Source organism: Triticum aestivum, chromosome 1B (assembly GCF_018294505.1).
Source record: "Triticum aestivum cultivar Chinese Spring chromosome 1B, IWGSC CS RefSeq v2.1, whole genome shotgun sequence".
Taxonomy (NCBI): domain Eukaryota; kingdom Viridiplantae; phylum Streptophyta; class Magnoliopsida; order Poales; family Poaceae; genus Triticum; species Triticum aestivum.
The window spans coordinates 682,504,405-682,571,817 of NC_057795.1; the positions used below are offsets into that span (position 1 = coordinate 682,504,405).

At 46.4% G+C, this 67,413-nt stretch overlaps 3 protein-coding genes and 1 long non-coding RNA gene across 7 annotated transcripts; 1 reads left to right on the forward strand and 3 right to left on the reverse strand.

The window, feature by feature from the left end:
• Positions 1-7,368: 7,368 nt before the first annotated feature.
• LOC123148919 (uncharacterized) lies at positions 7,369-27,992 on the reverse strand. Of its 2 annotated transcripts, XM_044568445.1 has the most exons (18): positions 27,515-27,992; positions 26,729-27,104; positions 26,571-26,642; positions 26,434-26,496; positions 25,364-25,549; positions 22,920-23,307; positions 21,776-21,858; positions 19,766-20,476; positions 19,270-19,545; positions 17,997-18,152; positions 11,692-12,068; positions 11,162-11,576; positions 10,754-11,080; positions 9,469-10,279; positions 9,300-9,358; positions 8,369-8,806; positions 7,976-8,014; positions 7,369-7,888 (listed from the first exon to the last, which is right to left on the reverse strand). In XM_044568445.1, the coding sequence occupies exons 1-18, from the start codon at positions 27,886-27,888 to the stop codon at positions 7,697-7,699; spliced, it is 5,343 nt and encodes a 1,780-aa protein (XP_044424380.1). In that variant the 5' UTR covers positions 27,889-27,992; the 3' UTR covers positions 7,369-7,696. The 2 variants fall into 2 exon arrangements, with proteins under 2 accessions (XP_044424380.1, XP_044424388.1); XM_044568453.1 differs by lacking the exon at positions 27,515-27,992 and having other exon boundaries at positions 26,434-26,485; positions 26,729-26,876.
• Positions 27,993-36,518: 8,526 nt separating this feature from the next.
• On the reverse strand, positions 36,519-40,363 carry LOC123100609 (uncharacterized). 3 transcript variants are annotated; one of them, XR_006448443.1, is made up of 6 exons: positions 40,028-40,363; positions 39,485-39,587; positions 39,063-39,162; positions 38,571-38,704; positions 37,708-38,402; positions 36,519-37,507 (listed from the first exon to the last, which is right to left on the reverse strand). It is a non-coding gene; the product is annotated as an uncharacterized lncRNA (long non-coding RNA). The 3 variants fall into 3 exon arrangements; XR_006448446.1 differs by having other exon boundaries at positions 38,301-38,439; XR_006448442.1 differs by having other exon boundaries at positions 37,708-38,439.
• Positions 40,364-41,074: 711 nt separating this feature from the next.
• On the forward strand, positions 41,075-43,113 carry LOC123148933 (putative polyol transporter 1). The gene is made up of 2 exons (XM_044568459.1): positions 41,075-41,376; positions 41,474-43,113. Exons 1-2 carry the CDS (start codon positions 41,241-41,243, stop codon positions 42,901-42,903), a joined length of 1,566 nt encoding a protein of 521 aa, XP_044424394.1. The 5' UTR covers positions 41,075-41,240; the 3' UTR covers positions 42,904-43,113.
• Positions 43,114-50,384: 7,271 nt separating this feature from the next.
• LOC123148939 (putative polyol transporter 1) lies at positions 50,385-53,195 on the reverse strand. Its single transcript, XM_044568468.1, has 2 exons — positions 52,914-53,195; positions 50,385-52,840 (listed from the first exon to the last, which is right to left on the reverse strand). The coding sequence occupies exons 1-2, from the start codon at positions 53,038-53,040 to the stop codon at positions 51,402-51,404; spliced, it is 1,566 nt and encodes a 521-aa protein (XP_044424403.1). The 5' UTR covers positions 53,041-53,195; the 3' UTR covers positions 50,385-51,401.
• Positions 53,196-67,413: the final 14,218 nt, after the last annotated feature.

The window sequence follows — 67,413 nt, forward strand, 5'->3', positions numbered from 1 at the left end:
TGGCCCATTATGGGTGATGATGCTATGCGGAACTCCGTATCTGAATATTAGCTCTCTGATGAAGCTGATAGCGGTGCCGGCATCAAGATTCTTGATAGGCTTGGCTTCGATCCACTTAGTGAACTTGTCGACTGCCACCAGTACATGAGTGAAGCCGCTCCTGCCAGTTCTCAGTGGCCCAACCATATCTAGTCCCCAGACAGCGAAGGGCCAGACGATTGGAATGGTCTTCAAAGCCGAGGCGGGCTTGTGTGACATATTGGAGTAGAACTGACATCCTTCACACTTGTCGACTATCTCTTTCGCCATTTCATTTGCTCTGGGCCAGTAAAACCCCGCTCAGTATGCTTTAGCCACAATGGTCCGAGAGGACGCATGGTGGCCACAGGTCCCCGAGTGGATATCGTTAAGAATTATCAGACCTTCTTCCGGCGTTATACATTTCTGACTGGCTCCGGTCGCGCTTTCTCTGTACAACTGTCCCTTTATCACAGTAAAGGCCTTGGATCGACGGACGATCTGTCGAGCCTCTTCTTCGTTTTCTGGGAGTTCTTTCCTTAGGATATACGCGATGTACGATACTGTCCAGTCGGGAGTGATGACCAAGACTTCCATGATTAGGTCGACCACGGCTGGGACCTCGACTTCAGTCGGATCCGTGGCACTTTTTGGCTGCGGGGCTTCTTCGGCGAAAGGATCCTCTTGAACTGATCGTGCGTGGATATGTTCCAAAAACACACCACTGGGAATGGCTTCTCTCTTGGAACCTATTTTTGCCAAATCATCAGCTGCTTGATTTTTCAGTCGGGGTATATGATGAAGCTCTAACCCCTCGAATTTCTTCTCCAGCTTTCTTACTGCATTGCAGTACCCAGTCATGGTTGGGCTTCTGACGTCCCACTCCTTCATCACTTGGTTAACCACCAAATCCGAGTCATCGTAAACCATGAGGCGACGGATGCCGAGTGAAATGGCCATACGCAACCCATACAGAAGTGCTTCGTATTCTGCTTCGTTGTTGGAGGAATCAAAGTGAATCTGGAGTACATATCTGAGCTTATCTCCTCGGGGGGAAACCAACACTACCCCAGCACCGGAACCATTCAGCATCTTAGAGCCGTCAAAGACATGGTCTAGTGCTCCGAGTGAACTTGAGTCGGCAGTTGCTGCTCAGTCCACTCGGCCATGAAATCTGTTATTGCTTGGGACTTGATAGCTTTCTTTGCCTCAAATCTGATATCCAGGGGAAGGAGTTCAATCGCCCATTTTGCCACTCGACCAGTTGCATCTCTGTTATGCAGAATCTCTGACAATGGGGCGTCGCTGACGACTGTAATGGTATTGTCAGAGAAGTAATGAGCAACTTTCTTCGTGGTCATATAGATCCCATATACAAGCTTCTGATAATGAGGGTATCTTTGCTTTGATGGGGTCAGAACTTCAGAAATATAATATACTGGGCGCTGAGCTTTAAAGGCTTTTCCTTCTTCCCGCTCGACCGTAAGTACTGTACTGACAACTTGTCCTGTGGCTGCAATGTAAAGCAGCAAAGGCTCTTTGCTGATCGGGGCAGCAAGCAGCGGCTGGGTGGAAAGCAGGGCTTTTAGCTCTGCAAATGCTACATCAGCTTCAGGAGTCCATTCGAACTTGTCTGACTTCTTCATCAGTCGGTAAAGAGGCAATGCCTTTTCACCGAGACGAGAGATGAATCGACTTAAAGCAGCCAAGCAACCAGTAAGCTTCTGAACATCATGCACACGCACAGGTCGTTTCATTCGGAGTATAGTGCCCACTTTCTCTGGATTTGCGTCGATTCCTCGTTCGGAAACGAGAAAACCGAGTAATTTTCCGCCAGGAACTCTGAATGTGCACTTTGATGGATTAAGCTTGATATCATACCTCCTGAGGTTGGCAAATGTTTCAGCAAGGTCAGTCAGCAGGTCGGAACCTTTCCATGACTTGACCACAATATCATCCATGTACGCTTCCACATTCCGACTGATTTGAGTGAGAAAACACTTCTGAATCATCCTCATGAACGTGGCTCCGGTATTCTTGAGGCCGAATGGCATGGTGACATAACAGAAGCACCCGAATGGGGTGATGAAAGTTGTTTTGATCTCATCGGGTCCATACAGACGGATCTGATGGTACCCGGAATAGGCGTCTAAGAAAGACAGTCGCTCACATCTCGCAGTCAAGTCGACTATTTGGTCGATGCGAGGGAGAGGGAAATGATCTTTCGGGCAGGCCCGATTGATATGTTTAAAGTCAATGCACATGCGAAGAGACTTGTCCTTCTTTGGGACCATGACAACATTGGCGAGCCACTCAGAGTGGTAAATTTCTCGGATAAACTCTGCTGCTAAGAGCCGAGCCACCTCCTCGCCAATGGCCTTCCTTTTCTGGACGGCGGACCATCGCAGATGTTTTTTGACAGGTTTCACTTTTGAATCGACTCTCAGGCGATGCTCAGCCAGCCCCCTGGGAACACCCGGCATGTCAGCAGGCTTCCATGCGAAGATGTCCCGGTTCTCACGGAGGAACTGGATGAGCGCTTCTTCCTATTTGGAGTCGGGTGTTGTAGAGATATGAGTTGGAGCAGCACTGGGGTCGGTCGGGTGAATGTGAACGGGTTTCGTCTCACCAGACGACTGAAACGCTGACTCTGCAGCGGGTTTCTTGGCTCGCAACAAATCACTCGGATCTGCAGTTTTCTGGTATTCCTGCAGCTCTACCACTACCATCTGAGCATCGGCGATCTTTGAGCCCTTCTGAAGGCACTCTTCCGCCTTCTTCCGATTGCCAGTAATAGTGATCACACCTTTGGGACCAGGCATCTTCATTTTGAGATACACGTAGCATGGTCGAGCCATGAAACGTGCATAAGCTGGCCTGCCCAAAATAGCGTGATAAGCACTCTGGAAATCCACAACTTCAAACGTCAACTTTTCTTTTCGGAAATTCTTGGAATCACCGAAAACCACATCAAGAGCAATTTGGCCGAGTCACTCAGCCTTCTTCCCAGGAATGACTCCATGGAAACTCATGTTGCTGGTACTGAGTCTGGACATCGGAATTCCCATCCCTTTCAATGTTTCTGCATACAATATATTCAGGCCACTGCCACCATCCATCAAGACTTAGTCAGTCGAGTGCCTTCGACGACTGGGTCGACCACCAAAGCTTGCCTCCCGAGGGTGGCTATGTGTGTTGGATGATCGGACTGGTCGAATGTGATGGCAGTCTGAGACCACTTCAGATAACTGGGTGTCACCGGAGCAACCATATTCACCTCTCGGTTGATAACTTTCAATCGACTTTTTCTTTCAACATCAGCAAAAATCATTCGGGTGGAATTGACTTGGGGATATTCATTATCACTCTCTTCTTTGTCCTCAACTTTGTCCGACTCCTTTTCCTTATCCTTGGACTGTTTTCGCTGGAACTGCTGGATCAAGAGCCGACACTGTCGAGTGGTATGTTTCGGGTAAATGAATTTACCATCCTCATCTTTCTTCGTGTGAATGTGGCACGGCAAATCCATCACGTCATTTCCTTCCTTGTCCTTCACCTTCTTAGGGTTCCAAGACCCTTTGGGCTTCCCTTTAAACTTTCCTTGAGTCACGGCCAAGGCTTCCCCAGGAGCAGCTGGCTCGGCTTTCCGCTTCTGCTTCCGACTGGAGTTCCCTCCCCCGATTTCATGAGCGGTTGGCTTGTACTTGCCACTCCGGAGCCGATCTTCTTCTTCACCATTGGCGTACTTGGTGGCAATCTCCATCATCCGACTCAGGGTCATGTCTCCGGTCCGACCGAATTTCAAACTTAGCTCTCTGTTCTTAACGCCTTCCTTGAAGGCACAGACTGCTTGGTGATCAGAAACATTTTCCACCGTGTGATGCAATGTGATCCACCTCTGGATGTAATCCCTCAGAGTCTCATTCGACTTTTGCACACAAACCTGCAGCTCTATCAACCCTGTTGGTCGCTTGCAAGTTACTTCAAATGTTCTGACAAACACTCGGGCAAGATCTTCCCAAGTGTAAATGCTGCTAGGTGCCAACTGATTCAGCCATGCTCTGGCCGAGCCCTCCAACATAAGAGGTAGGTGTTTCATGGCCACCTCATCATTGCCGCCGCCAATCTGAACAGCCACTCGGTAGTCCTCAAGCCAAGTATCGGGCTTGGACTCGCCGGTGAACTTACTGACTCCAGTCGCCAACCTGAACTCGGGAGGAATCACCGCGACTCTGATGGCCCTGCTAAAACACTCTGGTCCTGAGACGTGAACTCTGCTGCTGGTGGGCACATCTCTGTCATGGCCTTCTCGGTGAGCTCTGTTCCGATCGACCAAACCTTGAACGATAATGGATCTCGCATAAAAGCATGCTTCTCTGGGGTCGGCTGGAACCCTTCGCCCAATACTGTGTTGGCGTCTGTCATCTTGCTGTCGAGGGGCATACGACCCACCCCTTGGGGGAGGAGTGGGCACTCGACGTCGATCATCACGATCGAATCGGTCATCATACTGATCACGCCGACCTCCACGTCCCTCACGCCTCGGGGGCGATCTTGGGCTATGGGTCGACTGGACTGTATTCGCAGCGACGGATCTTCTATGAATCCTATTTCGCGACTGCGATACAGCTGGATTTTGATCTCCTACTGCCCGGAGTAAATCTCTGATCTGCATCAAACCTCTGCCAGCCTCTGACTGAGAGGGCTGAATTGACTCTGCTATACGGGCTGCAGCTGCTAGATTCTGAATCGGAGTTCGATATAATTGAGTTGGTGGTGGAAAGAGTTGACATCGACTGGAGTCTGGGACCCGCTGTCATGCACGCTCGTCGAGTGCTCGCTGGAGGTTCTCCAGTCGAGTGCGCTCAGCCAAGTTGGCCAAACGTGCGTCCTCTAGGGCACGAGCCTCGGGGGTTTCTCCAACGATAGGAGTATGCAGTGCATCCATGTTCCGGCGGTGAAGGTCTTCCCTTTGCAGCGAAGTAAGTGGCTCGGGTTGATACTCTTCGTGGACCTGCGCTGGGTTGCCTACGTCGGCGCGGGGGAAGCCGGGAGGACTGCGCGGTCCATTGACCATCAGGACCTCCGCCGCTCGATCACTGTTGTCGCACTCGGATGCAGTCTCTATGGAGCCAGTCGACAGGTCGAACAGGCCGTAGAGAGATTCGTCAGGCTCAATCGCCGCGACTTCGGGGGTGGCCGACTGGCGGGCCACCGCGTGCCTCACCCACCGCTGAAGCCTTGACCGACCGGAGCGCTTGCGCTGGCGGGAGACAGGGAGGGGGGGTGACACAGGGACCGACCGATACTGAGTCGACGGTTGCCGCAGAAGGACGCCGCGAACACACGCGCGAAAGTGCGTCGCCCCGCGGACGGGGAGCGCCTCGATGTCGAGTGGAGCCTCCTGAAGCCAAGCGGAATCGTCGGCGACGAACGTGAGCGCGCCGAGACGGATCTCGCGGCCCTCAACCAAAACTCCGCCTGAAACCATGATGAAGGAGATCGGAACAATTGCAACTTCTCCAATAAGTCGCTAACACACCTTCCCCACGGTGGGCGCCAACTGTCGTGGTTCTAAGTCTTACAGTAGAAAGGGGGTAGGTATGGAGAGGCAAGATTCTAGCTATGGAGTAGTTGTATACGCAAGGGATTTACGAGTTCAGGCCCTTCTCGGAGGAAGTAACAGCCCTACGTCTCGGAGCCCGGAGGCGGTCGACTGGGTTATATGCGTATGAGTTACAGGGGTGCGAACCCTTTACACTGAGGAGGGGGTGGCTTATATAGAGTTCCCCGGACCCCTCCAGCCCTCAGTTATGCAGGGTTTAAAGTACATTAAGACCGGGGGTTACTGGTAACGCCCCCACATAAAGTGCTATGATGACCATAAAGGCTACTTAATGGCAGACCGTTGCGTGCAAAGTGACTCTAGATCTCCTGGTGGTCGAGTGAGTGGCTTCATGGTCGAGTGTCTTTGAGTCCGTCGAGTGAAATCCTTCCAGGTCGACTGAAAGGTAGTTTCTTCTAGAGATGTCCTTGGGGAGGGTATGTTGGACAGGTCCATGACCCTACCCTAGGTACATGGCTTCATCACTCATCACTTCGTAAACAAGATGTAGCCTTTTGAAACAAGGCTTCCATGAGAAAATCATTACAGTTGATTGACATTAGTGTAGACAACGAGGAGCATCTAATTAAGTGGCATGGCAATCTTGCACAGGGCTAATTAGCAGAGGCCTTGGCCGGGACAGCTTTGCTCAACCCCAAGAAAACAAGCAAAACATATCTCTCCAAAACTCCAACCCAGATAGATACAAATCGCAAACGACGCAGGCACTCCATATGTATCTACCACGAAGTTACTGATCCTTCCTTTTACTGGCGAGTGGCGTCTGCAATTAGGACGGACGGGAGATTATAAACAAAATCACTCCACACCAATGTAGATAGATAGAAAAAAAATTGAAGGTGGGGAGATCAGTATGTGCTGCAGTAGTTCTTTGGGATGATGATCATACCAGAGGGGGTGATCGTGATTAGCACCGGCGTGTCCGAAGAGGCGGTGGGGTTAGGGTTAGCCTCGTATATATCCGCCGTGCACGTGTATGTCCTAGGACGTGGGCGCCTCATGTCCATGTCGGCGAGCAGGTTGAAGAGCCGCTGCTTCCTGGTGTCCATCTCCGCCATCAGACGGGCTGTCTCTGGGTCGGGCAGTGGCTCAGCTTCGACCTATACAGGCTCGCCGTCGGCAGAAGATGAGTGTTGGGCAGCGGTGGCGGCGGATGCGGAGGACAGAGATCGCAGCAGAGGAAACGAGGCGGTTCGGCCGCGGTGGGCGAGCAGCGGCGAGGCGGCGGCCTTGCAGACCGCCTGCGCTTGGCCGCCGACGAGCCCCCTCGCCGCACGTCGGAGCGCGGCCATGATCGAGAGTTCGAGACGATCGCGTTCTACGGGCGCCCACGCTAATCGTATCCGGGGCTAGGGGTAAACGTGTACCGTGTACGTGATAAGGCGTCTCGCTGCTTTCTCCTGCGTATTTGGACGTAAGGCATCTATTAAAAGTTGGTTGCTGACCGTCAGCCGGGCTCCAACACGGCTGAATCCATATTTGCTTCTATCCCAGCCTATTATATGTCCAACATCACTTTTCCCAAAAAAAAAAATTTTGCCAAACTCACATTTGTATGTAGGCATATAACACCATGTAAATGCTCGTCCGGCACACACAATATTCAGTACGCATAGCGAGTGCATTTGTACGTAGGCATTATGATAAAATAAACACCCCCGTTTAAAAAAACAAAAAAAGGATATATAAATAAGCATCATGTCAGAAGTTCAGGTGTATTAAACTGATATTCTAAACTTCATACTATCCATTGTCCAATAGGTAATGCAACCATGTTCCATAATAATTTATTCCTTCTAATAAACCAAGTCAAAGTACTATATATATACAACCTCACTCGTATATACAGATATAGCACCCACACAGAATCAACAAATCTAAGTTATCTTTCATATATATGCAGCATAATAATAACTTCTTAGGACAAAACTAAAATGACATTCCAATCCATACTAAATCAGCGACAATTAATATGGATCGGAGGGAGTAGTATATTTTACAAGGGAGGGATGGCACCAATATAAATTATAGAACAGGCCATCCGCATCTGTCCTACAGCATGAAGGTGCTCATCGGATTCGCGAAGTAGCGCCGCCTTGCAGACTTGGAGCGTTCTTCACAGCGACCTTGCTTCAAAAGACCCCGCAGCATGGTGGGAGCACTAGGCACATCTTCATCAAACACCCCAACATGAACATACAGGTGTTTGTCAACTGTCAGCTTCCCCAGCAAGGTCCTGCATGTCTGCACATGGACAGGGTGAACTAGTTACTAACATTTGAATATCGAATGTATTGTGCAAACATGATATGATGTAGCCAACATACATACCTGAGGATTCAGTACGTCCATCCGACGGATTACGTCCTCCTGATACACGAAACAGCGGAGCAGAGCAGCTTTTAATTCAACGATATTGACAATTATAGGTAGAATCATAGCTCCATATGGAAATGCAAACATCTTTCAGTACTAATAACATTCAGAAAAACTGTCTGATGGATTTAGAAAAACTTAAATGTGAGTGCTTTAAGCAATATCATGATATGAAGTTTAGAGTTGCAACACCCATAAATAAGATCTTCCTACAAGGTTACCTATTTTGAAAGTCAATACGAGCACTTTCTTCATAACATTAATACGACTGACCAAACAACTCACAAATCCAATTGCATGCATAGAACTTCCCGGCACAAAATAAGCAGGCCTAAATAACACACTCACCTCCGAAATTCCTGGATATTGCATGACATATCCAATAATACGACGGCTTAAACCTTCATAGACAGTGCTATTCGTGCTGCCATCGCCGTTTATCCACGGTAATATTGGATGATAAATACGACTTCTGCAAACATGACAGCAAGTAGATGGCCTTTCATCATCTCCAGGACTTCCACTCTGCAAATGAGAGCTTGACTTCCTTTCAACATCAACAACTGTGACAGTGTGCCCCTCGCCAAGCTTCCTTACAGTTCCATGCAAATTAAGAGGCATCGTCGAGTGCTTCTCTTTCAGTATATTTCTGGTGTCTCCAGTTGATGCCATTTCAGAACCTGGAGCTCGCAAACAGCTGCAATGGCTGTACTCGGCGAGTGTGGTTATATGATACTTTGGCTTATGTAATGAGTCAACAATCTGCACACCATCATATGCATTGACCTGCATTGACCAAATTCAGACTCCTATATGTTAATTGATGTGGAAATAAAAAATGCAATCTTCAGAATACTTGATTTTCTACAACTTCCACACAATTTTGGTCAATTTTTTACAATCTTATCCTTCCTTAATTGCATCACTAAGTTCCTCCACCATATGCAGGCCTTAGAGAGGACAAATTGAGGGTCAGATGGCATTTTATTTACCTTCTTAGTTCTTTGTGGCCAACTCTAAAACAAGTATTGTGAAGCAGAGGAGTACATATTTAACAATGTTGATGCCAATTTTAAGTGTACAATACTCGATATAGAAAGAAAGGGAATATCACTATCTATCTGTTGAATTTATGCAGAACTAGAGAAAAGAAACATAAAAGGAAATAAAAGAAAGAAAGTAAAACAACAGAAGTAAATTTTAATCAATCCATCGATAGACAGTAATGAATAATAAAAACAGGTACACCAATCTACTATATACATATTCACAGATCTACCTTAATGGCCAGCTGAAATCTCTCAAGCATATCAACAACCAAACTGATAGATTGCATGCCTGCATCCAGGGGATAAAACCAAATAAATGAATCCTAGCAAAAAAAGATGTAGCTTTACGCAAGTTCTACAAAAACTACACCAGTTTTTATTCACAAGGTTAAAGAGTACCTAGTGGATGCAGTGCCTGTGACATTTCCCTCAGATTAACTCCTTGTTCACCAGTTTGACGAATAATACAAAATGCATTTCTGAACAGGTCAGATGAAAGAACGATCGGTTCATTTTTATTACAACACAATGATGGTAACTGTTCGGCATATAATTTCATAGCATCCCAAGGCCATCCTCTATAAGAATTCTCCAAATGAAATGCAGACAATAAACAGCGACATGAATTCAGATCGTTTAAGTCTGGCAACATGTCACGGCTTTCTACCTTTGAATCAACATCCTTGCTGCCCATTTCCCTAGCTAAAGTAAACATAAGGCATTCTTTATGATGTAACACCTGCATGGGATTGTTTGTTTGGATCATCTCTTGATTCAAAGCCACTTGGATACCAGGGAAACCTTTCTCTCGGCGGCTATCTATATGGGGAAAAGGTTTGTGTCTCTTAGTCCTACTGCTTTCCAACTCTGTACTCTTGCGTTTGTAAGTACAGTCATCCAAATCACTGCTATCCTCGATTGAAGGACTGAAGCTGTTAGGTTCATCAGCCTCACCAACTCCTTCACTTGGTAAGGAAGGTGAAATGAGTAGCTCTCCTGACAACACAAGAGAAAAGAGGTGAACAATTTCCCCGCATTGTGGATCTGGATGCAAATAAACTGTACTGTCCACAATATTCTTTCGTTGCCCTATAAGCCATTTCAAAAATTCAGAAGCCTTTTTCCCTGAACCATATGGGAAGGGTGAATAAGAAGCATCAAAGAAGAATTTTCCAGAAAGGGTTACAAGTTTCATTCCATTTCCAGTAACCTGCAAAACAGGGGGCAGTGTGTAGAAGTCAAGAGACAGTGGTGCAGGAATGTAACTACACACATTTATACTTTGGCTTAACATAGTTCTAGCCATACACATCAGAACCCAACATTGATATCCACCATAGGCAAGCTTACATTAGTGCATCTAAGCTGTACAAAGCTAATCTCCTATGGTGGTTTGTGATACGACCACGTTTCAGATATATATTATGTTTAATCCTATGAAAATGCAACCTAAATGTAGAAATAGGCCTCTCACGCAAAAAGAACAATCTTCTTTTTCAACTAACGAAACTCAACATTGAATGTAAGATACTAAGATATTAAATTTTAATGATATTAACAATACATTTGATTTTTCAGATGCGGGTCCCAGCAAGGGAAGCTACTACGGATCAAAACATATAGAGCATAGTGAAGAAATAAATAAGAGATTTGATATACTGATGGATAAATTACACATACTAACCAAGAAGTTCTTCCCTCTCAGAAAGGAAAGGGCAGTAAAAATTTCACTCTCTGAATAAAGCTGAAAGGTGGCTTTTAATGCAGCTTGTGCTTCTGAAGCCGATAATGAACTGAGAAGAAACACCTTCAGGAGCTCTAATGCATTGGCAATTGCCAAGGATTTGCATACACCTCTTTTAGTAATTTCAGCTTTGTTGGGTTTAATGTTGTTTTCATGAACACTGCAGGGAATTGCCATGTTTTTACTTGGATGCATTGAATTGGAACATGTACACAATTCCACGATCTCTGGAGCTACAGTGCTTGTGCTGGTTGGACATTGCATAACCTGATTATTTGAAGGTGAAAAGTCAATATTAAATAGTATATATTGGCTGAGGAGAAATATAAAATTACTGACCGGTCATACCTGCTCAGTTGGAATTTCCTCAGCGGCATCATCATTCCTCCTTTCGCTCTCTGGACTAATCCGATTGGTCTGGCCCATGTTTCCTAGACGAATGAATTCAAGGATTTCATCAAGTGCATTTCTTATTTCCGGATCATTGAAATTATCCCAATTGAATACCTCAGAATCTGAATCTGCAGAATTCTCATAACTAGAATTTGATAATTCTTTTGCTTTTGATCTCTTGTACCGTATTGCAAGAATGTTGCAGATTCGATTCACAGCTGTTCTTATGTTTGTTTTAGCTCTTAAACTTGACATCCTTTTACGACATGCAGCTGGTAGAGCTGGAAGATCAGAAATAGAGTTCCAAGCTACACGGGATATTTTTGCTCCACGTCTTGTGCGGTATCTACTGTATGCCATGAGCAATTTTCTGAAAGTAATAAAAACAGATCAGGCACCAAGCATCATGGAAAACTTCAAATCATTATTAAGTGTAACTGAATTATTTTAATATATAAGAATATGGATAGTCAATCAAGGAATACCTGTCAGATTCGGATGTCCAAAAGAAAATTTTCTTTACCAAGCGTCTGCTGCCCCTCTTGTCTTTATTTGTATGCAAGAAAGTACCAACAATGTTGTGTGTGGGAGTAATGCCAGCTCGATGACGTTGTTCTGGTAGGCCAGTGAGTGATGGAGAGATTTTCTCTGTTATTTCTCCATCCAGAATAGACTTGACTAACCTCTGTGAGGATGATCCACTAGCTTCAACTTTTTGCTTAATAAACTTCATGGCAATCTCATTAGCCGATCTTTTCCTTTTCTGAGAGGTTGATCTAGAATTAGATTTTTGTTGATGTTGCGTATCAGAAATGCTTGCCTGTCCATGAAGCTGTCTATTCTTGGAGGAAGCATAAAGCACCTACATCAGCAAAACAAATCCGTCCAGTGAGTGACATTGAACAGCAACCATACAGATAGTATACAAAACTAAAAATACTACTCAAATGAAAAAGATTAAAACAACTCAGCCACAAAATAATAAAAATGGGATGTTGTTCTTAATTACAAAAGAATGATGTAAAAAGACGTTATAAATAGCTCCTGTTATTATGTTACAGAAGCAACTTTAATGTATTGCAAGGCCTATGGGGCAAATATATAGTATACAAGACTTGAGGTGCAAGAAAGGAAATATAGCCTAATAAGGAACACCACCCCCCCCCCCCCCCCCCCCCCCCGGGTCTCAAATGGAAATCCTGTGCAGTAGCATAGCATTTGAAGTGTAACATATCAGGGGAGGGAGGATGATAATCCAAAATCCACAACCAAGTCCCTCAGCTCTCCCAACTGGACACTCCCTTCTCTCCAGAGGAGATCCAGGATGCCTTCTTCCAAATGAACCTTCATGCTAGCCCTTGTCCAGATGGGCTGGGGCCAGGCTTCTATCGCAGATTCTGGCACTCGGCTAAACACTCCATCCTTTCCTTTTTAATGATTTCACCAACCTGCAGGTCGATGTTGAATGCTTCAGCCGGGCTCACATGGTCCTTCTGCCTAAGAATGATTCTGCCAAAAAGATTGAGTGATTCGGGCTCTCGCGGGCGACCAGTCGCGCCCCGGTTTCTCCTCCGCCAGCTCTCCCTCACTACCCCCTCCCCGCCGCCGTCGCCGGCGTTCGCCGCCGGGCCTGGCCCGGGCGACGCTGGTGGCGGCGGCCCCCGGCCATTCCCCTCTCGGTTGCGCTCTCCGGCGCGGGGCGGAGGGCGCCGGGGGGTGCTTCCTAGGCGGTGGCGGTCTGGCGTGGCGGCGGGGCTTCCTGGCGCGGCGCGGGAGATCGGCTGGACGGCGGCGTCGCCGTTGGCGGCGGTGTGGCGCGGCCTGGCGGCGCCCGCCCGGCCCATATCTAGGCCCTTCGGGCCCCATCTGGGTCTGGGCGGGCCGACGGCGGGGCGGGTTGGCGGCGTGGCTTCCAGGAGGCGGGGGAGCGGCGATGGGCGTTGGGGGCTGGCGGTGCTGACACCGCCCTGCTGCAGCGTGGCCGGCGGGGCTTAGCGGGCCCGATTCGGGCCTGGCCGGGCCAGGGGTGGCCTGGTTTGCCCTGTTGCTGCGTCCGGACGGCGACCATGACGGTGCCGAAGGCACGAGCCTCCTGCACGACGGCGGAGGAGGTGGTCCCTCCCGCGCGGCTATGGCGCTGCTGCTCCCGTCAACCAACGCCTCCTCTCCTCGTTCTTTTGGCCTCGTGGTGGTGATCTCAGTAAGGCGGCGTGGGTGCCGTTGCGACCGCGGTGGCGCATGCTGGTGGGCGGCGAGCTGGCTGGTTTGCTCTGATCCGATTGGGCGGTGGGGTTTGGAGTTGGGAGAAATCCTTGCTGGGTCTTCCGGCTACGATACGGTGACGCCTGCGGGTGCCACCATTCGTCCCTGGAGGGTGTCGGTGGTCTTCATTCCCCTCTACCCTCCGCGTGCCGGGGGAAACCCTAGGACACGTCCGGGCAGCAGCGTCGGCGGCGTCGCATTCCTTCCTGGAGGTGTTGCTTGGTACGCGGAGGATCGGAGCCTAGGATTGTGGTGGGTAGATTTCGAAGGGCGCATTGGTAGTGGGTCATCCGCGCTTTGTCGAGTTGCCGATGTTGGCATTGTTTCTTCTTCTTTTTCTTTGGCTTGTTGTGCTGCTCACCCCAGCGTATGCTATGTAATCGGTGTTGGTGCTTTGGAATACAAAGAGGGGGGAAACCCTTTTTCAGTAAAACTGCCCCCCTGAAGCTATTGCTAATGCCATCACCATTAGCTCAAACCTTTTATCCCTCTGCTAGTGCATGACAACCAAACCAGCTTCATCTCTAACAGAAATATCACAGAAAACTTTATCTACACCGCAGACATCCTTAGTGCCTGCCACATCAGAAAGGCCCCCGCGATGATTTTCAAGCTCGACTTCGGAAAAGCTTTTTGACTCCATCTGCTGGGACTCCCTGCTGCTCATCCTCACGGCACGGGGTTTCCCACCTACGTGGGTATCCTCGATCAAGACTCTCCTCATCTCCAGCAAAATTGTTATTCCTCTCAATGGTATCCCCCTCTCCCTTTACCTCTTTATCATTGTGGCAGACCTGCTGCAATGTACGATCCTGCAGGCTTTCAAACCAAATAATTTCTGCCACCTAATCTACCCTGACCGCACTCCCACTGTTCTGCAATATGCTGATGACACTCTTATCATTGCTCAGGCCTCGGCCTCGGCCGCCACGAATCTAAAATCCATCTTGGACGACTTCGCCCTGGCTACGGGCCTACCCATCAACTTCCACAAAACAACTTCCCTTCCCATCCATACCAAGCCGACGCTTGCTCAAAATACCACAAACGTTTGGCCACGACCTTTCCTGCTTTCCCCGGATTTACCTAGGACCCCCTGTCTCAAACTCGTCTCCCCTCATCTGCCTTCAAACAGCTGGTACAACGCTTTCTAAAGTACCTCGCCGGCTGGGCCGCCGCCCGCCTACTCTCTCGGGGTGGCCGCCTAACCCTAATCTCCGCCACTCTCGACACTCTTGCCACTCACTTCATGTCTGTCTTCAAACTCACTAAGAAAATTATCAAAGTTTAGACCCGATTTGCCGGTCCTTCTTTTGGGCTGTCGAGGAAACCTGCTCGGTCGCCTAGTGCCTTATCCCTTGGAAAAATGTTGCCTTCTCCTAAAATTTGCCTTCAAACTTCTTCAAAAACTAGACTTACCTTGGGCTAGATGGTTCCTTCAACACTACTCGCTTAATTTTTTTCTTTTACACCCTGAAACCCCTCCTTCCTTCGGAAGATTGTTAAAAACCAGATCCAAAACCTTTTCTCAATTTCCTTTGTTTTAATAAACAGTGGCACCTCCACCTACTTTTGGTTTGACTATTGGCTCACCGATACATCGCTAGCCCAAAAATACCCTAACCTTTTCTCCCACTCCACATACCCCTCCATTTCAGTCTCTGAGGTTGTGCATGATGGCCTAATTGCTACCCTGCAGAACCACCTAACCCATGCTGCTTCTGCCGAGCTTGTTGTTCTTCTATCTTTATTGCAGGATGTCACTACCAAGGACGCTCCCGATGACAGGTTCCTCACCCACGGCATCCCGTATTCCGCGAGGTGCGCCTACTCACTACTCTCCTCCACCGACGAGGTCGACATCCACGCCGACAGGATTTGGAGTTCCCAAGGCACCCATCAAGGTCAAGATTTTTGGTAGATTTCTCTTTTGGGGTCGACTAAATACCAAGGCGAACCTGCACCACTAAACCATTGCTTCTGACTCTTCTTGCCCGAGGTGTGCCCACCACTTCGAGGATGCCTCTCACCTAGCTCTAGAGGGGAGGCAGCGGCGGGTGTCAATCTGGATGTGGCGACCTTGAGGAGGAAGACCTACGGGTGGTGGTGTATGTTGGCCGAGCAAGGACGGATCGACCAGATCGATCCAATTGGGAATATATGGATGAGGGCCTTTGTGCCTTCCTGGGAGAAGGGAATGAGCAGGGATATAATCTGGAGGAGACTACAAGCTATCGCTCAGATAGGGACCAAAGAAATAGATCAAGATTGGATTGCGCTTGTGGAGGCCTATGGGGCAAATACATAGTACAAAAGACTTGAGGTACAAGAAAGGAAAAAGACTACTAGAACAATACTAATACGTCTTAACATATTCATACGAGGGCTCCAAAGCTGTATTAGTGTGGCAGATCAATAAGGGTAAGCCTGGAGACCTAAAGTGTAAGTTCAATATCCCAACAGTAATCATCATGCAGTTGTGTACGTAGCTGGATCACCAAATGGGATTCACACAAGGCGGTTTACCCGGGTTTGGCTCATGGTGGAGGTAACACCCTACTCCTGCTTTGATGTATAGTATATGACATATGAGAGCTTGGATCGCAAGGATCGTGTAGGTAAGATAGAGTCATTGAGAGAGGACCATAGCCATGCCCAACTTACATATGGGGGCAGGGCTAGGTTCCTGGTTGGTTACGATGTAGCAGGATACTACTAGATCTGGGACGACAGTCTTTTGTTGGTGATACGCCCCTTGTGTACGTCCTCAGCCGGGTGGCAGGCTTGGGCCGCCTTGTGGCCTTATGGGCCAAGTCCCGGCCTGCTCGTACACTAGTTTGAAAGGTACAAAGCAAGGTTTGTAGCGAGGGGGTAGAGCAAAACATACGGCATTGACTATGATAAGACTTGCTCCAGTAGCAAAGATGAACACAGTGAGGATTATGATCTCCTGTGCAGCAAATTTCAGGTGGTCTTGGCATCAACTCGATGTGAAGAATGCTTTCTTGCAAGGGGCCTGCAGGAGGAGGTCAACATGAAGATCCCACCTAGGTTCTCTACTTCACAGACTGCTAACAAGGTATGCAGGTTAAAGAAAGCTCTTTATAGGTTGAAAAAAAGCTCTTTATAGTCTGAAACAGTCTCCAAGAGGATGGTTCGACAAGTTCAAACATGTTGTATATAATATGGGTATGGGCACTGTAATGGTGATCATACTGTCCTACAGACATGAAAAGGGGAAAAACACTAAAATTGATGTATATGTGAATGATATTATTATCACAGGGCAAAGAGGTGGCGGCTGGAAGAGTGTTTGGGTAAGGCCTTTAAAGTCAAAGATCTTGGCCGACTCAAATACTTCTTGGGGAAAGAGGTGGCAGGTCTGAGGGATAGCGCTATCTCAGATGAAGTATACTTTAGATCTCCTAAGCGATGTAGGAATGATAGGATGTCGGGCAGCATCAACTCCAATTGATCAAAACCACAAAGTGACAACTCAGTCAGGAGAGCTGGTGAATAAGGTGAGATATACAGATTAGTTGGGAGGCTGTTGTACTTATGTCATACACACCCTAACATTGCCTTTGCAGTAAGTGTGGTAAGCAGATATATGTAAGGGGGTATATGCATGAACCTAAGAGTAATCATACAGAATTCAGAGGTGCTTGAACAGAACCCCAAGAAGGGGACTATTATTTTTGAGTAACATGCATCTTGTGGTTGACGGATATTGTGATGCGGATCGGGCCAGTTGCCTAGATGATCATAGTAGATCAACTTCGGGATTTTGTGTCTTTGTTGGTGGGAACTTAGTATCATGGAGAAGTAAGAATGCAATTGTTGTGTCTAGGTCGACTGCCGAGACCAAATATAGAGCTATGGCTCAATGGCTCAATGACCACAAATTTATGAAAATAATTTAAGATATTGAAGACTAATTGTGTGAATATGTAGTGTGATAACCAATCAGCAATCAACACACACAATCCAATGCAGCATGATAGAATCAAACTTGACGTTGGGATCATCCAGATTGAGCATGCGAGTTCCCGGTAGCAGATTCCAGACTGCTTGACTAAAGGATTGGGAACTAAAGAATGCAATCTAGCGTGTGCCAAGATGGGAATGATAGATATCTATCACCCCTATTAAGGGGAGTGTTGGATGAGGGGCCAATGTATTGCTGCCCCAAGTGGCCCGAGCCCATTGTGACTGGCCTAATGCACAGCCGCCTGGCCTGTCGACAAGGTACGCCCCTCCTGTGCTCAACACATAATGATGACACTGGGAACATACTTGGGGTTCACTGCTGAAACATTAAGCATTCCCATATTTTGGGTTGAGGTTTTATTGATTCTTTAGCAGATCTCTGTTTACCCTTTTCTTAATATACTTTGCATGTGTCTTTGTTAATTTTTTATTTGATAGGTCAAGAAAAAGCATTAGTACAGAAGTTGAATAACATGGTAAAAAAAAGAGTAATCCATACGAATCTCCAAATGGAAATGGGCAACCTTCAAATACATACCTGCTGCACAGAGAGATTCAAATCCTTTGCAATTATACAGCAAACTTTGTGAGGAATTATTCCCTTCTCGTTTTCATTCATGAGACGCGTTTGTAATTCCAGACGTTGTTTGGTAGTCATTACTCTTACTGAACTCCATGACCGTACATGACAAACCTACAAGGACAGTATCATATAAGAACTTCTACAGATGAAAATCGCAAGTTCACAGCTCAGGCCTGACAGATCTCAATAAGCTTGCAAAATAGCCAATGCCAACCAATATTGCTTACAGTGGGTATAATTGTTGAGCCCATAAAAAATAGCAGGATTAACTACTGGCAAAAAGTTCAACAAGCAATAACATGCTTGCAGCTGAAAATATATGTACTTAAAAGATACTACAAACAATATAGTGAATACCAGCAGTGGTCACAAATGGTATTCAAGATACATGCAACTAGTCAACTAAGGTTGCAATGGCTATATTGGGCAGCAGCACTGAAACAGACAATCATGAGTAAAACTTAAATAGTGAATACCAGCAGTAGTCACATATGGTATTGAACTCATACAGAGATGGCAATGGTCGAATGCCACAATTATAAAATGGTAAGGATGCAAGCCAGCTCAGCCCATCCAAATACAGCATGCACATTTTACCAGAGAGCATCTTATGTGATGGAATAGTTTACAACAAGAGAATGAAATGAAGGTTAGCGTAAAAAAAAACACTGCCCAGTTTAGCCAACAATAACACCCGTAACATAACATGTTTTTCTCAGTGCATGAAGGGATAAAAAATAATATGTTCACCAGAACTATAATACTCCCTCCGTTTCTAAATATAAGTCTTTCAGACATTTTAATACAAACTACATACGGATGTATATAGACATATTTTAGAGTGTAGATTCACTCATTTTACTCCGTATGTAGTCACTTATTGGAATCTCTAAAAGGACTTATATTTAGGAACGGAGGGAGTCAAAGATTAAAAAAAATCAGATGTCCTTATTATTAGGTGGCATCATACCCACACGTTGCGGTGGATGTCAATAAAGTAAAGAATGAGATTAGAAGTTGGAATAAAAAAAACTCAAACCTAGAAATCATAACATGAATATTTGGGATGAATCAACCACCTACGTACATTAGGGGCCTCCACTATGTATTCTCCACTACGTAAAGAATGCATTTTTTGCACATGATATTGCAAACAGCACTACATGTCTATAAATGCATAGCCGCAAAAGATTTTCGGTGGGTAAGGGGTGAGCGTAGAACACACTACCTCAGGAACACAATTACCAGGGAAGGCACTTGGCTCAGCTGAACCAACTGTTAGATAACAGTACTTTAATGTTTCCCAGTAAGCATCGACAGATTCCTGCTTTGAAAGCACAAAATCATGCCGAAATTTTGGACCATGGTTCACACTGACGTGTGATGACTGAACAATGCTTGGTGCTGGTTCTTCAATGTAAGGCCTGAGCTCCAGCGAATATGTAGGGATATCCCCTGATCGCACATCAGAATCCTCTACATGGTTGCTAACAAGTTCGATCAACTAGCAAACACAAAAAAAACAAATGGTCACTGTTGTGCTCGCCAGTCCAGATAGCATGCAAGCTGACTTGCATTAAACATGAAGAGGAATTGCTATAACAAAAGAAACATCAGCCAAATGTCAACCCAATAAACCCAGCTTTGTGATGTTAGTTTTAAGAACACACTTGAAATTTGAGATTCTCGCAATACTAATTGAAAATAGAAAACGCAAATATTACCTTGAGCCTATTTAAAATAGTTACTAAGCGTGAGAGGCGGCCCTTGGCATGAGTGCCCGTGAGCTGACTGTATACGCCGATAGGAATCTCTGAAAGTGTTCTCCCACAACACTTAGTTACAGTGCTGCTGTCAATCTTTGCTGATCCCACAACTTGTAGAAAGAGTTCAAGAGGCATTTCTTTTATAGCTGCTGTGATCGAAAACTGACACGATTGATTAAGGTTCTTGTCATGCTGCCCTTCTTTGGCACAATGAAGATTTGGCAAACCACTAACATATTCCCACAGAAATTTATGTAACAGCTTTGCCCGAATCATCTTTGCACCTATGAATCCATTGGCATGAATAGCTTCTGATATTGGTATTTTTTTAACTTTGGCTCTGCGTTGAACCTTCAATCCATGTATGGCAAGCGTATGCTTTTGCTTCAATTTAGCTGCCGCACTTGAACGCCTTTGAGAATCAAAATTCCTTAGTCTGTTCCTAATTTGATCCATGAGTTCCGGTGACATGACCTTGACAGAAGGATTCAGTATCACATCAACAGAACGACTGCCAGTGTAGTCTGTAACAAGAGGGGCATTAACTTTGATACACTTTAGCTGAAGCTTATTCAAAGTGCGAATCAATGTCTTCCTGTCCATTATTTTTCCATTTTCCTTTTTCTCTAACCATTTACGTAACTCCACCATCAGTACAAAATCCTTTTTCTGCACAGGGAAACAGGAAGGTGCTACATAAGATGCGGACAGATATGCAAAGGGTGTACATGCACAGGTAATGAACATGATACGCGCACACGCACAGATTGCTTCTTGCAATTCTGATTATAATAAAACGACAGATTATTCTCTTGCATCAGCACCAGTATGATAGGCTGTGCCTACCTCTATGTATCCTTCATTGGAGCGATAAAATTAAACAAAACTGTTAATCCAGTTTCACTCAAATGAAGAACATGAAACAGAGAACTAAACACCACTGCAACAAATCTGTCACACTCAAGAAAATTGGAATGTACTGTACATGCCTAGGGAATATAGAACCTACAATCTGAACCTGCGGACCATTTAAGGTAAAAAAAGATTAAAAAAATCATAGTGTGTAACTGACCCTTAAATAAGTTATTTTGGATTATTAAAATCCTCAGAAATCATGTTATCATGTATAAATATCACCTATAACTCTATTTTCATCATTCTATTGCAAATTCCTTGTGTCTGTCATCAAATCTTGACATATTAGCAGCCATAGAACTGTCCCAACCATGACACATGGACGTACTAAAGGCATTTCCAACACCAACAGTAAAACAGTGAAGAGGAGGCTATAGATGACGAAAGAAGAGATGACAGAACAAGACACCTGGTGCATCCCATGTGTTCGTGGCTGCAGATGTGCCAGTTTCATGAGACTCACAACCCATAGCAAGATGAGAAAAACTAACAGTATTTGTATAGGAAAATAACTTATAGGGGTGTCAATGACCCCATACAAAGCTTGTCTAACAGATTTATGTTTCAAATGATTGGTGCTGAAAGTGAATAAGCGACTGGAGTCGTGTATTGAGGGTATAAATTGCACAAAGCAACACTTACAAATTATGTAAACTGCTCCTATAGAGTGGAGGAATTTCTAGACAGCCTTGCGCTTGCATAACAATTCTGCAAGGAGGCCGGTTCGAACCAAGGACCTCCAGGCCACAAGTGGAGAGACTACCACTGCGCCAGGCCCGCCCTTCAGGAAATGCGCAAATACCACCGACATTTATAAGTGCATCTAACTCATGCACGGACAATGCGATTAGAAGTATACGTAACAGGGCACAGACAAATCCATGATCCTATAAAGTTTATCAACCAATAGCAAACTTTCGAGTCAATATCATTAGATAAATCAAGCTCATAAAAAGTCAAGGACATATAGAAAAAGAACGATTCCCAACGCATCAGTAACGATGGCAGATGGTTCATACAAAAAGATTAATTAACGAATACTCAGCAACCAACCTCTAATATGTGAAGAATCCTTTTCTGTCTCCCATCATCAGAAGTTGACAAGGGCCAACGACGCCTCTTGCTCTGAAAGGCAACTTTACGAAGAAGAAAAATAAAAATAGGATCACTTCAATTGAGCATAGCAGTACTCTTTTTCTTTGTAAGCAAATACAGTACTGGAGAGCCCTACTCTGCTACGTATACATTTATTATAAAAAGAAAGGAAATAAACAGCCTGTGCAAGGGAAAAAGGTTAAAAAGCAAAAGAAACGAAACTTAACAAAAGTTTATAAGTCGCTGCAACTAAACCTATATTTTCGTTCCCAATAACTGTGTTCGTGAAAAAACTGAAGAGTCTAAATACATAAAAGAAGTCACGTAAATTCACAATTGAAATTGCTTTTGCTCATAACAACAACAACTAAGCCTTTAGTCCCAAACAAGTTGGGGTAGGCTAGAGCTGAAACACATAAGATCTCAAAATGAACACATGGTTCTGGCACATGGATAGCTAACTTCCATGCACCCCTGTCCATGGCTAGTTCTTTGGTGATATTCCAGTCTTTCAGATCTCTCTTTACGGACTCCTCCCATGTCCAGTTTGGTCCACCCCGGCCTCTCTTGACATTATCAGCACGCTTTAACTGACAGTTCATACGATCATTGCATCAAATTATTAAAGAAATTATAAAAGAGTTAACTGCTAAAGTTACAGTTTCTTAGACTGTGCCAAGTCAAACCACGCATTACCGGAACCAATAAAGGAACCACATACAGATAAATAAAACTTCAGAGATAAATCAAAACAAGTAAACAAAATCAAGCGGAGCAGTATGTTGAACAACAATAATTGGAAGAAATATTACATCTGACATGCGTATAAAGACTTGTTTTTAGCTATGATCTGCCGTGAGCCCCCTCAACAGAATGTGCAGGGTTTGAAAATAGATCATACTACCTAATTGCATAGTTACCTGAGTGGAATTATGAAGCCATCTGGATCTATGGGTGCTCAAAAGTCAAGGCCAAATTAAGTCTAGTTTCAGGCAGCACAAATACCACAAGCTCTTACAGCAGCATGGCAATTCCCAAAGAGGAATTGAGCACAGCATTTACAGAAAAGTATAGGAATTCACAGGAATTTAGATTGCCGTACCTTGTTCAACTTGAGAAACTCCGACAGAAGCTTCATGGTTATTAGGGAGATGATGTACAAGTACGACTGGTTTTTCAGAACAATCTTCTTCAAACAAGAGTTTGTCATCAACAAATGAATCACCCTGTGGGCTAAGAGAATCTGATTCTTTAGATGGAATAGAAAGCCACAAATCGGGACGATGGTCATGATCATCTAGCGCATCACAATTCTGCAAAGCAGTATTTGCTTTGTGCAGTGAGAAGTTTTCTGAAGTCCAAAATCGGTATTGTGTTGTTTTATCTATGACTTCACCCTGCGAAGCCAAATTGAATTTTTTAACCATTGAAGACACTCTTCTACCAAGCTCTTTTGGATTGCTGTGCTTGCCCCCAAGACGTCTGCCAAGCTGGTTTGAAGTGTAATGAGAACATGAGTTACTAATTTCAACAAATAAAGAAAACTAACAACATGAGATAAACAATGTTTCTTATTACACTAGCAACTTTGCATGGTTTGCGAGTTGCGATGGATCTTAAATAAATACACTGTAAGTCACAGAAGCTCAAATAAAAATAATTCTCTCTCGTTGAAAAAAAGGATGCATAGTACAGAAAACAACAATCAACTTTATATAATAACTATCTTCATGCCAGAGTTTTGTTCTATTTTTGTTACAGATTAGAGTCAAGAATGATAATGCAATGCCAAGAATTTCATGTCTTTATCTCATTTAAGTTGACGGGCCAGTCAATAAATTCGAACGTATTAATAGCATTGAAGCTAAAAAAAGTAATTGTGATGCTAGAGATGAGCCAGGTACAGCCCAGAAGGAAGGATGGGATGCAAATATGCCAGTGAGACACCTGCTTACATGAAACGATATCAAAAATTCTGCCAGAAACAATTCAGGGCTAGAACTGGCTAACATCTTGTGATAATCTGCACTCAATAGACTGTATTGTAGAACTGGCTAATATCATGTGATAAGCTTGGCCGTGTAATATAAGGTAGAGAAATTAATGATAGCTCAGATTATAAACTAATGTCGTTCTCTACTACAGAAAAATAGTTTTTCTTTCTTTTGAGTCTTTATTACCTCTGTGTTTCAGATGCAAACCACACTTGCACACTATACAACCCACGTGCCTCAAAAGGCCGATGGCCACATCGCAGTGCCATTGTGGCTCATAGATAGTAAGGCTTGAGAACTATTTCTGGAATTCAAACCCTGGTGAGATGCCCAAGTCATCCCTGGGGATGGTGTTTGTGTCGGTGTTGGTGCTGGTGTACTGTATGCTGAGCTTTTGTGGGTGGAAACATGTACACAAGTGTGTCACTTCTAGAATGTTTAAAAACAATTACATCATAAACAACTGCACATGTGTATATGTAAGAACTACGTGGATGTGTTGCGTGAAGATAGTTATATTATATAAAGCAGGTGCAGAGAGTCAGAGACAAGGACACTAATGGTCTGTCGACAACGGAGTTGTGTTAGATAGGACAAGGAAGACGAGGGAGCCCTGGTGTGCTGCGGACATCGTTAAGGCCCCAGCCCTTGAAGAACAACCGCTATGACACTATGCAGAGGATCTTGCGCTTGGATTGCTGCATGCCATGGTGAGGTCCTACTCCGACTCCAGGTACCAGTTCACAGAGTTGCCTTGGCAGCCCCTGCTCTGGCACAAGATCTGCCTGCTCCGCTCTGAGAGCAAGCAGATGAGTTCGATGTGGTTGACGACTTCTTCGTGACTATTAATGGCAATTCGTTAGCAATGATAGGACAAAAAGGAAATACTGTGGAACCTGCCTAACTTAATTACCTTACAGGCAGGTTGGTTTTTCTATAAAAACCAGAAGAAACCATGGGCAAACAGCGCTGACCTACACTGCAAAGATACACCACCGTGGCAGTCCACATGATGCCTCAACCACTATGCACAGTTGATGTTGCACCCTCAACCTACCGCCACACCCAGTCATCGCTGTTGCTATAGTGTGAGACTGATCATAGCCACTGAACCTGTAGAAAAGGACCTCACATGGCAACAAGGACAACCTATGATCCGGTGGTGGCACCTAGGACTCACAAACCACTATATGTCCAAGGGAGATGGAAGTTGGTAAGTGTTTATTTATTTCTTCAGAAGGTATTATTTTCATTTTTGTCAGATAGTTCTATGGAGATAAAAGGGAGAGGATTAAAATTACTGCTGTCCTGCAGGTTGCTAAATTAAGTAACCAGCTGCGGAAAAACCTATATCTTTTAAAACAAGTATAATATTTTCGGCCTGGTTGCAAACAGCTATGACAAGTTAGCTGAAAAATATGCATAACTGAAGCGAAGCTCTGGAAACAAAGAAACATGAAGGCGCTCTTGATGTTATGACGAAAGTTAGCATGCCATTTCAAAAAGAACACTACACACCACAATTGCCCTGCTGAAAGTTTCAGAGAGGTACCTCAACAAGAGTTGCACCTTTTGGCCCTTGGGCATGGATCATATCGTATATGCAGTTGTCTAATGGAAGCTCCATAAGTTGATCCGTTGCAAGGCATTTCATGCCAAGTTTGTAGTTTAAGGCTGTACTTTTTGGCTTAAACTCATCTGGATTAAATTTCTTCAGAAGGCGCAAGCAGCCAACAACCTGGAAAAAGGAATGATTTACACAACTTGTAGGTTCATGAAGAATGCAACTGCGTAAATGATTGAAGCTCAAACGGTGCACTGCAGACTGAATTAATGGTGTCACTACATGCCCGACAGATTTTGTTAGCCCTTTCATAGCAGTTTCAAAAGAAGCTATTGCATACGTAGTTGCAGTCCCCAAATAGGTCAGATCATTGAATGGAACTGCTACAATCCTTGAGATAACGTGTGGGCATGCTACCCATGGTTTCTCTTTTTTACTTCAATGCGAGTAATTTTGCAATTCATGCTTTTCTACCTCATGGAAATCCCTAGTCTGGCCTTTCCCATCTTTAAATTGGACTGTTTTATCTGGACTCTCGGGACTCAGTTATGTCAACTTACACTCTGCTTCAGATTAGTATAGTGGAAAACAGAACTGTGGCCATATATCCTTGTGAAAAAGAAAATCACCAGCGTACTGAATCATCATTATGGTACAGTAAATCAGTAACTAGCGTTTTTTTTATTTTAAAAAAAACTAGACCAACAGGGGAGGAGCCCTGCAGATTTTTAATTACGAAAGAGAAGTGTGAGACCCACGTTCGAACCCACGAATTAAATCTCGTTCACCGGGTTCGAACCTGTGCCAGCTGGGACGCACAGTTGCGCTCCAACCACTGGGCTCTTAGCTCATCCACAGTAACTAGCATTTATGAAGGATAAAAAATTTAAATTCCTGCATTGTTTTTATTAATAAAGGTTATTATGTCAATTTCTTGAATTCTCATCCTTAACAAGAAGCACCATGAACCAGAAGAATTAAGCGAAAAAATGTTAGGAAATGGTATGAGATAATAACACCAAATGATCAGAGAACAAAGGGGCAAGGTCAAACATCACCTTATTGTCAACTTTGGCACTGATTTTTTCAACAAGCTGTGCATCTAAAAGCCTACACAGTACCTAAGAAAAGGGTGTCTCAGTAGAATCCAGGAGTACAGAGAACATATGCAACAAGTGATTCCACGAACACCTACATTTCTCCATGCCCTGTGCCCACGTGGCTTGCTGTAACCAAGATCCTTTTTTATATCTGAAATAGCAAGAACCTATACATGTATGGAAAATAGTTGCACAAAGTTAGAAAACTGAAAACAAAGGTAACACACAAGCAAAAAGGAAGAGAACAGTCAACCTTTCCGCTGGCTTCTTCAAGTTTGTCACATATGGCTTTCATTGCTGGAAGATGATCGTGAATAGAGACATGGCTCTTGTGGTCTACACCAAGGGTCTCATCTTCTTGTAAAGCGTCTGTGTTTGTAATCTCTATTCTTTGATGCGAGTTCATATCCAATCCTTTGGCGTATCTTGAGAGATACAGTAAGTTGGTACTGCCGACAAGACTTTTCCCTGAATCATCTTCGCTCTCACCCCCAATGCCATTAGACTTTACAATTGCTTGTTTTCCAGCAACTAACCCCTGCGACTGAAGGGTCTTGACAACAAAATAGAACTTGTTTGGTTCTATGTGGAACCTCTTCGACAGAGTCCTTTGCGCAACACCGGAAGTCCTATGACAAAAAACAAGTTATTAATTGCACACATCATTATCAAAGCACTATTATTTTTTAATAAAAAGGTAAACGACATGATCAACACTGTAAGAAAGGGATAACAGGTAGTAATTCCCTTCCAAAAGTAGATTATAGGACTAGTGTGCACAAAATTGGAATGAACATAGACAGGGTGTCAGTAGACACACTTTGGCATGCCATATTGATTCCCACATGGCCTGCATATGGTGGTGAAGATAGGGCTTAAGCTTCCTAAACCAGTAAGGATGAGCCAATGTGGGCCTGAAACATCAACCTCAACTTCTCCTTTGAGTAAATAATACAACCATGTGGCATGTATAATTACTTAATTAACTAACTGAGTCAATCAATATAAGAATAGTAGTACAAGATTTCCAGATTCTCACCTGCTTGCAGCGACATGTTCCAGCGTCTTCCTCTGGTTGTCGCTGAGCTTGGAGACGGAGCACCGGTGGTCGTAGATCCCCAGGAAGTTGTCCCCCAGGGCCGGGCTGGCGACCAGCCGGGCGCCGCGCCGCTCGGCCGCCTCCACGTCGCCCTTCTCCGGGGAGGGGACGAGCGCCCCCTCCTCGCCCTCCATGAGGCTGATGACGGGGAGGGCGAGGAGGCGGGCGAAGAGGACGCGCCTGACGGGCAGGCCGGGGGGGAGGCCGGCCGCCCGGAACGCGCCGGAGAGCGCGGCCCAGAGGTCCGCCACCGGGAGGCCCAGGGAGAGGCGGGCGCAGACCTCCTCCACCGCCGCCGAGACGAGCGCGTCCATTGCCCGGCCCCGGCGCGAACCGAACGCGGAGCGGAACGGGGCCCTCAGTCGTCGGCGACGGGCGGACTAGCAGCCGGAGAGGGGGAAGGGTAGAGACTGCATTGCCTGGCGGGAGAAGGAACCGGAGTGCGCGGCCGGCGGTGGACGTGGCGACTGGCGGCGGCGGTGGCTTGCCCTTGTGAGGTTTTTTTTTTCTCCTTATTTTGGATGAGACGGGGGTGTTGTGTTTGGTTGCTTCTTTTTTTAGGGTATTATTCCAGGCGAGGATTTAGCCCAGCCCGGCGTAGCTGAAGACCATTGTTGGTTTTTTCAACAACAAAAAATAACCCAAATGATAACGCCGGGCATGTTTGCACATCGTCCACACGCCTTGATCCACGTCGATTCTATTTTGCACGAATCCTAAAGGAATCTGTTAGAATATGAGGGCCACGTGGGCGTCATTGTATGTGTGGGCGTTCGAGAGTTCATTCACACACCTTGCAGCACGCGGTTTGCCAGTTGCGCTGTGTGGGCGAACTAGTTTCTGCCCACACAGCCACCACCTCATTCATGCGCGTGTGAGCGAACTGCTTTTCGCCCACACGATATTTGTATGTTGTTAGATGGCAACTAGGTAAACACACATGGAAATTATGATTTGTTGCTAGACGGCAACTGCATTTGCGCGTACGTGGCAACCAGATAAACACACATGGCAACTACAGTTGATAACCATACATGGCAACTATGGTTGGACCATATGTGGCAAGTAGGTAAACACACATGACAATTATTGTTTGACAATATGTAGCAAGTAGTTAATCATACATGGCAACTATGGTTTGATTACATGCGGCAACTACCATAAATTAAACATGGAAACTATAGATAACCTAAACAGAGAGAGTTATCATGCTTTTACAACTATATTTGCCATCCCGGATGGCAAGTAAATCATCATTTCACGGACAGTGGCGGACCTAGCCGATTGGGCCAGGGTGGGCCAACAGTGTTACTGTGGTACTGTACATGCACATTTAAATAAAAAAAGCCTTACTCCTATGGTACAAACGGTATTTCCAAATCTCAGGGTGGGCCATGGCCCACCCTGGCCACCCTCTACCTCCGCCACTGTTTACGGATACCTAACGTAGCTGTACCAGGACGTGTGGGCATATTTACTTTGTGAAACACGCACGGAATAAAGATGAGTAGTACTTGTTGGGCGTGTGGCATGAAGTAATAGTTGCGCCCACACGTGTGGGCAGTTCTAATATTCGCTCGCTCACACACAAATCGTGTGGGATGCCTCCTGCTCACGCCACACACAGTGTGTGGGCGAATATCTAATATGTCACACGTGTGGGCGTTATCAGGACCAAAAATAAACTCACCCCGGATGCGAAGCTGGTCTCTAGTTGCATTTTGTGTGGCCTGCTTCTTTTAAAACAACTTTAAAATATGTTTGCGAATTCAAAAATTATTGGTCAGTTCAAAAACATATTCATGAATTCAAAGTTTATGAATTTTCTAAAATATTCATGAATTCAAAAATGTTCCAAATTTCAGAAACTGTTCGCAGTTCAAAAAATGTTCATGGATCATTAAAAGAGAAAAGAATAGGTCATCCACGCGAAGGTGCCTACCTCCATCATCTAGAGATGCGAGCGCGGAGCTCGTTCAATCCAAGCCTTCCCATACATTCACTCTATTGGCAGACAACAACGTATTATTTTTACTAAATGACCCCCTGAAGGTTCTTATTTCTCCCACTGATCCTCCAAAATACTTATTTCGTCGCCTGACCCTCCCTCCCCTCCTCGTGTCGAACCAGCAGGCGCGAAACTTGCACGCGGCGCCGCCGCCCACGAAGGCGTCGTTGACCATTGAAGACGACCGGCCGTCAGCGTGGCATCCGTCAAACACGCCCAACCGGACGACGCGAGTCAACCGGATGAGCCGGACTTGTACGCATGACCCTGTTATCACGGGGTCAGACCGTCTAATATATCCAAGTACGACGCCATAGTTGCATCCGGCTAACATATCAGATAGTCTGATATGCTCCATTGACACGCTGGGCCATTCGGCGCGATACAAAGGGCAGATCATCCGGAATGTTAGGTTGGCTCGGCTGGGCCGTTGTGGGCCATCGCTGCACGTAGACGCTGGGCCATTCGGCGCGATACACGGGGCAGATGATCCGGCATGTTAGGTTGACGCAGCTGGGCCGTTGTGGTCCATAGTTGCACGTAGCAGCGCCTACTTACTAGGAGTTATACCAAAATAAAAAAATACCTTGCTAGGCGCTTAAAAGTCAGACTGTCCGGCTGTCCATTATTGTGTGATTGTTGTGTGGCTCCACGATGGCATTGGAAGCGTCATATTTAGCCTTCGAACCCCGGTGAAACAATTTGTCATTTCTCCTGCACCGGCCCTCGTCATCCTCTTCCCCGCTGTCGCTCATCCTCATCTTCCTGGCATCGGCGCCGCCACCTACACGCGCCTCTGCCGTGTGGGATTTGTTCTCGATGGCCGATAAGCCGACTCTCCCCAAAGCCAAGGAAGGAGATGGTTGAACAGTACATGAAAGAACTGGAGCAGCAAGTTCGTGCTAAGATTGCCAGAAAGCGGGTTGTTGGCGGCAATCCCATGGAGGGAGGATCCAGCAATCCTTCTGCTCATGTAAGTAATCCCGACAACTTAAATGTACCGTTGGTTGATTTCAAATATGTAGGATCTATCCTTTGTGGGTGGTTACAATTTTTTATTATGCATGTAGCATTACTGATTTAATCATATATTTGTGGGATAGTTTAGATTTAATCTGGGATTCAAATGTCTGGATATGTACGTACTTAATTTAGTATCAGGGTTTTCTAAAGCGCAGAATCCATTCGAAATCAGTAGTAATTAAAATATGTCATTATAGTTGGTATTTGAAATATCCCAACCGCACTTTGGTTCAAATTTTTAGATCTGCCAACGTAGTTGCGTGGCATTTGAACATGCAGTTAGTAGATTCATCAGTTCGTTTGGATATAGTGGGTACTGTATTTCATTTATTCCCACACGCGGTTAGCACATTTATTAGTTCGTTTCGATTGCATAAATGGGTTATCCATGCTGATGTACATATCATTCTCTCTATAGATTGCTTATTCAAGAATTCAATGGTGTATGCAGTTATGAATTGTATTAGTTCATTGGCCTTTAGATTGCTCATTCAGCAAATGGCAGCCGTGCTATGGCGAACCTTGGCGTCGCTGCTGTCGACAATGTCCCGGAGGATAATACTGTAGAAAGAACATGTGTTGCCCCCATATTTGGTTTTGGTAATTGATGACAATCTCTATGGACTAATGGTTGCTTTGAGTTTATTTGAAGGATTTGTCCATAGGCTTTTCTTGAAGTTCATATGTTGGTTTCAAGGAGTTTATGTGTGGACCAAGGTGCTATTCAAGGAGTTATCTAAAGATTGGTCTTTATGCATGGTTTATAAAGACTAAGTCAAGAGTGAATCAAGTTGATCAACACACAAAGCATGCAAGATGTATCGAGAGGGATCAAGTGATCCCATGGTATGGTACGGTAAGCATTATCCATTACGCTTTGTGTACTAGCCCATGATCTACGTGAGAGTACACACAAAGCATACCTCCCCTGCCTCTTCTTAATATAACTAGTCGTGGTTTGGATGCTTCTCATCGTCATCTATTCAACAAGTTTGAGTTTGCTCAATTCAGAGATCATTTGCAGAAGTTGTGGCAGTTTAGGCTTTATTGCATCCTCTGTTTTCTTTGTTGTGTTCCTGAAAGCCTCAAGCGGTAGTACTGCTCTCTAGCGGTAATAGCGCTTGTAAGCGGCAGTACCGCGGCCCTGTGTCGCGCGCAGTATCGCTGCTTCTGAGGATACAATTTTTTGTGTCGAGTTTCGTGGTAGTAGAGCGGTAGTAGCGAGCAGTAGTACCTCTTATAAGCGGTAGTACCTCTCCAAGCAGTTGTACCTCTTATAAGCGACACTACCTCTTATAAGCGGTACTACCTCTCCCCCAAGCTGTACTAGTTCTCTGGCAAAACTACAGCTCGTGTTTTTCTGTCTTGTTGGGCTGTTTTGACTGTGCTAAGCGGTAGTACCGCTCCTTCAAGCATTAGTACTGCTTGTGCACGACCTGGGTGCATAACGGTTGGATTTGGGGGTGCTTATGAAATAGGTCTTCTTCCCCAATGAACCTTATCCTTTGAGCTCGTGTTTTACCTCCATTGTTGACCTTCTCCGAGCTTGCTATCTCTCAATCCCTCCAATGATTCTTACTAGTTCTTGAGGGAAAATAGAGAGGAGATCTAGATCTAAGTTTCCACCACTCAGTTTCTCCTCTATGTGAGGGGAACCCCTTGGATCTAGATCTTGGAGTTCTTCGTGTTCTCTTCTTCGTTCTTCCTCGAGATCAGGCGAGCTAAACCCTAGGTTGATGAGGTGTTGAATGTAGCTCTAGCCCTAAAGACTAAACCCTTCGGTTTATATAGACACCGATAGGGTTAGGGTTACAAGAGGTCAATGACGATGAAGGAAAGACCACGCCAAATCTTGACTTGGGGGGCACACCACGGCTCCGAAGATCTTCTATCTAGACACGGGTTCGCGCTCTAGCCTGGCTCCATAACAGCCCATCAGTCCGGCCCATAAGCAATGTCCGGCAGCCCGAGGACCCCTTAATCCAGGACTCCCTCAGATGCAATAATCCAGTTTAATTTTTTAGTTAACTTGGGACAGGAGAACAAATTCAATTATATTTGAACACCTAGACATATTCAGTTAGCTGAATAATTCAGTTAACTTTGGACAACAACACAAATTGAGTAAACCGTAATGATCCACATAAATTTAAACACCTGGACATATTTGCAACGATACAGTTTAATTTCTGAGCAGGTCGATAGGGATTTGGTGGGATGGAGAGGGATGACGTATTCGACACCTCCGATGATGATGAGGAGGTGAAGCCGTCTACTGGAGAAAGATGGCGAGGCATGCTCTTCTAGCAGGAATGAATTGATCATTGACTCAGATAACGATTAGTTCTGGTGATATATGTAGTGATGATGTTGAACTGTGCAGTAGATGATCTATGTCGTAGTAGTGTTGAAGTGATGTATGTAGTAGTGATGAACCGTTTGGCCATTTAGTGATGATGCATGAGGAGATGTGGTGGAACGACCATCACTAAGGTTGCCCACAATATATACAACCATTTGGGAGGTGAGAGTTATTGAAGAGAGCCTCGATGGACTGAAAGTCAACCCACATGCCAAATAAGCTAGTCTTTCATGATTGACTTCATGTTAGGTCTGTGTGCGGACTTTTTGTGATTCCAAGTTCAATGTGTTTCTTCTTCATGTTAGGTTACCTTTGCGTGTTCACTAGCGGACGATAAAGATGGGGACTTGGAGATGCCTTGTCAGGGAGATCGAGGCCGTCGACCGGGTGGCGGCCTCCCAGGGGAGCGCTCGTGTATTGGCCAAGATAGCGGCCGCCTGCGAAGAGAGAGCTCGTGCAGCCGTCGAGAGGGCGGCCGTCTGCGTGTAGAGCGCCCATGCAACGTCCGAGAGAGTGGCTGCATCAGCTGAGAGAGCTCATGCAACCGTAGACATCTTGAGGGCCGCCATTGACGCGGTCGGCGCCACGACGGCTCCTCCACGAGATTGACGAGTGCGAGATGGAGTTGGTTGTTACTATGAATCTTGTCCGCCTAACATTTGCCATTGGTTGAAAGCCCTCCCTAACATGAGTGCATTAGACACGCTGGATGGCCTGATATACAATTTGCACTTTCATTTCTTGTTTTTCCTAGGCATGTGGAGTGTGATATTTGTATCTTCACATGGGAAGTGTTTAAGAGCGTAATGGATGAATCTTCCATCCACCTCGCACACACCTTATTTCTAGCTAGTTATGTCTGATAGCTGAAACCGTAATTAGTCAAAAAGTTAACATGTGGAGGCAAGAAAGGAAAGAAGTTAACACGTACGTGTTGCACGCCTTGGGTAAGCGGAGCAAGCAAGGCAGTAAACCGCTGCTGCTGCTGCGCCAAATGGATAAAATCATCCTCTACAAAGGTGAATTTCTCGATCTATCACCCGCAAAATAATAATAATAATAATAATAATCTCAATCTACCGCTTCCATCGCCTCCATCTCCTTTCCTATGCTCAAAGTTACCTCTGAATGCCATATATGTGGTCTGATCTTAGGCAGATCTGGCGGATGATCCTGATTAGTATATTGTAAATAAGTGGCAAATCTTGTCCAAGGATCAGATATCCGGGGAAGGTGGTCAGCCAGCCCTCTCTTCACCGGGTGTTGAGGTGGAAAGTGCACGTCCCACGGCCGTGGGCGTGACGCATGCCGTCTTTAATTGGTGTTTAATTCTGTTGTTTTCTTTTCGCGGTGGAGTACCGGAGAAGGGTAAAGAGGAGGAGACCTTCACTTTTTTTTCTTAACATAGTAGAGACGCAAATCGCTATATATCATCTTGAGAGATTCCGAAGTCACTGTAGGTCTCTCATAGTCGACAGAACGTCTTCTACCACTGAACGCATGTCGTCATAGATTCTGAAAAAAAAATCCAGAAAAAATGCAAGCAAGGACTTGAATTTCGATGGGCCGGGGCATGTTGGTTCACAGACCTTCACTCGTTTGATGTGGCTCGCGGCCTAATTAAACTTTTCGGGTGGTGTTGGGGTGTGCGTTGATTATCAACATGTAACTTCATTCCTTTTTGCCCGGTGAAGAATGTCGTTTCCTGTAGCTGTAGCTGCCGTCCGTAGTGCACGTCACATTCGTGAAGGCCAGTAGTAGCTGCTGGCCTGACTGGCTGTAGTGCACGTCACGGCCGTGGACGTGACGCATGTGGTTTTCAAAACTGTTGCCGCCTTGATGTTGCAGTGGGCGTGAGGAGGAGATGTGCTTGAAGAAGGTGGAGGAGATCTTGACAGCCGCATGTCCCAGCTCAAACTTGTGTCTTTTTGCGCGTGTTCCTGTTAGAGACGCTGGTCATTGACATTGCCAGTGACTTAGTCCCAACTCAGATGTGGGAGAGGGCTAGGATCATCTTATAAGGAAGAGCGTCACACTCCCTTCAGACTAGTCTTTTAGGTGCTCTTTGCTTGTAGTGATGTGTCTGATGCGCACGAAAAACGTCCGAACATATGCCGGAGGTTGGAAGCTGGGTCTGAGACGCTAATAATTCCTTTGTGTGTTGGGTGGTCCCTCTACTGCTGGTTTGGTGCTCTAGGCGTTTGGTGTTGGTGGGCTGGAGCGTTGCCAATGCCACCCCACTGCTGAGCAATAATGCTTCATCTACGTAAAGCGTTACGAAAGCTTACGTAACTTGACTAAACTAAATCCTCTCTCCCCTGATTTTAACCGGGGGTGGGCCCTTTTCTCCCCTCTCTCCAATCCCAGCACACCATGTCGCTGTTTACGTTACTTTACATTTGTGTTTTAAGTAGATGTAGCATTACTGCACTGCTGAGTGTGGGTGGTTGTAGTTTCGTTGTTTTTAGTCCTTGTTGCTTCTCATGCACAGTGGTACGGTGTCCCCATTATGCTTGACTGTGGCCGAGATGCCTATTCTGTTTCCTCTAAAAAAGGAGCGGAGCAGCTGTTTTCTCTAAAAAGAGGGTATCAATCGATTCGCCGCCTTGACTGATTGCCGTAACTAACTGTAAACCAGTTTACGCTTTCTGTAACAAGCTGTAAGTGGTAAAGTATCTATTCCACTATAAGCTGTACGGCAGTGTCGAGGTGGTTAAGCAAGCAAGCAAGCATCTGTGTGGCTCAAGCTTCGTGCAGACTATTCCCTTCCTTGATTGATTGGCTGTCAGAATGGGATCTCAGATATCCCGAAAATCTTGTCTTAAATTTATCTACACTAGTAAGCTTACACGTGAAAATTCACGTATATAGAAAAAAATTCAATCATAGTAGCCAAAATTATTACCAACGAATTTGTAATTGAAGTTAAGTTTCAAAAAAGCTAGTATAATTAAGAAAATTACTTTGTAATGTACCTAAGTATTTATGTACAGATTCAAGGAATTTAAATTCACAGCTTCATTCTCTTTGAGCTGCTGTTGGTCGTTCTTCAAACTTATGAATACCAATGAGCTACGTATACATACATTTACACCTTTTCTCTCTCTAAATCCCATTGATGGAACAACGTAACAGAAAACACATCGGTCCTTTTGAGTAAATCAATGTGTCTAGAAGCATATATATATGCCAGTGGGTTAAAATGCGCATTACCATAACCTTAATATCATCATAAGTAACATGAGTACAAAAATAATATAAGCTTAAATGAACTCGTACATAATGAAGGAGATATGCCATGTCCAGTTGTCCACAAGGATCAACATGCTCATTGGGGAAAAAAGAAACCCACTCTGCCCTTTACAAAAAAAGTCATGCCACCTGAGATACAACACCGTTAATATTTCCTCCTCAAGCATATGGGTGGCCTGCCTACACAAATCATCAAGATTGGTACTGCTTTGCCAGTAACCTTGTGGCAATATCTGGTGAGTATGGTTTTCTTGAACACCAAGGGGCATGGATCTCCAATACGTTGCAATAGATGTGATCTATCTTGTGCCTCATTTGAATGAAAGGAATATAAAAATTGTCAATAAAACTATGTAGGAGTGAAATTCAGCACAACCAAAAAGTGTTAATCACTCACACAATTAAGCAATACTGAAAACTTTTACTTGGATTGGGTTGAAAACTTTTACTTGGATTGGGTTTCTCTATTAGCTGCAAACCTTAAGATTACATAAGATCCTTACATTACAAACAAGGGGAGATTTTCAACAAGCTATTGACAATTGATCTGTAACGTTAGCAAGGTAGATCTCGATCCCAAAGCCATGCCATTGAGACATGTATTGACATATACTTGGTGAAGAGAACTCTGCTGTCATATGTAAATTTACCTGTCCTCCCAATCTATCAAATGGCATCTAAAGTGTGCAAGAATATTATCCCCAGAGCTATAATATTACTGGCATGCTAAATAAAAAGGCAGTGCTCTTGCATGTTGTTGGCCTTGCTGCATGGATGGAAGCATGTCTATCTTCTAATTTATTTGCAATATTTAAAATTTAAATTTACACAGATAGGTTAGAACATCATTCCTATAGGACATGAGGTGTTGCAAAGGCACAAGGATTCACAACAGTGATTATATGAGGAGTAAAAAAGCATTTAGGCTACATCTAGAGCTATCTATGTATGTCCAAATTTTCATCCAGCAATGGTGAGTACAAAGATACACATAATATGAATCAATTGTACTCCCTCCGTCCCATAATATAAGATCGTATTACATCCAATTTTTGAGCAAAATGAGTGCAATAAGATATTATATTATGGGACGGAGGGAGTACTTCCATTTGGACGCTGAAGATAACTGCCAAATACTTAAAAAGAAATTTGGAATAGGGGGAACCCGTTCAGTCAAGTCCAGAATTCAGCAAGAACTGCACAATGTTCACAAATGTACTGGATCACACTTCACTGAAGCCTGCTCCTTGACTGATTTATGTGCACATAGCCACGTAGTGAAATGCATCTGGAAGCAGCAGAAATGTTAAACAAAATAGACGAAGGAGCAGAAGCCCCGATCTTTTCCCAGAAATAGAATGAGAGTATGTAGATTCAGAATTTTAGATTAAGGAACATTGACCAGAGGAAGGATCAGCAGTACAGAACCAAAGTAATGAATAACTTATGGTAAATTTGTAAGGGTCATTTGAAACCAAAGTATTGCACCTGATCTACTTCTGACGAATACCACAAAATCATGAAAGCTCCTCAACAGCACCGTAAACCAACTGATAGAGAAGCAAAGGAGATGACCAATCGTTCAGGAGGCAGGTAGCAATGATGGCTCACATGGATTTTGTATTTTGCATTGAAGGGGATGAATTTGCTCATCACCATAGTTAAAGGTAGTTTCAGATGATCATGATTTCTGTATTCATTAACATGGCATACAGAAATTAGCAAAATCAATGAAAATGGAAGAAATTAGCAAAATCAATGTTATTGGTGGACAGAGATTTTTCTTTAAGATGTAGATCTCAAAGTAAAAGGGCAGCCCCAGTGCATGTAGCTCCCGCTTGCGCAGGGTCTGGGGAAGGGTCCGACCACTTTGGGTCTATTGTACGCAGCCTTTCCCTACATTTCTGTAAGATGTAGATCTCAAAGTAAACAAAGTAAATAATCATGTCCAACAAACGATAGACAGGCTACTCATTACATGAACCAGGTGTAGAGAGCTACTTGTAGAAACAAGTAATAATGACAAAGTGCAACCAATTCTTCTATCTTTATGTAACTATGCGTCAATAGGCTCAATATACCTCACTTGTAGCTGAAGTGAAGATCGATTCTGGATCAATGCAAGCTTCCGGGTATCTCCACAGTAGCAATATCATAAGCTTCTGGGTTGTTGCACTTGCTCCCTTGATATAGTTGAAGCAAGAAAAAATATTCAGTAAACTGAAATGAAAAAATTTTATAAGTAGAGAACCATCATCATCGTCAATAGGTCAGAAAGAGAAGCGCCCTCACCGCCCAACCACTTTGTGGTCGCTGCAGCGAACGAAGTGAGTAATATGGTCGTGTTGTACCTCAGGCAGTAGGGGGACAGTGTTGAGGGAGTGGAGGTGCTCAGGTGGTCTCCTTGCATCATTATCTTCCGTCTAAAATTGATGCAGTTGGGCTCAAATAGATCGGCGCGGTGTCACGCTCGGCAGCAATACCTCTGTATATCAGCAACCTCGACGGTGGTACAGAAAGAAAAGAAGCAGAAGCATCAATTTTTTTTGTGGAAGGATCATATACTGGGAAATCCCGTTAACATGAGAAAATACTTGTGTATTAGTACAACATGATAGTATTGTAAGTTTGTAACTCCTTGTATAATGAATATTTCAGAGATTTTTCTTTAAGATGTAGATCTCAAAAGTAAACAAAGTAAATAATCATGTCCAACAACCATAGATAGACTACTCGTTACAGGAACCAGATGTAGAGAGCTACTTGTAGAAACAAGTAATAATGACAAAGTGCAACCAATTCTTCTATCTTTATGTAACTATGCATCAATAGGCTCAATATACCTCACTTGTAGCTGAAGTGAAGATCGATTCTGGATATGCAAGCTTCCGGGTATCTCCACAGTAACAATATCATAAGCTTCTGGGTTGTTTCACTTGCTCCCTTGATATAGTTCAAGCAAGAAAAATATTCAGTAAACTGAAATGAAAACATTTTTAAAAGTAGAGGGGCTTGGTGCCAAGCATTTCAAATAAAACTAACATCTCTAGGACCGTCTTCTCAAAAAATAGAAATGGAAGACCAGGTAAATTTTGCAACAGTCTCTACTTTTATGAAGAGTCAACTGACTATCATAATTTTTGGAAGGGCTATGACTATCACACTCATGAACAAAAAGATACAATACATCATTGGGAAAATGGCATACTAAGTGCATATTGCGAGAAAAGATATATATAGAGTGGCTAAACTCTCCCACACTCACCTTATCTTATAACCTGAAGGCACATATCAGCATACCCAAGCTTCTTTTTAGACTTATTCCATTCATAGTTGGTAGCTGCTTACCCATTGTTCTAGAAAATTCACTGATAACAGGAACAACAATGATTACATTGCATCAAAGAAACAAAAAAAAATGCAGCCAAGTAATTCTGGCATGGTACTACCTCACTATTCAACATGCTTTTGTATCAATCTACACTTGTGCCCCGCCCCACTAAAAATCCTTTGTAAACCACCACTTAAATCTAGGGTTGGGATAAAGATGAAATGTCGAATATAATCCCCCAACAGCAATATACACATGTGAATTCTAGCTGCAAAATTGAGTTGACTGGTGATGTAATCGGATTTTTGGATGAGTCAAGTTTCTTAAACATGTTTATGGTACAACACTTTTGACAAATGTATCCATCTACCATTACCAAACTTAAGACCTCAAAACAAGGTTTTGCTAAGAGAAACAAGATCTGAATTTCGTAATATGAGAATAGAAATTTGCAAGAGAAAGAAGCCGAAAACTTACAAATAGAAGGGGAAGGGCCGGTAGCTGGAGGAGCAGTACTACGGAGAGTCGGAGCAGCTGAGGAGGCCGTGCTCATGGTGGTATTCCGTGCAGCGGCGACCACGGCGGTTGGTGAGCAGCATGGGCATCCATGCATGATGTGCTCCACTGCTCCTCCCCACGGCGTAGTGCCCAATTGGTCATTAGAGATTATATACACAGGAAGGTGAAAAAGGAGAGATGTTGAAGGAAAGGAATAGTCACGGGATTTGAGGAGATGATTAGGAAATTGTTTTGGAAGACTATTAGGAAGCTTACAATGACGTCTGAAGCTTCCTTTTGCTTTTGCTATTTGGGCCAGCCAAATCTCACGCAAAACTGATAAGAACCGGGCATGTGTTAGTTAATATCCAGAACCTGTTTATTTGGTGGTCGGGTGCCGCGGCGCGGCGGCTCCTGCGGCGACCCGCGGCGAAGGGTGCGGCGGCTCGGCGGCTCCGCGGCTCGGCGGCTCCCGCGGCGTAGGGGTGCGGCGGCTCAGCGGCTCCCGCGGCGACGGCGGGGCAGCGAACGGCGCGGGGAGGATGGGCGTGCGGAGGGCCCGCCCGTGCTGTGGTGTCCGTTGGGGGGGGGGGGGGGGAGAGGGGGAGGGGTCGTGCGGGCGTTGCGAGGAGGAGGAGAGGGGAGAGGTCGTGCGGGCGTGCGTTTTGGGAGTGGTTTTTTTTTCAGCGGCGGTGCAGGTTAGCGAGGATGGATGGATCAATGGCTTAATGCGTGGCTTGGTGTGTTAAACACGGGAGGATTATGGGCCATCGGATATTGTAGATGAACGGATAAAATTGCTTGGATCTGCCCTTTTCTTTCTTTTATAGGGGTAGTAGATATAGATGTATTTATTCACATTTTAGTATAGATACATACGTATCTAGATAAATCTAAAACAATAATTTTGGGACGGAGCGAGGGGAGATGATGCATGCGTCCAATCCAATCATCTGAAAGGATCACGCGCGCGCATATATTCCCTTCCCGGGCCTCCCACTCCCACTCCCACTCCATCCGCATCCTCTTCTCTTATTTTAGTTATCATCGATCACATCCACCTTCTTCTTCCCCAACACGCCTTGCGATCACTGCGTATATAAAGGTAGCAACGGAGGTAGGGAGCACCACCGGGCAACGCAACAGATACGGCGCTTCCATTCGCTGGTCAAGGAACAAGGGTCGATCGGCGATGGCTTCTGCTGCGCTCCCGGTCCCGGAGGCGGCGGCGGCGGCGGCTCCGGTCCAGCCCAAGAAGAAGAGCAATTTCAAGTACGCCTGCACCTGCGCCCTCTCCGCTTCCATGGCCACCATCGTCCTCGGCTACGGTACGCGTCAAGCCAATGGCATCTTCTTTCTTCCTTTCCTTTCGCCATGCGTGCATAATTAATTATTAATTCTGCTCGCTCCGACCGGCCACTCCAGACGTCGGGGTGATGAGCGGCGCGTCGCTCTACATCAAGGAGGACCTGCGCCTGACGGACGTGCAGGTGGAGATCATGATGGGCATCCTCAGCGTCTACGCGCTCCTCGGCTCCTTCGCCGGCGCCAGGACCTCCGACTGGATCGGCCGCCGCTACACCGTCATCATCGCCGCCGCCATCTTCTTCGCCGGCTCCCTGCTCATGGGCTTCGCCGTCAACTACGTCATGTTCATGTTCGGCCGCTTCGTCTGCGGCATGGGCGTCGGCTTCGCCATCATGGTCGCGCCCGTCTACACCGCCGAGGTCGCCCCGGCCTCCACCCGCGGCCTCCTCACCTCCTTCACCGAGGTCTTCATCAACGTCGGCATCCTCCTCGGCTACGTCTCCAACTTCGCCTTCGCGCGCCTCCCGCACCACATCAACTGGCGCATCATGCTCGGCATCGGCGCCGTCCCCTCGGCCTTGCTCGCGCTCATGGTGCTCGGCATGCCGGAGTCGCCCCGGTGGCTCGTCATGAAGGGCCGCCTCGCGGACGCCAGGGTCGTGCTCGAGAAGACCTCCGACACGCCAGAGGAGGCCGTGGAGCGCCTTGACCAAATCAAGGCTGCCGCCGGCATCCCCCACGACCTTGACGGCGACGTGGTCGCCGTGCCCAAGAGAAAAGGCGGCAACGAGAAGCAGGTGTGGAAGGAGCTCATCTTTTCGCCCACCCCGGTCATGCGCCGCATACTGCTCGCGGCGCTCGGCGTCCATTTCTTCCAGCAGGCGACTGGCTCCGACTCGGTCGTGCTCTACAGCCCACGCGTGTTCAAGAGCGCCGGCATTACCGGCGACAACCACCTGCTCGGCGTCACCTGCGCCATGGGGGTCACCAAGACCCTCTTCATCCTCTTGGCCACCTTCCAAATCGACCGTGTCGGCCGGCGGCCGCTGCTGCTCACCAGCACCGCCGGCATGCTCGTCTGTCTCATCGGCCTCGGCACGGGCCTCACCGTCGTGGGCCAGCACCCGGACGAGAAGATCACGTGGGCGATCGGCCTCTGCATCGCCTCCACCTTGGCCTACGTGTCCTTCTTTTCCATGGGCCTCGGCCCCATCACCAGCGTCTACGTCTCGGAGGTCTTCCCGCTGCGGGTGCGCGCGCTCGGCTTCGCGCTCGGCGTGGCGTGCAACCGCGTCACGAGCGCCGCCATCTCCATGACCTTCCTCTCATTGTCCAAGGCCATCACCATCGGCGGCAGCTTCTTCCTCTACGCCGGCCTCGCCGCGCTCGGCTGGCTTTTCTTCTACGCCTTCGTCCCGGAGACGCGCGGGCAGCCGCTCGAGGACATAGGCAAGCTTTTCGGCATGAAGGACGCCGCCGTCGAAGACGACGACGACACAGCCACCAAAGACAAGCAGGTGAAAGCAGCTGCCGTGGAGATGAACTAGCTAACGTACGGCCTCGGGAGTGGTTTTCCCACTAACATGCATGCATGCATGCAAGGGACGCATCACCATGCATCCATTGTTGTTTTGAGTTTCGTGCTACTTCTTGGTTTTTCTTAGTCGGTAGTGATGGAGTAGCCGACGATGTCTACGTAGTTGCATGAGTTTATATGGATTTGAGACGTGATAATTGAGATATCCTGATGTGGATTACGTTATTTGAGAGGTGCCCGGTCAATGTCCGCTGGGTGCGTCCGGGCAGGCGTTTGAGGGACCGGATTTGTGAGGTCCGGCTGTAGATGCTCTTAAGGAGATGTGTTCAATAATGATATGCGGTGTGATCTTAAGGAGATCTGGTGGATGATCCTGATTACTCTAAGACTAGCGACAGCGGGAGTAACTTCAGCAGTAACACCAAGTCCAACTCAGCAAATTTTGCTTATGTGGCAATGAGTTAATGAGGAGAGAGGTAGTTATAGTAACTTAGCTAGTTGTTGAGTTTTTTTTTTTTGAGTATCAATACAGACACAAGCGCTCATATACACGCGCATACACTCACCCTTATGAAGGCACACACGCATCGTCATTTTGAGATTTACGAAGTCACCGTAGACGCCTCGTCATCGACGGGAACGTCTCCTCTCACTAAAAACGCATCGCCGGAAATCCTGAAATAAATCCAGGAATAATGCGAGCACCAGGATTTAAACCCTGGTGGGTTAGGGATACCACTGTCCACCTAACCAACTCAACCAAAGATTGATTCGCTGCAGTTGAGTTTGTTGTAATGCATATCACACGGCCGTGGAAAGAAAGAAAAGAGAGAGGAGAGACGTTTTCTTCCTGGAGTGAGGTGGCTCGCAGCCAAAACTTTGGGGGGGGGGGGGGGGGGTATGTTGATGGCTACGTTGCTATGGTGCACGTCACGGCCGTCGCCGTTACGCATGTGCTTTTCAAAACTGTTGCCACCTTGATGTCGCAGTGAAGAACTCAAGGGCCCTGCCTCTGCTGCCGGAGAAGCAATCGTGCATTCGTTAAAAAAAGAAGGTGGAGAAGATCTTCAAGGTGGGTCGCAGGTCGCGGCTTAGAATTGTTTCCTTTTGCGTTCCTGCTCCGGCGTGACTTTGTTTCCTTTTGGGTGTTGGGTTGGGTGGTCCCTGTGCAACGAAGGCGAGTACTCCATCCGTTCAAAAAACTTGTCTCTTAAATGAATGTAATCTAGCAGTAATTCGGTGCTAGATACATTCATTTGGGGGAACAAACTTGGGACAAGCTTCTTCCGACAGAGAGGGTATGTACACTAGACCACAACCATCCTCACATATATACTTTATTGTTGCCTTTAAGAGCATCTAGCATCTACAGTCAGGCGCCCCAGACTGGTCTCAAACGCTCGGATGTCCCGCCCGGTCGCCGACCAGTCATGGAATTTCGACACAGACAGGCGCCTCAAACAGGTCTCAAGCGTTCGGACCGATCGGCACTCGTCACATTCAATCCAAATATGAGGCGGATACGGCGAAGCCCAGCGCGTCCGCCACGTTGGACTGGCGGCGGGGTCCCATGCGAAATCACCCAAAAACACGCCGGTCTGAAGCTTGTCTCTTCCGTCGGACCGATGTCGCTGCGCGGCACCACTCCGCTGGGCCACGTAGTGACTAGCACAGCGGCGTACGTGCTCTAGTTTTCAACTACCTGCGTTGCCTAGCCTGCAGTGCCAGCCGGGCGTTGGAAGCCAAAGACGATGGTGTGTGCATGCATGGTCGCTCCTCATCAGAGCATCTCCAACAGCCGTGCTAAACTAGCGCTGCGCCGTAAAATAGGCCTTTTTAGCGCGCGCGCAACGCGGCGGCTCGCTCCAGCGGGCGCGCAAAAACGGGTTGGGCGCGCGGTTAAAAACACTTATCCGCGCGGTGTATTTGGAGCGCCAGCTACAGCGCGCGGCACACTCGAGCGCTCGCGCCCGCACTCTCTCCCTCTCCTTGTCCTACGCCCCACGCGCGCCGGCGCCGGCGCCCTGCCCCCCCGCCATGGACGCGCACACCGGCGCCCCGCTCACCCCGCTGTACATCCGCGACCCCCCCCCCCCGGCCGCCGCCGCCGCCGGAAACCCTAGCGCGGCGAGCGCTGGCGTCGCCACCGCCGGAGCTCCGCCGAGCGTCGGCCTCGCGCGCAGCCTCTTCTTGCCGCCGCGGATGACTATGGCGCCGGCGCCATCCCGTGCCGCCGCCGCACCGTCGAAGAAGGTACCCAATGCGGCGCGGGTGAAGAAGGGCAAAACATCCGCGAAGAAGAACAAGGCGGCGGACGGCTCCGGCATGGCGAGGGGGAAAAAGCTTGCAGGGCGTTCGACGGCTGCGGCGGCTACCGAAGCGCCGGCGAGCTCACTCGTTGAGCCGGCCGCCGACGCGCACCACGTGTTCGACGAAATGCCCCCAAGGTGAAAAAAATTCCAAGTATTTTTTTCTTCTTATTTGTTCAATGCATCATCATTTTACATATAGATAGCTTATTTGCATTGTTCAAAAAAATTGTAGTCTCAACGATGATGCATACATGTCCACTATGGGTGTTGGGTCCAACAATTCGCATTGGTCTCAAACCAATGACATCCATTTCGTAGACCATGAGTTTGAGGTGGACGAGGAGGGTGAGGGAATTGTCGAGGCGCCGAGAGGAAGAGCGGGCAATTACTCCACCACCGATGACAAGTTACTATGCAACACTTATTTGCATGTGTCGAAGGATCCATCCATTGGAGGTGATCAAAGTAGAGACGCGTATTGGGGGCGAATGACAAAACACTTTAATGCTCACAACAAGAGTGGAATTTACCGCTCCAAGAGATCACTTCGGTCCCGATGGTCGACAATCAACTCGGATTGTCAAAAGTGGGCGGCCGCGCAAAAGTCGGTGGACAAGATTAACCCAAGTGGCACAAATGAGGATGATCGAGTAAGTGGCATCTCATATATGTTCATCATACTTGTTTTTGGTGACCGAAGTGCTAACTTGTTTTGTTTTTCTTGTAGTACAACATTGCACAAAACTTGTTCAAAGTAGAGACAAGGACAACCAAGAAGGGGAAGATCAAGAAAGGCAGGATCTTTACCTTGCCTCATTGCTATGAAGTGTTAAAGGATGATGAGAAATGGAAGAAGCGTGATGGTTTGGAGGATTTGCATTTGAGCAACAAACGGAAGCGAGCAATTGAGATGAATGATGATGATGAGGAGGAGGATGCATCAAGTGATGACGGCAAGAGAAGCCCCACACCCAACTCGGTTTCATACTCGAAGCCAAAACGACCGGATGGGTGCAAGAAAGACAAAACCGAAAAGAAGAAGAAGAAAGGAGATGATGAGCTCAAAAATGCTATGGAAGCTATTGTGAAGGCAAGGGTCGAAGCGAATGAGGTGAGGAAAATGGCAAGGAACCAAGATGCCGTGGCCGAGGAGAGGAGGTTGGCGGCCGAGGAGAGAAGGGTGGCGGCCGAGGAGAGAAAGGTGACTTTGGAGGAGAGGAAAGTGAGCAACGAGGAGCGAGCTAAGTTGTTGGAATGGGAGAAGCACTTGTTCTTCATGGACACATCTAACCTCAATGCGGCGCAAAAGGAGTATGTCAATCTTGCCCAACAAGAAGTCTTGATCCGAAAAAGAGCCTTGGTTCGTGCAATGGGTGGCGATGGCCTCGGCGCCATGGGAGGCATGGGTGGCTTCGGCGCCATGGGAGGCGGTGGCCTCGGCGCCATAGGAGGCATGGGTGGCCTCGGCGCCATGGGAGGCATTGGTGGCTTTGGAGGCATGGGAGGCATGGGTGCACCTCCGGCCGCCATGGGAGGCATGGGTGGCTTTGGAGCACCCTCCGACGCTATGGCCGCCATGGGAGGCATGAGTTTTGCTTCTCTCATGGGAGGCATGGGTGCACCTCCGGCCGCCATGGCTTCTCACACACATTCCCATGAAGATGCCGTTGAAGATCTTGCCAACACCGTCGGAGCTTCACATGATGCGATGCGTGATGCGGTGCGTGATGAGGATAGGGAGAAAGGTTCATCTTCGGAGGCGGAAGAGTCGTCTTCGGAAGAGGACGAAGACGAAGAAGAGGAAGATGAAGATGAAGCTTGATGTGTCTTTCATGTCTTGAACTTTTAGTTTGCATTTGAACTTGGTTGAATGAACTTGTGGGCATGATTTTGATGAACTTGTGGGCATGAACTTTTATTCATCAACTTGTTTGTGTCAAATTTTACATGTTCATTTTTGTTCAAAATATCCATATATGCAAAATGCCCGGCGAATCGCGCGCGCTGCATTTCAGCGCGGCTGCTGGAGCCAGCGCAGGCGGGCGCGCAAAACCAGCCGCAGCGCGCGCGCTAACAGATTTTTTACGCGCGGCGCTTTAGCGCGGCTGTTGGAGATGCTCTCAGTGCTGTATGTTGGGTGTGGCTGTGGTGTGATGCCCGGCCCCATACCATACGGGCATGCACGTCAAGATCGTAGACCTTGCACTCCATAATCTCGCGGGCACGCACGTCAGCATCCAAGAGGCGCTCCCAATTCCCGCCTCCATGAGCTTAAGACGTACTACAGTACGTCGGGTTCCGCCGGCAGCCACAACACTCAGCTCCGCCGCCTTGAACATTTTATTTTAAGTGGACGTCCACGACATTTTGGTGGGCGGCATGCATGCGTGGGATAAGTGGATTAATGGCTCCTCCAAATTAAGCTTGAGAGTCCGTCTAGCTTAACCTTTAATCTCTCAGCTGGCGCATCAAATCAGAGAAACAAGTGGAGGAGATCGTTGAGATTAGAGAAAGAGTATTTATCCCCTTGCCTTGATTGATTGTCTGCCACCGCGCGTTGCTCGATCGATTGCCACCATCCACATCACATTGCGTCCGTCTGAATCGCATTCCCGGGCCTCCCACTCGATCGGCATCCTCTTTATCTTGCGCTCTCTCGTCCCAAGCCTTCCTCCCCGGTACGGAAATCAACCTCCGCTCTAATCAGATTCTGCCAACTAATCACGGCATCTCCAAAAAGGGTCTCTAGAAACGCAGCCCTGCCCAAAAGACTGCCAATCATTCGGGGGCAACAACACATCTCCAACAACAATGTCTTGCCTGAAAGTATCTTTTTTCAATACGGTACATACGTATACGCTTGTACATACACACATATGCTCATCACTATGAATGCGTGCACGCGCGCACACACCCACTACCCCTAGATTGAGCACCTCCCAAAGACCAAGATGACACATCATATTAAGATTGACAAAGCCGTCGCAAACGCCTTCGTAGTATACAAGAACGTCTTTTTTGACTGAATGCGCGTTGTTGAAGGCCTAAAATAAATTCATACAAATGCAAGCATCAATGTTAAGTTTAGAGCTTGAATCCTCGTGGGTCGGGATATCATATTTAAGTTTAGAACTTGAATCCTCGATGCTCCCCCCCCCCCCCTTGACCACGGGGAGGACCACCCGAGCCACTGCCGATGGGAGGTTGCCCTGCATTCTGTGGGCATAGGGGTGGGCGCGTGCTGCATAGAACCTGCCCAGTTCTGCGACGGGAGAGCGACCTGATGAGGTGGCGGCGCATGCCGCGGAGCCGCGCCGGGCATTGGCGGCGCCGCCTTTGGCTTCGGCTGTGCAGGATTGGGGGGCGGGCCAGCGCCCCAACATGCCATGGCTGCCCTGGGTCGAATCCTCGCCGCTCTTCCGTGCGTAAGCCGCGGGAACCCGGGCACAGCTATCCGGCGAACCCTAGCTGCCTCCGACGTGCGATAGGAGAAACACGAGACGTCGGGTCTAGTCGATCCCCTCGTCGACTCGACCCATGCAAGTCCCGTTCAGCGACGATAACCCGATCGGTCTCCTGGCTGTGGAGCTGGGCCTCATACCCAGTCCAAGCCAGGCCCAACTCGGCGTCGCGATTCACCGGCCCGTCACGGCCGAAGAGAGCGTTCAAACGACGCGCCCGCTCCTCCGTGATCCCGATCTCCGGCATGACCAGCGTTGACGCATGCAACTGTGTAAATGGCTGAAGCTCCAACGGGGCATTGCATGTGTAGGTGCAGCTCCGAAATAGGTCAGATTATCGAACGGGTGAATAATTGTTTATGGTAAAGATATCATTTGAATTTCTCAAATTTCTCATCCTTAACAAGAAGCACTATGAACCGGAAGTACTAAGCCAAAAAATATTATGACGAAAGGATATGATATAATAACAAACAATAATTGGGAATGCTGCTTTGCTACTCACTTCTGCCATGAAACAGAGAGCACAATCACATGCTGCTGCTTTGCTACTCACTTCAATCTCTCTGGGATAATCTCATGATGCTCGTCCCTTCGGCTCCCAACAACTTTACAATCTTTGGGAAGGTGTTCGCCTTGACAAGGTGTTATTTCGAACATTTGGAAGAGACGGAATGCAATGGCTTTCACGAATGACCTTCAAGATCTTAACTCCACTCTCACAAGATGCGCTGTGATGTTATGCTATGGTCCAATTGCTGCAACTCCATTCCAATGCAGTCTTTACTTAGAGACTGGAGCACTATGTTGTACCATCTACTAGCTATGAGATTGTAACCGTTGTTTCTTTTTCACTCTTCTTCCTCTTTAATTTCTTTCATCCACTAGACTATTGTACTATGCTGAACTCTTTGACTCATTTGAAATATAGTTCAGGCAGGTGTAAGCCCACCGTGCTCCCTGTAAAGAAAAACCAATGATTCGAAAACAAAGGTGCAAGATTCATCACAAGGAACCTAGCCATTTGAGTTATGCTCAGTTTGCGGTGTGAAAACCGATTTGGCACAGCGGGTTGTATCTTTTTGTTTTGACACCTAGTCGAAATGGCAGTGTGCCCCTACGTTCTTATTAGGAAGAAAAATGTTGGCCCAGTTGATATGAAAAACTAGACCGAAAACCACACAACAACATGATTGATTATGGAATAATCATGCGAAACCACTGATAGCAAACACGATCTATCCCTAACGGGAACTAGACCCACCACTACTTGCACACTGAAGGCCAATACAATATCACTGGCATCGCCCCCATTAGGACAAGGCCTTCGTTGTTAAGCTTCATGCACTAGCCAACGCAATCAAAAGTCTGAATTGATGAAAAGGGCTAAGCAATCCACATATACACTTCAACACTTGCCCATGGCTCCCCCAAGTGCTCACACCACCACCCCATGAAACCCCGTGGGAGGGAATTCGGTTGCACCAGAAGCCGTCACAACCTAGATCCAGACAACCATGATCTGATCTCAGGGTGAACTCTTCGGCGACACTAGCTCCAAGAAGGATAAAGACGCCCATGTACGCCTTGGTCGTCGTTCGCCCAACGTCTAGGAAACTCACCTCAACGATCGTCTTGGAAAGAGGCTCGGCCATCGACAAACTCCACAGTCAAGCCCGAGGTGACAATGGCTGACCATGGGAGGTAAACAGAGAGTTGCCGCCCCGATGCCTCGCCACAACACCACACACACACACACACATCACCACTGAATTCAAAAAAGCATGATTGCCAGATTTAATGAGAACGTGTTATTTAGTTTATTACACCCATAAACAAGCCCAACGAAAATCAGGTCTGTAAACATCGGTTATCCAACCTTGAAGTCTCACTGCACCTACTCGCGGGCAGACTTCAACTCGTGGATCCAGAAGGCCAACGCGACTATTCCTGGACACTGGCACATAATGTCAAAAAAAGGAATTATAGGACGATTTAACCAAAAATATTTCTTATTAAAATGCCATGAGATAAGGTCATCCATCATGTCAAGTGCTAATGGGATATTTATGATACATGGAGCATCAGTGGGCCAAAATATCTCATGTATGGCATTTTCTTTAGCTAATATGATGTCTACAGTCTATCCCATTGATCCTGTCTTGAAACGATTCTCTTGAAATTTATCACAGTTTCTCGAGTACCGGAAAAACTCGGCACACCAGGAGAAAAACAATTTTATCATTTGCGGGGTAACCCGTACCCGTATGGCACAATAGGAGAAAAGCAAATTTACCATTTGCGGGATATCCGGTATGGCACAGCAGGAGAAAGACAAGTTTACCACTTTCGGGTTATGTCGTGGATGTATCCGCCGTCTGATGCTTTGAGATTCGTGTTATATCTTTTGGGTTTGGCAAAATTTTGTTTCGTTTCAAAGTGTTACATTAGGCTTCTCACTGGTTTCAACATGTATCAAAATAATTTATCCTGCAGCATTGTATACCAGTATATCCAATCTGAGACCAGCACTCTTTTTTTTTAGGGTGAGACCAGCACTCTTATTGACGAAACCTTTTGATACACTTGGATAAAAGAAAAACACAATGAAACATCCTGAAAACAAGACAAATTTTGCCCAAAAAGGAAGTAGCACGAAGCTGAAAGCAAGGGTAGATCGGTGGATCCATACCTTGCACGTACGACAGAAAAACCACTCTCCGTTCAACTGCTAATTAATTCATCTCCACAGCAGCTGCTTTCACCTGCTTGTCTTTGGTGGCTGCAGTGTGGTGGTGGTCGTCGTCTTCGACGGCGGCGTCCTTCATGCCGAAAAGCTTGCCTATGTCCTCGAGCGGCTGCCCGCGCGTCTCGGGAACGAAGGCGTAGAAGAAGAGCCAGCCGAGCGCGGCGAGGCCGGCGTAGAGGAAGAAGCTGCCGCCGATGGTGATGGCCTTGGACAGGGAGAGGAAGGTCATGGAGATGGCGGCGCTGGTGACGCGGTTGCAGGCGACGCCGAGGGCGAAGCCGAGCGCGCGCACCCGGAGCGGGAAGACCTCGGAGACGTAGACGCTGGTGATGGGGCCGAGGCCCATGGAGAAGAAGGAGACGTAGGCCAAGGTGGAGGCGATGCAGAGGCCGATCGCCCACGTGATCTTCTCGTCCGGGTGCTGGCCCACGACGGTGAGGCCCGTGCCGAGGCCGATGAGACAGACGAGCATGCCGGCGGTGCTGGTGAGCAGCAGCGGCCGCCGGCCGACACGGTCGATCTGGAAGGTGGCCAAGAGGATGAAGAGGGTCTTGGTGACCCCCATGGCGCACGTGACGCCGAGCAGGTGGTTGTCGCCGGTGATGCCGGCGCTCTTGAACACGCGTGGGCTGTAGAGCACGACCGAGTCGGAGCCGGTGGCCTGCTGGAAGAAATGGACGCCGAGCGCGGCGAGCAGTATGCGGCGCATGACCGGGGTGGGCGAAAAGATGAGCTCCTTCCACACCTGCTTCTCGTTGCCGCCTTTTCTCTTGGGCACGGCGACCACGTCGCCGTCGAGGTCGTGGGGGATGCCGGCGGCAGCCTTGATTTGGTCAAGGCGCTCGACGGCTTCCTCTGGCGTGTCGGAGGTCTTCTCCAGCACGACCCTGGCGTCGGCGAGGCGGCCTTTCATGACGAGCCAGCGGGGCGACTCCGGCATGCCGAGCACCATGAGCGCGAGCAAGGCCGAGGGGACGGCGCCCACGCCGAGCATGATGCGCCAGTTGATGTGGTGCGGGAGGCGCGCGAAGGCGTAGTTGGAGACGTAGCCGAGGAGGATGCCGACGTTGATGAAGACCTCGGTGAAAGAGGTGAGGAGGCCGCGGGTGGATGCCGGGGCGACCTCGGCGGTGTAGACGGGCGCGACCATGATGGCGAAGCCGACGCCCATGCCGCAGACGAAGCGGCCGAGCATGAACATGAGGTAGTCGACGGCGAAGCCCATGAGCAGGGAGCCGACGAAGAAGATGGCGGCGGCGATGATGACGGTGTAGCGGCGGCCGATCCAGTCGGAGGTCCTGGCGCCGGCGAAGGAGCCGAGGAGCGCGTAGACGCTGAGGATGCCCATCATGATCTCCACCTGCACGTCCGTGAGGCGCAGGTCCTCCTTGATGTAGAGCGACGCGCCGCTCATCACCCCGACGTCTGGAGAACCAATTTATTTAGTAATAATGCATGGCGAAAGGATGAAAGAAGATGCCATTGCGTTGACACGTACCGTAGCCGAGGACGACGGTGGCCATGGAAGCGGAGAGGGCGCAGGTGCAGGCGTACTTGAAGTTGCCCTTCTTCTTGGGCTGGACCGCCGCCGCCGCCGCCGCCTCCGGGAGCGCAGCAGAAGCCATCCTAGGTACTTCTCAGTGAAGTGCCGTACGTGTTGTGTTGCCCGGTGGTGCTCCCTCCGTTGCCTCCATTATATACGCAGCGCACTGGAGGCGTGCTGGGGAAGAAGAAGGTGGATGCGATTGGTGATAATTAAATTAAAACAAGAGGACGCCGATGGAGGGAGTGGGAGGCGGGGAATATATGCGCGTGCGTGATCCTTTGAGATGATATGGACGCACGGTCATCGGTCCTTTGTCCGATCCCCTGCTTCTGACAGCCAATCAATCAATCAAGGCAGCAGGAATAGTTTGAACTTTGAAGGAAGCTTGAGCTAGACAGATGCCATCCACACCTAAGAGTGGAATAGATACTCTCACGTTTACGGGGACAGCCAGGCCTGTTATAGCAAGCGTGTAATTTGTCTTGCAGTTACAGCACTGCACTGCTGGAACCAGCAACGGCATCTCAGCAACAGTCGAGCAGTACAGAGACTAAAAACAACGAAGAAGAGTACGGACTGACACTAGCTAGAGTACAATCACCCACACTCATATCAGCAGTGGGGTGGCAGCAATCCGGCTCCGGCCCACCAACGCCAAACAAACGCCTACAGCGAGAACCAGCACCAAACCAGCACCTAACACACGCGCAAAAAGGAACAAGTTCGAGCTGCGACCCGCGCGACTGTCAAGATCTTCCTCACCGTGACGTGCACTGCAGCCACTAGCACCAGTCCCGAATATGACGTGCACTAGAGCGACTACATACTGATAAAATGAGACGACACTCCTCACGCGGGAGCAGGGACGCAAAAAGGAAGGAAACAAGTTACTTGTAGCCATCAACATACACGCCAACACACCACCCCGCATGTTTAGGCTGAGAGCCACCTCCCTCCAACAACGTCTCCTCTTGACCCTTCTCCGGTGGCATAGCAGGTGCAGGGCCCTCCACTGCCAAAGGAAAGCAATAATAATGGATTTAAAGAAAACATAAACATGTGTCACGCTCACCGAGCCGTGACGTGCACCGGCGTGAGAGCTCAAGAAAATAACTTCAAATATATTTAAAGGTTTCAAAATATATCAGTTCGTTTTTGCTACAAATAAAAATTCTTGCTTCCATCTGAAGGGCTTATGGACCGTTATTGTCCTCGTTGCCCCTTGAGGGCTCAGTGTGACTATCTCGTGCTGAGAAATTTCTTCCATGCCAGCGCGAGATTGCTTCGATATACACAGTAAACTGCACTGAAGAAACAAATGTACGGTGGGCTATTGAAGCTCATTGTCGATACAGTAGAATCATATGTAGCATACTTTGTAAGCTCCCACATGTAAGAAGCATAAAATGATTGCTATCTCAATTGTTCTCATCTGAATAGGAAGCATATAAATTCAAAAACATTAAATAACTACAGGGCTAGGGTAACTAAATACGAAATACTCAAATACATATAGTTTTGCTGATGATTTGGTGATGAACAATAGTGGAAAGAACAATTTGATAGCCAACAACACAATACTCGGTGTAACATGAACATCTACGTGTAACTTGGCACAAAAATTAGTAGAAACAAACTGAGAATCATTTATGTGTGGGGAATAAGGACAGATGATGATGGAAATAGGGGCGATTAACGCAATGCGATACAATTGATCCTGAGAAGGGACTTCAACTTAGGGGAAGGAGCCAGCGCCGCTGCTGGTTCACCCGCTAACGGGTGGTACGTGAAGGAAATATGCCCTAGAGGCAATAATAAAGTTATTATTTATTTCCTTATTTCATGATAAATATTTATTATTCATGCTAGACACGGATCGAGACTGGGATTTGTCACTCCGTATGACGAAGAGGTATCTCTGGGCCCACTCGGTAATGCATCATCATAATGAGCTCAAAGTGACCAAGTGGTTGATCACGGGATCATGCATTATGGTACGAGTAAAGTGACTTGCCGGTAACGAGACTGAACGAGGTATTGGGATACCGACGATCGAGTCTCGGGCAAGTAACGTACCGATTGACAAAAGGAATTGCATACGGGGTTGATCGAATCCTCGATATCGTGGTTCATCCGATGAAATCATCGTGGAACATGTGGGAGCCAACATGGATATCCAGATCCCGTTGTTGGTTATTGCCCAAGAGCCGTCTCGGTCATGTCTGCATGTCTCCCGAACCCGTAGGGTCTACACACTTAAGGTTCGGTGACGCTAGGGTTGTATGAATATGAGTATGCAGCAAACCGAATGTTGTTCGGAGTCCCGGATGAGATCCCGGACGTCACGAGGAGTTCCAGAATGGTACGGAGGTAAAGATTTATATATAGGAAGTCTTATTTTGGTCGCCGGAAAAGTTTCGCACTTTATCGGTATTGTACCGGGAGTGCCGAAAGGGGTCCGGGGGTCCACCGGGGGGGTCCACCTGCCCCGGGGGGCCACATGGGCTGTAGGGGGTGCGCCTTGGCCTATATGGGCCAAGGGCACCAGTCCCAAGAGGCCCATGCGCCAAGGAGACTTGGAGAGGGGAGAGTCCAAAGAGGGGAAGGCACCTCCGAGGTGCCTTGGGGAGGATGGACTCCTCCCCCCCCCTTGGCCGCACCCCTTCCTTGGAGGAAGGGGCAAGGCTGCGCCCTTCCCCCTCTCTTGCACCTATATAAAGGGAGGGGAGGGAGGGGTGGCCGCACCCATAAGCCCTGACGCCTCCCTCCTCCCTGCAACACCTCCTCCTCCTCCCGTAGTTGCTTAGCGAAGCCCTGCCGGAGTTCTGCTGCATCCACCACCACGCCGTCGTGCCGCTGGATCTTCATCAACCTCTCCTTCCCCCTTGCTGGATCAAGAAGGAGGAGACGTCATCCGCTCCGTACGTGTGTTGAATGCGGAGGTGCTGTCCGTTCGGCACTAGGTCATCGGTGATCTGAATCACGGCGAGTACGACTCCATCAACCCCGTTCCATTGAACGCTTCCGCACGCGATCTACAAGTGGTATGTAGATGCAATCACTCTCCCATGACTCGTTGCTAGATGAACTCATAGATGGATCTTGGTGAAACCGTAGGAAAAATTTTAATTTTCTGCAACGTTCCCACGATGGAGATCAAGGTGTCACGCCGGTGACGATGGTGATCACGACGGTGCTTCGAAGATGGAGATCACAAGCACAAGATGATGATGGCCATATCATATCACTTATATTGATTGCATGTGATGTTTATCCTTTATGCATCTTATCTTGCTTTGATTGACCGTAGCATTTTAAGACGATCTCTCACTAAATTATCAAGAAGTGTTCTCCCTGAGTATGCACCATTGCGAAAGTTCTTCGTGCTGAGACACCACGTGACGATCGGGTGTGATAGGCTCTACGTTCAAATACAACAGGTGCAAAACAGTTGCACACGCGGAATACTCAGGTTAAACTTGACGAGCCTAGCATATACAGATATGGCCTCGGAACACAGAGACCGAAAGGTCGAGCGTGAATCATATAGTAGATATGATCAACATAGTGATGTTCACCGTTGAAAACTACTCCATCTCACGTGATGATCGGACATGGTTTAGTTGATTTGGATCACGTGATCACTTAGATGACTAGAGAGATGTCTATCTAAGTGGGAGTTCTTAAGTAATATGATTAATTGAACTTAAATTTATCATGAACTTAGTCCTGATAGTATTTTGCAAACTATGCTGTAGATCAATAGCTTGCGCTGTTGCTTTCATATGTTTATTTTGATATGTTCCTAGAGAAAATTGTGTTGAAAGATGTTAGTAGCAATGATGCGGATTGGATCCGTGATCTGAGGTTTATCCTCGTTACTGCACAGAAGAATTATGTCCTTGATGCACCGCTAGGTGACAGACCTATTGCAGGAGCAGATGCAGACGTTATGAACGTTTGGATAGCTCAATATGATGACTACTTGATAGTTTTGTGCACCATGCTTTATGGCTTAGAATCGGGACTTCAAAGACGTTTTGAACGTCATGGACCATATGAGATGTTCCAGGAATTGAAGTTAATATTTCAAGCAAATACCCGAGTTGAGAGATATGAAGTCTCCAACAAGTTCTATAGCTAAAAGATGGAGGAGAATCACTCAACTAGTGAGCATGTGCTCAGATTGTCTGGGTACTTCAATCGCTTGAATCAAGTGGGAGTTAATCTTCCAGATAAGATAGTGATTGATAGAATTCTCTAGTCACCATCACCAAGTTAGTAGAACTTTGTGATGAACTATAGTATGCAAGGGATGACGAAAACGATTCCCAAGCTCTTCGTGATGTTGAAATTGACGAAGGTAGAAATCAAGAAAGAGCATCAAGTGTTGATGGTTGACAAGATCACTAGTTTCAAGAAAAGGGAAAAGGGAAAGAAAGGGAACTTCAACTAGAATGACAAGAAAGTTGTCACTCCCATGAAGAAGCCCAAAGCTGAACCAAAGCCTGAAACTGAGTGCTTACACTTCAAAGGAAATGGTCACTGGAAACGGAAATACCCTGGATATTTGGTGGATAAGAAGGATAGCAAACTGAACAAGGGTATATATGATATACAGGTTATTGATGTATACCTTACTAGTGTTTATAGTAGCCCCTGAGTATTTGATACTTGTTCGGTTGCTAAAAATTAGTAACTCAAAACAGGAGATACAGAATAAACAGAGACTAGTTGAGGGTGAAGTGACGATGTATGTTGGAAGTAGTTCCAAGATTGATCATCATCACACTCTCCCTATACTTTCGGGATTAGTGTTAAACCTAAATAAATGTTATTTGGCGTTTGCGTTGAGCATGAATATGATTTGATCATGTTTATTGCAAAACGGTTATTTATTTAAAGTCAAAGAATAATTGTTATTCTGTTTACATGAATAAAGCCTTCGATGGTCATACAGCCAATGAAAATAGTTTGTTGGATCTCGATCGTAGTGATACATATATTCATAATATTGATGCCAAAAGATGCAAAGTTGATAATGATAGTGCAACTTATTTGTGGCACTGCCGTTTGGGTCATATCGGTGTAAAGCGCATGAAGAAACTCCATAAAGATGGATTTTTGGAATCACTTGGTTATGAATCATTTGATGCTTGCGAACCGTGCCTTATGGGCAAGATGACTAAAACTCCGTTCTTCAGAACAATGGAACGAGCTACTGACTTGTTGGAAATAATACATACCGATGTATGCGATCCAATGAGTATTGATGCTCGTGGCGGGTATCGTTATTTTCTGACCTTCACAAGATGATTTGAGCAGATATGGGTATATCTACTTGATGAAACATAAGTCTGAAATAGTTGAAAGGTTCAAAGAATTTCAGAGTGAAGTGGAAAAATCATCGTAACAAGAAAATAAAGTTTCTGCGATCTGATCGCAAAGACGAATATTTAAGTTACGAGTTTGGTCTTCAATTAAAACAATGTGGAATAGTTTCACAGCTCACGCCACCTGGAACACCACAATGGAATGGTGTGTCCGAACATCGTAATCGTACTTTACTAGACATGGTGCGATCTATGATGTCTCTTATCGGTTTACCACTATCGTTTTGGGGTTATGCATTAGAGACAACTACATTCACGTTTAATAGGGCACCATCTAAATCCGTTGAGACGACACCGTATGAACTATGGTTTAGCAGTAAACCTAAGCTGTCGTTTCTTAAAGTTTGGGGCTGCGATGCTTGTGTGAAAAAGTTTCATCCTGATAAGCTCAAACCCAAATCGGAGAAGTGCGTCTTCATAGAATACCCAAAGGAAACTGTTGGGTACACCTTCTATCACAGATCCGAAGGCAAGATTTTCGTTGCTAAAAATGGATCCTTTCTAGAGAAGGAGTTTCTCTCGAAAGAAGTGAGTGGGAGGAAAGTAGAACTTGATGAGGTAACTATACCTTCTCCTGAATTGGAAAATAGTTCATCACTGAAATCAGTTCCAGTATTCCTACACCAATTAGTGAGGAAGCTAATGATGATGATCATGAAACTTCAGATCAAGTTACTACAGAACCTCGTAGGTCTTCGCACCAGAGTGGTACGGTAATCCTGTTCTGAAAGTCATGTTACTAGACCATGATAAACCTACGAACTATGAGGAAGCGATGATGAGCCCAAATTCCGCAAAGTGGCTGGAGGCCATGAAATCTGAGATAGGATCCATGTATGAGAACAAAGTGTGGACTTTGGTGGGCTTGCCCGATGATCGGCAAACCATAAGAAATAAATGGATCTTCAAAAGGAAGATAGATGCTGATAGTAGTGTTACTATCTACAAAGCTCGACTTGTCGCAAAAAGGTTTTCGACAAGTTCAAGGTGTTGAACTACAATAAGATTTTTCTCAACTGTAGCGATGCTTAAGTCTGTCCGAATCATGTTACCAATTGCCACATTTTATGAAATCTGGCAAATGGATGTCAAAACTGCATTCCTTAATGGATTTATTAAAGAAGAGTTGCATATGATGCAACCCGAAGATTTTATCAATCCTAAAGATGCTAACAAAATGTGCAAGCTCCAGCGATCCATCTATGGACTGGTGCAAGCATCTCAGAGTTGGAATATACGCTTTGATAAGTTGATCAAAGCATATAGTATTATACTGACTTGCGGTGAAGCCTGTATTTACAAGAAAGTGAGTGGGAGATCTGTAGCATTTCTGATACTATATGTAGATGACATATTGTTGATCGGAAATGATATAGAATTTCTGAATAGCATAAAGGGATACTTGAATAAAAGTTTTTCAATGAAAGACCTCGGTGAAGCTGCTTACATATTGAGCATCAAGATCTATATAGATAGATCAAGATGCTTGATAAGATTTTCAATGAGTACATACCTTGATAAAATTTTGAAATAGTTCAAAATAGAACAGTCAAAGAAGGAGTTCTTGCCTGTGATGCAAAGGTGTGAAGTTGAGTAAGACTCAAGACCCGACCGTGGCAGAAAATAGAAAAAGGATGAAAAGTCATTCCCTATGCCTCAGTCATAGGTTCTATAAAGTATGCTATGCTATGTACCAGACCTATTGTATACCTTGCTCTGAATTTGGCAAGGGAGTACAATAGTGATCTAGGAGTAGATCACTGGACATTGGTCAAGAATATCCTTAGTTAGGACTAAGGAAATATTTCTCAATTATGGAGGTGACAAAAGGTTCGTTGTAAAAGGTTACGTTGATACAAGTTTTGGCACTGATCCAAATGACTCTAAGTCTTAATTTGGATACATATTGAAAGTGGGAGTAATTAGCTAGAGTACCTTCGTGCAGAGCATTGTAGACATAGAATATTTGCAAAATACATACGGCTCTGAATGTGACAGACCCGTTGACTAAGCTTCTCTCATGAGCAAAACATGATCACACCTTCGTACTCTTTGGGTGTTAATCACATAATCGATGTGAACTAGATTATTGACTCTAGTAAACCCTTTGGGTGTTGGTTACATGACGATGTGAACTATGGGTGTTAATCATATACAGATATTAATATTGGTGTTAAATCACATGGTGATGTGAACTAGATTATTGACTCTAGTGCAAGTGGGAGACTGAAGGAAATATGCCCTAGAGGCAATAATAAAGTTATTATTTATTTCCTTATTTCATGATAAATTTTTATTATTCATGCTACAATTGTATTAACCGGAAACATGATACATGTGTGAATACATAGACAAACATATAGTCACTAGTATGCCTCTACTTGACTAGCTCATTAATCAAAGATGGTTATGTTTCCTAACCATAGACATGTGTTGTCATTTGATTAATGGGATCACATCATTAGGAGAATGATGTGATTGACATGACCCATTCCATTAGCCTAGCACTTGATCGTTTACTATATTGCTATTGCTTTCTTCATGACTTATACATGTTCCTGTAACTATGAGATTATGCAACTCCCATTTACCGGAGGAACACTTTGGGTGCTACCAAACGTCACAACGTAACTGGGTGATTATAAAGGAGTACTACAGGTGTCTCCGAAGGTACATGTTGGGTTGGCGTATTTCGAGATTAGGTTTTGTCACTCCGATTGTCGGATAGGTATCTCTGGGCCGTCTCGGTAATGCACATCACTATAAGCCTTGCAAGCATTGTGACTAATGAGTTAGTTGCGGGATGATGCATTATGTAACGAGTAAAGAGACTTGCCGGTAACGAGATTGAACTAGGTATTGGATACCGACGATCGAATCTCGGGCAAGTAACATACCGATGACAAAGGGAACAACGTATGTTGTTATGCGGTTTGACCGATAAAGATCTTCGTAGAATATGTAGGAGCCAATATGAGCATCCAGGTTCCGCTATTGGTTATTGACCAAGAATAGTTCTAGGTCATGTCTACATAGTTCTCGAACCCGTAGGGTCCGCACGCTTAAGGTTTCGATGACAGTTTTATTATGAGTTTATGAGTTTTGATGTACCGAAGGAGTTCGGAGTCCCGGATGAGATCGGGGACATGACGAGGAGTCTCGAAATGGTCGAGGCGTAAAGATCGATATATTGGACGACTATATTTGAAGTTCGGAAAGGTTCTGAGTGATTCGGGTATTTTTCGGAGTACCGGAGAGTTACGGGAATTCGCCGGGGAGTATATGGGCCTTATTGGGCCATACGGGAATAGAGGAGAGAGGCCAAAAGGAAGGAGGCATGTGCCCCCCCTCTGGTCCGAATTGGACAAGGGGGCCGGCCCCTTTTTCCTTCTCCCTCTCCTCCTCTTTTCTTCTCCAACAAGGAAAGGAGGAGTCCTACTCCCGGTGGGAGTAGGACTCCCCCCTTGGTGCGCCTCCTCCATAGGCCGGCCGCCTCCCCCCTTGCTCCTATATATATGGGGGCAGGGGGGCACCCCAAAGACACAACAACAATTGATCCTTGGGATCTATTAGCCGTGTGCGGTGCCCCCCTCCACCATAGTCCTCCTCGATAATATTGTAGCGGTGCTTAGGCGAAGCCCTGCGACGGTAGAACATCAAGATCGTCACCACGCCGTCGTGCTGACGGAACTCTCCCTCGACACTCGGCTGGATCGGAGTTCGAGGGACGTCATCGAGCTGAACGTGTGCTAGAACTCGGAGGTGCCGTAGTTTCGGTGCTTGATCGGTCGGGCCGTGAAGACGTACGACTACATCAACCGCGTTGTTCTAACGCTTCCGCTTTCGGTCTACAAGGGTATGTAGATTACACTCTCCCCTCTCGTTGCTATGCATCACCATGATCTTGCGTGTGCGTAGGAAATTTTTTGAAATTACTACGTTCCCCAACAATACATACACCGGCAGCCGCTTCAATCTCTGCGCAACCTGGTGAGCCAACAAACACTATGGGCATGGCGGCCGCAGACACCTAATATAAGGTGGGGATGGCGCATCGACGAGATAACCCAGGGCCGCATCGAGGAGCAGGACGATGCAGAGATCATTGTGTTGCGGTGGATCGATTGGTCAACGAGGAGGTGGGAAGGAAGCACAATGCAAGGAAGAAGGAATCTGGCGGCACCATCTGAGAGGACGAGGGCAGCGTGATTGGTGCAAGCTCAGAGGGAGGCTAGGAGAGAAGAGAACAGGGATTCAGGAGAGATGAAACAGACGAGAGATGGGGGGGGGGGGTATGTGTACGTGCATGCATGAGATACAGAGATACCTACCTGTGGATTTTTCTCTAGAGGATCTCAACCATGGGATTAAATAAGAATCAACGGATCAGGACTGGTCTGGCAATTGGTTTCTATCAGACTATAGATAGCAAGGGTTTCCCTATGGTGTACTGGCCCACTGGCTAACGCCCTTGTTCGTTGGGCCACCCACTTGACACTTAAGGGCCACCACAACTATATCTCGATTACAGCGTGTCGTATGCTACCCTGGCCTCAAGATTATTTATCTTTGAATTGTTCCATAACAAGTGTGAACATTTATTAAATGTCACAACATTTTTTTTTGAAGGAATGAACATTTTTCAAGTTATGCTACAATTGTTTTACACCGCACTAACATTTTTTAAATTTGTGGGTATTTAATTTAAAAACAAACATTTTGACGTGCTGGAATTTATGTGCGTACAATGTTTTCAAAAAATATGAAAATCCCGAATGGAAAAAACGTAGGCCAGTAGCCTATGGAAGACACACGATCGCTAAAGACCTCCACTCTTGCGTCTGTAGCCCCAGTTCGAAACTTCGCGCTCGCCTGGCCTCGGCCCATTACGTGGGCTCACTAGTAGAAAAAGGGTCAAATATGAGACACATTAGTCCCGGTTTGTAACAGAACCGGCACTAATGTGTCCATTAGTGCCGGTTCCAACGGCTAGGCGGGAGGAGCTCTTTAGTACCGGTTCGTGGCGAACCTTTAGCACCGGTTCGTGCCACGAACCGGTACTAAAGAAAGTGGTGGCAGGATGTTGTCAGAGTGGGGCCCTTCCAGCACCTTTAGTACCGGTTCGTGGCACGAACCGGTACTAAAGGTCGTCCTATATAAACCCTTCGTCCACCCGCACTCTGTTCTTCCTCCTTTCCCCTCTCCCTCTCCTCTGTTCTTCCCTTCTTCCTCTCGAGTTCATCACAAAATTTGTCCCAAATTTGTCAAGATTTGCAGGCCCTCATCCATTCAAATGATCACCAAGGTTAGCAACTTTGTCCTTTCATCTCTCATTGCTAGATTAGCTCTTGCATTGGTTTATATAGTGATTAATTGTGGGTTTTAGTAATTTGGGAGGAATTATATGTGGTAGTATTTGATTTATATGCAATTTGAGGTCAAAATAACACTTAGTTTGCATATGTAGGTGTGGTTTACTTAGTGCCTTCTAAATCTTCGTCGTAACCACCGTCGATCACCCGCACCGTCCCGTCGCCGGCACCACCTTGTGGTGAGCCTCTTGTTCATGAAATTTTATATAAAAAATTGATGTTTGTGTGATTTGGATATATAGTTACTCGTATAATAATTATCTTACCCGTACGTTGTTTGTTATACATAGTGCCATGGTTTTGATATCCGTCCCCGTCGGCCCTCGTCCTTGTTATGATTCGGATGTGGTATATTCTCTTTTAAAACTATTTGTTGCATTTCGTGTTTATGACAAATTATGCCCATCAAGTTGACATAGATATTTTTATCTAGGAGGTATGTGAACCGGAAATTCCAACCGACCCTATTGCCGAGAGGTTAAATTTAGTTAAAAGACAAAACGAGTACTTGAAAGAAAAATTGAAAAGAATTGAGGGGGAGAAGATGGAATTGGAGTTGCATGTTGCCGATGTCGTCGATGATCACAAGATCAAGATGGAGAAAATGCGCTTGAAGATTAGAAAGATTAGAAAATATGCCATCGATAGTGAGGCTTGGTATCATTATGCTGTTGGATCAATTGTTACCTTAGTTGCGATCTTGATCGCATTTGTTGTTGCATTTAAATGCTTTAGCTAGAGAGTTATTTGTTTGTTGCATTTAAGTGTTGTATGAACTTTAGGTATGAACTTGTATTAATTTGGTCTATTCGGTGTTGTGTAATGAAGATGAGCCGGCAATGGATATACGATGACCGATGCTCTCCCCAGTTCGTTGAGGGCGTGCATACTTTTCTGCTTGCGGCTAAGGCAAACAAGCGGGCGGATGGTTTTATGCCTTGTCCATGTGCTGGCTATAAGAATGGTCGCAATTACTCTACGTCAAGAACCATTCACGTCCACCTGTTTGAGTCCGGTTTCATGCCCCACTATAATGTTTGGACCAAGCACGGAGAAAGAGGGGTTATGATGGAAGACAATGAAGAACAAGAGGACGGCGACAGCTATCCTGGCCATGGGTTCCCTGAATACGATGATACAACAATGGGGGAAGAAGCTGAGCCGGTAATGCGGGAAGAATCTGAAGAAGAGGCATCAGATGAGCCCGTTGATGATCTAGGTCGGGCCATTGCCGATGCAAAGAGAAACTGCGCAAGTGATTTGGAGAAGAAGAAGATACAACGCATGTTAGAGGATCACAAAAAATTGTTGTACCCGAATTGCGTAGGTGACAAGAAAAAGTTGGGCACCACACTGGAATTGCTGCAATGGAAGGCAGAAAATGGTGTATCTGACAAGGGATTTGGAAAGTTGCTGGTAATGATAAAGGATATGCTTCCAAAGGACAACGAATTGCCCGAGAGTACGTACGAAGCAAAGAAGGCTGTCTGCCCTCTAGGGTTAGAGGTGCAGAAGATAAATGCATGCCCTAATGATTGCATCCTTTACCGCGGTGAGTACGAGGATTTGAACGCTTGCCCGGTATTATGGTTATATAGAGGACATATGGGAACTTGACTATCGACGTGGTTTAAAGGTCCCTTTGTTTCGGTGCAAATGGGTCAATATGACACGAGGCGGGGTAACGGAAGACCCGCAGTACGGAATGACAACAGTGGATCTCAACAATCTTGCGTATGCAGACGAACCATTCGTCCTAGCCAATGATGTGGCACAGGTTTTCTATGTGAAGGACATGTCTACCAAGCCAAGAAAAAGAAAAGATAAGGAAGCGAATGCATTGTACGATGAGCCAAAGCGGCACATAGTTCTTTATGGGAAGAGAAACATCGTGGGAGTGGATGACAAGACAGACAAGTCAGAAGATTATGAAAAGTTTGATGAAATTGCTCCATTCACAGTGAATATTGACCCGAGCATCCCGTTAAATGATGAAGATTTTCCGTGGTTACGGCGCAAAGGGACACACGCGAAGAAAAAGTTTCACACCCAAAGATCTGGGATGTGATCGGCGTCACTATCATCACTTTCTTCTGTGTTTCACACCCAGAGGGGAATCTCTGTAATAGTTAGGGTAGTTATGTGTTTTGGCATTTGAAACGCGAAGAAATTTTATGTGCAAACAAATTCTTTCATGCCTTTACTGATTTTTAAAGTTAAGTTATTCACAAACTAGTGATTCACACTAATTTCAAATAATTCAAAATTTAAACTATTCAAATTTGAAAACTACGGGCACTAACAGAATGTTTGTACCTAAAGAGGCTGTGTCAGCCTCCGGTCAGGCTATGGCTCCACCATCACCATTTAGTGCCGGTTCGTACCACGAACCGGTACTAATGAGGTTATGGCAGGTAAGGCTGGGGCCCCACGAGCACCTTTAGTACCGGTTCATGGATGAACCAGACGTAAGCTGTTTTTTAGTCCCACCTCGCGAAGTGAGAGGGACTAGGAGCGGTTTATAAGCTCTGAGTGCAGAGACGATGAAGAAGAGGCTCAATGCTCACGTTGCTTAGCTTCAAACCTTCAGGAATACGGTAGACTGCACGGAGCTATGCGCAGTGCAGTTTACACTATTCCGAAAGACTTGAAGCAAATTAACGAGCATTGCACCTCTTTTTTATTTTTAATAACTTATTACAACTCCGGACTTCTTCTGTTATGGCAAAAACTAATTGCACGTCGACATTTCTTTTTTTTTAAGTTATAACTCCAGACTTTGACCATCAAGTTTTGCAGAAAAGAAAAAATAGCAGAAAAGAAGAAAAACTATAGCTGAAAAGAAAAAAACTATATAAAAAACTACTCAAAAATAAATAGAAGAAAATAAATATAGCAGAAAAGAAAAAACTACTCAGAAATAAATAGAAGAAAAAATAAAGAAGAAAAGAAAAAAAATATTTGCTATTTTTCAATCGTTTACAAAATGACCGTGAAATTGAAAATCACTACAAAATGAACTCTGAAAATGTTAAATTTTGGCAAACTAGATGAAAAACTACTCACAAATAAATAGAAGAAAATAAATATAACAGAAAAGAAAAAACTATACAAAAAACTACGCAAAAATAAATAGAAGAAAATAAAGCAGAAAAGAAAAAAACTATAAAAAAATTGGGGCACTGCCCTGTGGGCCTGATAGGCCACAGGTGTGTAATTACAGGCCTTAAAGGCCCAGCAGACTCACAGGGCAGCGCGCAGAGTTTAGGCCCACCAGCCTGCTATATAGAGGAGTTTGAAGTGGTAGCCGCGGCTGGGTTTATAAACCAGTGCGGCTGGCCTTCGCCCGGCGAGGTGGGACTAAACTTTGGGGTGGCAGCGCGAGGCCTTTAGTACCGGGTCGTGGCACAAACCGGCACTAAAGGGGGGGCCTTTAGTACCGGTTTGTGCCACCACCCGGTACTAAAGGGGGTCGCCTCCCGCCGCTTGGCCTGGCCAAAACAGGCCTTTAGTACCGGTTGGTGGCTCCAACCGGTACTAAAGGGGGGGGTCTATATATACAACACGTCCGAAAATTTCGTTTTCCCTCTCTGTTTGTTCCTCTGTTTCCGTCTCCGTCGCCGTCGCCGCCGCCCTCGATCGTCTCCGTCGCCGCCCCCGTCCCCGTCGCCGCCCCCGTCCCCATCG

Coding starts and splice junctions, on each gene's coding strand:
- LOC123148919 (XM_044568445.1), bottom strand. CDS start 27,888: ATGGACGCGCTCGTCTCGGCGGCGGTGGAGGAGGTCTGCGCCCGCCTC. Junction 20,477..21,775: donor GGATTCTTCACATATTAGAG/GTTGGTTGCTGA, acceptor TTCCCTGTGCAG/AAAAAGGATTTTGTACTGAT. Junction 11,577..11,691: donor TGGACATCCGAATCTGACAG/GTATTCCTTGAT, acceptor TATTACTTTCAG/AAAATTGCTCATGGCATACA.
- LOC123148933 (XM_044568459.1), top strand. CDS start 41,241: ATGGCTTCTGCTGCGCTCCCGGTCCCGGAGGCGGCGGCGGCGGCGGCT. Junction 41,377..41,473: donor CACCATCGTCCTCGGCTACG/GTACGCGTCAAG, acceptor CGGCCACTCCAG/ACGTCGGGGTGATGAGCGGC.
- LOC123148939 (XM_044568468.1), bottom strand. CDS start 53,040: ATGGCTTCTGCTGCGCTCCCGGAGGCGGCGGCGGCGGCGGCGGTCCAG. Junction 52,841..52,913: donor CACCGTCGTCCTCGGCTACG/GTACGTGTCAAC, acceptor TTGGTTCTCCAG/ACGTCGGGGTGATGAGCGGC.